Here is a 72,089-nt window from a genome sequence, read left to right on the forward strand (position 1 = left end):
TTAACAGAGCAGTTGTTGTTGTTGTTGTTGTTTTAAAAAAGACCATTCTAGTGTACTCTAGTGCCCCAATGAAAAATCTTTGAGGTATGTTGTTGTTTTGCCTGAATATCTAATTACCCAGACCCAGAAAAAAGACAATGTAATTTTCAAAGGAGAATTGTTTATAATTGTTTTTTAAAATTATTTTAATAAGTTTTGATGGTATTTTGTCATTTCTGTAGTGTTGTAAACTGGCCAGAGGATCGAGTTAATGTGTGACATATAAACACAATGAATAAATATAGCAGTCAAGTAGTCCAAGGCATTGCTCCCTTTTCTATGCTCTGAAAGGCCAACTGTTAAATTTTCTTATCTATTGCAGCCTTCCATGTCAACATTTTTATTTGATTTTAGAGCTGCTCGCTCAGATTGGTGTCTCTGCCGCCTGTCGCCTCCAGTCCGCCTGTCATCTTCTCCAGCAAAGAGCCGAGTGTTAACAAGCTCAGTTTGCTTCCACCTAAACTTTGACAATCTCAGGTGGCGGCCAGCTTGACTCTCCTTAGAAGGTGCCTTCAGAGAAATCTTACTGAATGCCTAATAGGTTCCCCAGTTCCATTTAATGCCATTTTGATTGGCATTTGGCTTGTGGGCGTAAAACTCATGTTTTGCACTGGGGCCCCAGGGAGCAATGAATGCCTAGGAAGGGCAAGCGTGGTAATTATATTGCGAAGTGAATTCAGAGGATAATTACTGTCCCTTGACTTAACCAGAATTGGAAGGTAACTTTCTTGGAAATGGGATGCCCTCTGAAAAGTCCTGCTATTGGTATATATCTAAACTGCATTCCTTCCATTACCAAAAAAATTGTTATAGCAGTTCCTATGGATTGTATTGAACTAGATAGAGCAGAGGGTGATACGTAAAGCCTGGTTCCACACCTGAAAGATCCCTAGCTAGACTGAGGTGCTCAAAAACACACATTCTGGTGTCTCCTTCAGGGACTGGGCAGAGGAGGAATGGTGGAGACCGCCTCCCCAGCCTGTATTGAACTAGATAGAGCAACAACAACAGTGAATATTGATTGTGTTCACTGGAATGATTTCCATTCTGGACATGGTATGAATATAAGCAACAGTCAGAAATTACCACTTCCATTTCCATTTCAGCCAGAATTCTCTGCTATCTGTAATCCCAAAGTTAGGGTTGGGGTGGCAAAGTTTCAAAAAATAAAATAAAAATTGACGTAGGGTTGTCTTACTTAATTTTCATATGATGACGTGACTGAGTGGGCTATTTTTCTTTGCCTTTGCGAAACCCATACAGGGCCGTCTCAAGCCGGTTGGGCGCCCTGGCGCCGTGGTGCGGAGATCGCTCTGGCACCCCCACCCTTGTGGGCGGGCGCAGCGCGCAGCATGGCTTCCGTGCGCCTTTGTCGCACAGCGCCCTTCTGCTGGCCCGCCGCCCTGGCGCCCCGCGCCAGCGAGACTACCCCTAGAGCCGGGCCTGAACCCGTATGTGGTTCATCTCCCAGCTTCCGGCTGCATTTAAAATTAAAATTAAATACCTTGTGTGTTCACTGCAGCCTCCCAACAGCATGAACCAGGCAGAGGGCCTTCTTGGTAGTGGTGCCTATTGAGGAAAACATCCCCTCAGATTTCAAGGAGATAAAAAAACGATACAACTTTTTGTAAAGGGAAGTTTTTAATGTTACATTATGCTTTTATGTATGTTGGAAGCTGCCAGAGTGGCTGGGGCAACCCAGTCAGATGGGTGGGGGGTACAAATTTGTTTGTTTGTTTCCAGGGCCCAGCTGGAAGGCTGCAGAGAAGGCCATGGGATGATGGCATGATGTTTAATCCTGAGTCTTCCTGCTCTGTCTTACCTTGCTGTAGAGGGAGGTCCCTGGCAGTTTGACTGGGGTTACTTTAGTTGGCCTTAGGCTATCTCAGAGTCCTTTTTAATGAAAATTCAGCTGTGAAACGTTTAGGGCAAATTCAACTGCTTATACCTCCAAATCACATCTGGATGATATTACAGTATCCTAAGGGAAGCTGTTTGCAAATTAGAAGAATAAAACAAGACGTTATTAAGGATGAAGGAAAATGCTCAAAATCTTTTTCCTCCTGTACCTTCTTACTAAAGATATAAAAACTGTAAACACTTATCTAGGAACTGTGGAGATCTTTGAGAGGAAATGTTAATTTGATAGTTTAAGTAGAACAACCTAATTTTGCAGAGACACCTGCTAATGTGCCATGATTTAACAAAGTAAATTTGGAAAGGAAATATTGGCCCATCTACACACACACACACACACACACACACACACACACACACACTCTATTAAATATCTCTGAATCAATATGAAATAAATTGGCCTGTGCCAATTCCAATTTATCTCCTTTATTAATTGGCTCTTAAAGGTTTCTCAAATCAACAAAAGGTATGAAACATTTTTGCAATGCAGAGTGGCCTACTGCTCTGAGCAACATCTCTGGGGGTGCTGAGACGTTCTCCTGCACAAACCCTTTAAATGAATTGGAGCCACTCAGAGAACTATCAATAGAGGGGAATTATTGTATGTCAGGAGGCACTGCAGTTGTGGGGGGGGGGGCGTTGTGCTTGGTGGTTGGGCACAGAACTGCAGTTTGGTACAGCAGCCCCCACCCCACCCCGTGCAGGCTGATCATTGGTCCCTTCTAGACAGGAAGAGGCGGTGGTGTCAACAAAATATTGGGGTGGGGGCCCCAGGTAAACCCCACCCCACATAATCAATAACAAGATGTGGCATGCACACACCATTTGAATGGCAACACCCATCAACTTTGGGGGTTCTGGCCCCCTCAAACTTTTTTTGTGGGAATGTTAAGGATTGTAGGAAAGGATATACTAAATAAGTGTTATCGTTCCTTCACTCACGGTAGTAAGCGATGTAGCAGAGCAGATTCCCCTCAATATACTGTAACTGGAAGCTATTTTGCAGATTTCTTTGAATTTCTTAGTTAAGATTATTCCCAGTGTCCCCTTAAAAGAACAAAGGCACAAGAGTCTTTATGAGTAAAGCAGGGGTCCCCAAACTAAGGCCTGGGGGCTGGATGTGGCCCAATCACCTTCTAAATCCGGCCCACAGACGCTCCGAGAATCAGCATGTTTTTACATGAATAGAATGTGTCCTTTTATTTAAAATGCATCTCTGGGTTATTTGTGAGGCCGCCTGCCTGGTGTTTTTACATGAGTAGAATGTCTCCTTTTATTTAAAATGCATCTCTGGGTTATTTGTGGGGCATAGGAATTCGATCATTTTTTTTCCTTCAAAATATAGTCCGGCCCCCCACAAGGTCTGAGGAACAGTGGACCGGCCCCCTGCTGAAAAAGTTTGCTGACCCCTGGAGTAAAGTAACAAAAAGTTTACTCACATTTCAGTTCACGAGATGTCCCTGAAAGGCAGGCTTTATTTAGTGGTTACATAAAAAAAATTTGAAGTTCATCTCATATGGAGACTGAACTCATGTGCTGCTGGCTGAGTGCCAGCAGACAGCAAAATTACCATATTTTCCTGTGTATAAGATGATATTTTTTCCTTAGAAATCATAGGCAAAAATTGTGGGTTGTCTCATACACGGAAAGCGGAGGAGGGGGCGGGCGATTGGTGTCAGCAGCCAGCAGGAGATTGGCAGTGTCGATTGTGTGTGTGATTGTTTGCTTCGTGAAAGCGTGCTGATGCTTGGCTGTTGCTGTGTCAATTGGGCGGGCTATTTATGGCATTGGCGAGGCATGTGTGCAATCTTCTGTTTTTTCGTTGAGTGTGTGCTTTTGGTGGCGAGCGTGCAGACGATTGGTGGCCGCGATGATGCATGCGGTTTGCATTGGCGGGCAGTGTGTAGAGAGATTGGCGGCAGTCACCTCCTCCCCAAAAAGCTGAACAACTTTGGGCATCCCCCCCCCCATATTATTATTATTTGCGGTCCCAAAGAAGGAAGGGGCTCGTCTTATACATGGGGACGTGTTATGCACAGAAAAATACGGTGCATTAAGATTACAAAATGGCTGCAGGAGAGCAGCATGGCAGTAAGAGAGAGAATAAGAAAAGAAAAAGAAAAAACAGACTGAGAAAATGGCTCCGTGACTTGGCTCTTTTATATAGTCAGCCAGAGCCATGCCCATCTCCCAGATCCATAGCTGCCAAGTCTCCCGTATTCTCTGGGAAACCCGCGTTTTTCTAGCTGTTCTTATGGGAATGTTAGGGATGTGGATTAGGATATATTATTAGATAGATCCTATCCAAGCTTGTGTTAGCAAGCTTCCAATATCAGCAGAGTGACATTCCCCTTTTGTGCGCAGCAAAGCATGTGCGTTAGATTCGCTAGAATCTCTATAACAATATTACACTTTATAGTTCAATATTACACTTCCTGGCAAAGGTCCCCTTTGTCCCTCTTAAAAGAAATACACAACACAGTGTTTATAAAATAAGATAGAGTTTACTTACAGTTTCATCCTGAGTTACAGCATAATCTCAGAAAGGCAGGCTTGCTTAGAAAAGTTACAAGTATATATACATCTAGAGACTACTTAGTAAAGTAAGACTCCATTTGGTCTCACTCTTGGCTGCAGGCCTAGAGTGAGAACCATGCTAACTAGAGATTCTCTGGAGATGTGTCCTCATCGAGGGAGGAAGTAGCTAAGAGAGAGAGTGATTGCAGGCTAGGGCTTTTGTCTAATCCAACTCATTTGCATGTCTGAGGGAACAGGAACTGACCTGTAGTCAGGTGTCCCTCCAGGTGAGTTCCTGTTAGTGGACACTCTAGGAACTGTTGTGACTTGTCTGCCCCAGTGTTCCATCCCACAGTTCTCAGCTGAAAAACGGATTTTTTTTTGTTTTCCCCCGGTTTATTCTGGCGCGGTGGCCATTTTGGAACTGGGCAGAGCATGCACAGAAGCGACTTTTGATGCAGCTCTGCCCAGTTCCAAAATGGCTGCAGTGCGACTTCTGACACGGCGGCCATTTTGGAACTGGGCAAAGCAGCATCAAAAGTCGCTTCTGAGCATGCTCCACCCAGTTCCAAAATGGCGGCAGCGCTACTTCTGGTCTTCTACTTCCGGTCCGGTCCCTTATTTCTCCCACAGCAACTTGGTAGGTATGCCCAGATCACATGCAGGGGAAGGATGCTCCAGACTAGTGGGACAGGAAGTTACACTGGCTGGATGTCCCCGTGCCTGTGTCCACTCTAGGAAAATAAGGAATGTTGCACTTGACTGTCCAATGGATTACATTCCACATTTGGGGGGACGGGGGATGGAAGAGACCTCAGCCCTTAGGAATTGGCTCCAAGGGGAAGAACTATAAAAAGCTTCCTGTTTAGCTGGGATCTTGCCTGGCAAATCTGTGGTCTCCTCAACCCTGCTGAGTTCTCCAGCTGTAATTCAAAGTCTGGTCTCTCAGCACTGAATCTTGTCTCTGTTTTGACTTGTTCACATGACTCCTGGCTCCCACTTTCCTGTCCCTGGCCAATGGCTCAGTCCCTTATATAATCCTATTGGATCACCAGAGTGGCAGAAATTGCGGAGATTTATGGCTAGTGAATTGTGTAAGAAGAGGGAGCCAAAGTGAAGATAATAAATAACCCTGGATCTTTCTCTGAATTTTTATATGAATAATAACAAATCTGGCAGGAACCATAACTTCAGTTCTACAGAAGATTTTAGCCGTTATACTACTGTTCCTCCATGTAAAAAAAATAAATAAAACTTATAATTCAGTACCGGAGGAAAACAAAATATGAAAAGTCACAGCAACAGAAAATGTGACAAATAGCTTGGTACCAAATGTTATACATCATAGGTGTAATCCTGTGGAGTAGGCCCCCACTGAACTCAGTGTGATTTGCTTCTGAGTAGAAATGCTTAGAATTGCCCTGTTGTTAGTTGCCGTTTTTTAACTATAACTAAACAAATACTAGGAGGGACCCAGGTGGCGCTGTGGGTTAAACTACAGAGTCTAGGGCTTGCTGATCAGAAGGTCGGCGGTTCGAATCCCTGCAACGGGGTGAGCTCCCGTTGTTCGGTCCCAGCTCCTGCCAACCTAGCAGTTCGAAAGCACATCAAAGTGCAAGTAGATAAATAGGGACCGCTCCAGCGGGAAGGTAAACGGCGTTTCCGTGCACTGCTCTGGTTCTCCAGAAGCAGTTTTGTCATGCTGGCCACATGACCCGGAAGCTGTCTGCGGACAAACGCCGGCTCCCTTGGCCTATAGAGCGAGATGAGCGCCGCAACCCCAGAGTCGGACACGACTGGACCTAATGGTCAGGGGTCCCTTTACCTTTTAAACAAATACTAAGGCAATGGCCTGAAATTGAACAAAAACAACTAGCTCTCACACGGATTCATCATCTGTTAAAAGAAGGATAATTTATTGAGTATTGATACATGCAAACAAGACAATTCTTCATAAGAGGGAATAAAATGGAACAGGAATAAAGATTCTAATTTTCTAACACTTAAAAAAGTGGGGAATAAATTTCCCTTTGAGCTGTTTCATAACCTATTTTGTTTGTTTTGCAATTAAAATGTTCCATTAAAATTCTGCCATAAAAACCACCTGTAGGAACTTTCTGTAGACTTACGTAGTGGTCCTTAGCCTTTGGCCTTGACACATAATCAAATGTGGAATCAGTTGGTATTACAAACAAAATATATCCTCAAGTAAATGTATTAAAAGCTGATGATATGCTGAAGTCTGACAATAATAAATTCAGTGTCAAACCCAATGGAAATTATTAATGTTTAAACACAAAAATCTTGTAGTTTCTCATAGACCTTGCATCATTTTTACAGCAATTATAGCTCTCTTTGCTGATGCTGCCAGTTTTGGATGTACAAAAATTGCAATAGTAAGTTCCGCATAGCATGAGGTTCTGTTTGAAATGAATCCCTTCAAAGCTGTCACAAACCCTTGTCTTCACTAAGGTCAAGACACATGACAATTTAGCACTTTGGAAGACCAATAAATTTTATCACATTGTGACAGAGAACATGGAAACTGAGGATGATTTTTAAAGGGCCAACACGTACAGATTTCAAAACACGAAATGAAACAAATGTAGTCATGTTGGTCCAAGGGGTGGGGAAAATCCAAGGTGACATAGTTTATTAAGGTGGAATCTAGACACATATTTAAAAATGCTGTGAAAATACTTTTTTAAAAAAACGTTTTGAAAAATATATTGAATTTGCCATAAGCTCACCATTGCCACCTAGTGTCACATTTTTATAATGCACTTAAAACACACTTAAAATGTTATAGTCGCCTTTGCCTGGACTTAACCATCCAGGGGTCCTTTACCTTTATCTTACAGATTGATAAGTTCCTGGCTAACTGGTTCTCCCACTTACAGCACTTCCATCTTCTCTGGAAACTGACCAAACTGACCTCCAAGTTCCAGTCTAAAAGTTTCACAGCCTTCCTGGGATAAGTTGGTGGAATTAGAGGAAGAGCTGAGCATCATCTGCAAACTGATAACATTTCATCCCAAACCTCTGGATGGCTTCTCCCTGCAGCTTCATATAGATAGCAAAGTCTGGGAAGCAGAATGGAACATTGAGAGACCCTCCAGAAGGATGAAAACTGCTAGACCACTGTTCCACCAACCCCAAGTCAGATAGATGATTCAGGAGGCTGCTATGTTTGATAGCAAATGCTAGACCTCTATCACAGATTCTTACCTTTAGTTTACTAACGCTGAAGAAAAACATTTTTGGCTCCAGTCCCCAAAACGTTTTCCCCTGATACAGGTTTGGTGGCTAGAGGACTCTGTTGGAGTGATTTATTTGTTTTGATTGATGACGGGCAATTTCCCTTGACGTGACCTAGTATTAGCTTGCTAATTACGGACTTTCTCGGTAAGTGCTGTTTTCCTGGAGTTCTCTCCCTGCATGTAATGTTGGTGAATTCTGGGCACTGATGAGGCTGCAGTTAATGTTGTGCCCCCTGGAAATTGTAGCCCTTAGCACCTCTGTGATTGAATGCCACTTGAGATTCAATTTAAGTGACATCGAGAGTTAAAGGTGCAATGAATCAATAGATTAAATGTGTTCCTCAATCAATAAGTGCAACTGATGTCTAGTAACTCTAGACCTGAAACTTGGAAGGGACTATCGGTTATTGAAGCCACATGGAAACATTGGCTCCTTTCTCCCTGAACTAGTCTTGATGCAGACAAATTAAGAAATGACTCCCCATTCCAGTTTTTATCCAGTGACAGCACATAGTTTATCTTTCAATATCAATTTCCCAAAGGAGAGTCTTCGACCTGAAATCATTGTCAGCATCCCTCTTGTATCTCAGTCATCCAAAATACTGATGGACTTTGAACTTACTTTGGCTTGCTGTTACCATAGGGAAGGTGTTCTATTCCAAAGTTTGATTAAACTGAGAATATTAAAGTTAGTCTTCTGGTAATAAGTGATAGCTTTCTAAGAACTTGGAGCAGGGGTTTTTTTAGCATGGATGCCCCTGTTCTGTGGAACAGCATTCCTGTCAAGATGCAATGTTTACACTCTCCAGAAATAATTCACAATATTTTTGTACTGACAAGCTTTTCCATCAGGATGAGTAGGTTTCTGCCTCGGTTACCTACTTTGTATTGTTTTAAAATTCATTTGTTGTTATTGTCTGTTAGTTTTTAGCTGCTTTTATCGCATTTTTTGTACATTGCCATGGGACGTGCGTGCAAGGTGATTAGTTAATAAATAATATTAACAACAGCAACATTGCAAGTGAAGCATAATTTGCTTTCAGAGAGAAGGCACCTTTAGTGAAGTTTTGAAACATGTAAATATATTTAAATGTGATGAACTAATAATTAAAAAGCCAGGTCACGAGGTATTCAATTGACTGTGGATTGTGCCCGCCTGTAACTAAACTGATTTTTTAAAGCTCTCTTTCCAGGTTATGTGATAGCTAGTTTCCCAAAGAGTTTCAATACATTTTATTTGTTTTAAAGAAAGTTGAACATGTTTTAAAATATGAAATGTTTCAGTCTTTACTAATTCCCAACTGAGAAGCCCCATTTGCCAACTCTTGAGAGCCGAGGCCCCATTTCTTCAGCTACAGCTGGGACTTTGTCATTTCCCCTAGTGAGAACAGATTCCAGAAGCGAAGCGTTCTTAATATGAACCACACTAGATTGTATTGTTAATAGCAAATACATTACTTTGTATTTGAAAAGAGATTCTCAAAATAATTGCCAATAAAAGCAAAGTTCAAATATTGCAGCTAAACTCCCCAGGCAGGGCAGATTGACAGGCACAGATAGCCAAAGAAAGGAAATTATCACATGAGCACAAATTTCCATTCCTTTCCACTATCATACCTAACAGTCTTCACAGCAGGATACCAAACTGCAGCTATTTACTGCAGGAAGAAAAGAACATCCCCCCCAATAATTCAGAATGCTAGATTTATTTGCTAAGATTCCATAGACAGAGCCATCTTCATGTAAACGAAGCACCAAATTAGGCTTCTGTAGGATAACAGCAAAAACACCAAGTGATAAAACAAGAAATCCCTAGTAGAAATATTGCCACGATCTCATGAGGTGGCCTTAGGCAAACCTTTGCTTCATCTGCAAATATGGGGATAATAACATTGTCCTATGAAGTTGTTGTGAGGGTTATGATCATTCATGTGAAATGCTTTGGAAGCTCTGAAGGACGTGGTACGGCAAGCCTGCTGAAGCTAAGCAGGTCCAGGCGTGGTCAGTACCTGGATGGGAGATCACTTGGCAATGCCACGTGATGTCAGGGACTGGGCTGAGGAGGAGTGGTGGAGACCGCCTCCCCATCCTGAAACTTCCAGGGAGGAGGAAGATGAAGACAGTATAGATTTACAACAGGGGTTTGGAGGAGGTAGTAGCTCAGAGGGTGATGAGGGGAAAATCAGGGAAATCATGGGAGAACCGGAACATCACCCAGCCATTAGAAAGCATTCCAGACCCTCCCTCTCCCAGAACCCAGCGAGCCTTAAAAGTAGGGGAGCAAAGAGCTCAAAGACAGAGGGCACTCAGCAGCACCCATAGAAGTGACGAATGAGGAAGTGGGAGAGGCGAGGAGCGGGGTGGAGATGCACTTGGGACGACGCCATTATCCAAGAGGCTGGGTTCTATAGCCTCTCTTTGTAAAGATTGAAATAAAAAAGGATGGCAAGAAACTTTCCCTTGTCTTTATACTGTTCTGGGCAACCAGCCGGGGGCCGCTGACAGCATCCTGACACTTGACACCTGGCTCAGGGTGGTAGGGTGCCTCAGAGGGCAAAACTGTCTGCCTCTTGTGTGCCCTGATCCTTCTGCACACTAAGGTGTTTGGGAAAGAGGAACGCATCAGTAGCAGTACTCATGGCTCTTATCCCCCCCCCCATTCCAACTGCTCCATGTCCCTGTGACCCTGCTGTCCTGAATCTTCTTCCCCTTGATGCTTGTCACCTCGTTCACTGTAGGAATCTCTAGGAATCTCTCATCGTCATTGGCCTTGTCCATGTCACTTTTCTTTCCACAATAAGGTCCTTGACTTTCCCTCACAATGGTTTGGGCACTTGCGCATTGGCACCTGCTCTGCTAGAGCTGCTCTCTTTTTTTTGGGGGGGGGAGGAATATTTTTGTTGGCTTTCATATAGGTAAACTGGCCCGATTACACTCATAAAATGGATAGAAATATATGTTTTAAAAATGGTGACGCAGATCATCTTACACAATGTCCTGGGGTTAGAATTGGCGCACACATGAGGAGTGGGTTTAGAAACGCAAACAAGGAAGATCTTATTATTGATCTCAAAGACAGGAGTTACATAGTCCATATGACGCTGGTAACGTCTGTTGCAGCTGTTCAGCACTGACGTGCAAAATAAAGTCTCTGCCACGCTGCCTAAAAGGAGTCTGGTTTTAAAGTCCAGACTCATCTTGCCGGGGCAAAATGGGCTATGAAGCTACAGGGAAGCCTGAAGTGAGATGGCTCTTGAGAGCACCTCTGAGCTCTATCATGGAAGAACGACGTTCATGCTATTTGAAAATGCAGCAATGTTTAGATCAGCCTTTGCCAGCCTGAGGCCCTCCAGATGTTTCAGACTCCTGCTGCACCCTCCAGCCCCACCGACACAACCATGCCAGCTGGGAATGGTGGTTCAACACATCTGGAGGTTGACGAAGGCTGTATGAGACAATGTTTGCTTTAAGAGCCCTGGCAGGGGACGAAGCTCCTCGCCTAGATGAAAAGGTGTGCCGCTCGGTTGTGGCACCGCCACAGGCAATACAGTAGCAAGAAAGGGGCCTAGAAGCACCACTCCCAGCTGTGTCCAAAGCACACTGCCCCAAATCCGTAAGTGATGTCCTGTGCAAAAGGTCGAGATCCTGCACGTTTCCGAGCACAGTTCAAAGTGTTGGTGCTGACCTTTAAAGCCCTAAATGGCCTCAGTCCAGTATACCTGAAGGAGCATCTCTACCTCCATCATTCTGCCCGGATACTGAGGTCCAGTACCGAGGGCCTTCTGACGGTTCCCTCGTTGCGAGAAGCCAAGTTGCAGGGAACCAGGCAGAGGGCCTTCTCGGTGGTGGTGCCTTTCCTGTGGAACGCCCTCCCATCAGATGTCAAAGAGAAAAACAGCTACCAGATTTTTAGAAGACATCTGAAGGCAGCCCTGTTTAGGGAGGCTTTTAATGTTTAATTGTTTTATTTCATTTTTCTGTTGTAAGCTGCCCAGAGTGGCTGGGGAAACCCAGCCCCATGGGCGGGGTATAAATAATAAATTATTATTATTATTATATTATTATATTATTGCATCTGGGGTACCATCTTAGTTGAAGAATGTGGCACTGAGAATTTTCCGTGTGGTGGTGCCCTTGTTACATGGAGAGAGGCCCATCTGACCAGCTCCCTGGAGACTTTTATGAAGATCAAATTGTTGTTGCTATCATACTGTAGAAAGACTTGGGGTGCGGTAGGTGGCTGAGGAGGAATGTGATTTCATGACCCTGTTTGCTGGCAGATCTTCTGCTTTTTCTTCTTTCTCTTGGAGGTCTCAGTATGTTTAAATTATTTCATCTTGTCACAGTGGCCGGAGCGGGCTACTTCAGAGTAACGACTCTACACAGCTCTGCATTTTATCTTTTATTGGTGCTGCGTATTTACAGTGCTGAAGGCAATGCTATTTACAAGGACACATCTTCTCAGCTTGAATCAGAACCTCCGAATGGCGTTTGGCGCGTTTTTCTCCAACATAACAACTTTGGTAGACCCATCCTCTTCCCTCTCCGCTTTCTGCGCAATTCCGGAGTTGGGGGGATGGGTCTGCCCCCCTTGCTTGCCCCTTCCTGTCCCACCTGGGTCCCTGGCTCCGCTACCTTGTCTGAGCCTCGGACACGACTTCCTGCTTCCCCACTGGAATCGGAACTCTCCCTGCTTTCCCCTGCGCTCGGGGATGGGCTTGAACTCAGGAGGGGAGGGACTTCGCGATATCCCCTGTCCCTCACACATCTCTTGCAACATTATGTTTTATATTTTAAATTCTTAGCAGCCACCATCAATGGAAAGCGAATGTTAAACTGAGTATAGTAAATAAAGTCTGGGAGCCTTTTGTACAAGTTTTGGTACTTTTTTTTTTAAAAAAAAGTACTGTAGTGGAAACATGCCCACTTGGTCTGAGAACACTTAGACCAAGCAGATTTAGTTCCCAGGTTGGCACAATCTGCCATTGATGATCACATTAGGAGGTGGCGCAGTTCACATTTCATCCTGTGATCTTTCTGTCTTTCTTCCTGTTCAATGCTCTGCTTCGGAGTTTTCTTGTGTGAAAGCTTGTACCTCATTAAAGGTCTTCCTGCAATTAGTCTCCAAAGAAGTCTCACACTGTTCCTCTTCTTGGCCCCTTCTCCCTTATTTTCAGACGATTTCTTTTTTCCATTTTTTTAAAATCATGCTGAATTGGAGCCATGTCACCACGGACCCATTCTTCATGAACATTGTGTTAATTCCTACTGCTAATTTCTTTTAGCAGATGCTAAATCTGGCGACTTCACAATCCAGCTCCAAGGTTCTTCCATCAATTAGCGAGGACACGCTTTGCTGAAAGCACTTCTTGTGACTTCTTGGGGGTACATATGGATGCAAGAAATGAATCAGCATTCTTTCAGCAAGAGAGAAAGAGAGAGAGAGAGAGAGAGAGAGAGAGAGAGAGAGAGAGAGAGAGAGAGAGAGAGAGAGAGAGGCGATCCAGGCCTGCAGTTTTGGTATGATGAAGTATGAATGAAAGATACACTTAAATTTAAAGAAAACAATGAACAGAAGTGCAATGAAGTGTGCCTGGACATAGCTTTACTTGAGGCCTCAAATGCTCTTGCAGAAATCTTTTCTATTTTTTAAAATCAATAATTTCCCAGTTAAATGGTTTCAGGACAGTGGTGCTACAGAGTAGCATTTATTATTATTATTATTATTCTGCTCTGACTGAACAGCGGGATTGCCATCCAGACTTTCTAAGCAAGGCAGGGGGGGGGGGGAACACGTGAAGACTCATAAACCATCTTGGGTAAAGAGTCCAATGAAAAGCAAGAGGTATTGGGAGAAAAGAGGACATCTCTGCTGAAGGATAACATCTAGCAAGCTAGCATGTAGGTAAACAGAACAGTGCATACAAAATACAATTGAATCCTTCCTGTGCCAGAGATAACATTGTCTCCAGTTTCTATTGAAACTTCAGGCTTCACTTTCTTTAGAAACATGCACAGGGAAAAAAATCTGTTCCCAGACAGACATTGCAACATTTCATTCAAGCTACTGCGGTCTGTCAATGTTCCCGTTTCCTCTTATCAATTTATTTCAACCTCAGTTTTTTTTTTAAAAAAAAGAAGTCCAACTATTTCATTTTTCAGCTGCTGAAATCCTTGCACATTTGCTTAATGTTAAACAAGAATAGCCCCTAGATTACTTTTGAGGGTGCACCGAGATCTCCGTATATGATGGCGATTAGGATCAGGACAAGCAGCACTGAGTTCTATTAAATCAGTAGTTGTGTCACTCACAGACATAATTTATAGATTTGGTGCTGGTGACAAGCTCCTGTATGATAATGAACAGGGGTAATTGGTCTATAACTGGGAGTTAATCACAAATCTATAAAAGAGGTTTCACAATATTGATGACAGGTGAGAATTTTTTTTTTAAAGGGCGGCATTAGTGTGCATTGCTAATTAATTGCATTTCTTCAAATCCAGTCACAAGAAATTCATCTTTAAAGCCCCTTTTAATTTCCTCTTGTTGGTGTTAGTCTCTTTCCTCTTCTCATCTCCAGTGACTGAATATAAATCTCCGCTGTCCTCAGCTGATCAATACAACAAAATCCTGTTGTGATGGTGTTTTAATTTACTGCCGCTCTCTTTGAAAATGGATTGGTCTAAGAGAATAATTCTCAACCCAATGGAGTAGCTGATTTCCTGTATCCAAATTCTTATCTCCTAGCTTTAGTGACAAAGTAAAGGAAAGCGATTCTTTTTCAACACTCTCTCTTTGCATGCAGAGTCAAAGCTCTTAGGGGTGAGGTTTTCGACCTTTTTGAGTCCACGGCTCCCTTGGCCAACTACATTCTTTCTGCAGCACCCCTGTGGGGCTCGGAAGCCCAGTTGTGTCACCCCTTGCCTGCAGAGCTGGCAGCCTCTCACCCTTTTTCAAACACCCACCCCTTGCGGAATGTTCCCTCAGCCTCCTCTCCTCTCCTTGGGAGTCCTCTGGGCAGCTGCTGCCGCTGGTCTCTGAGCTGCCCCCCCCCGCCCCAAAGAGAGAGGTGCCTCCCAGAGGCACCATTCGCCTGCAGAGCTTATAGCCAGGGCTGCTGCAACAAACAGCTGTGCAAGCCTTTGGGAGGGAGAACATCGAGGAGGGTGGGTAGGAAAGAGGGACAGAGGTCAGTGTTGCCTGCTGCACCCCAACCATCATTCAAGGTGCCCCAGGGTACCACGGTACACTGGTTGAAAACCACTGATTTAGGGAAATACTGATATATTCTGTCTTGTGCATTATGTACAGGAGGGGTCACTAATGTGATGCCCATGTGGGCAACATACCTGCCAAGTTCCTGCCGGAAAAAGAAGGGGCCAGAAGACCAGAAGTAGCACTGCCACCATTTTGGAATTTGGCGGAGCATGCTCAGAAGCGACTTTTGATGCTGCTCTGCCCAGTTCCAAAATGGCCACCATGCCGGAAGTCGCGCTGTGGCCATTTTGGAACTGGGCAGAGCAGCACCAGAAGTCGCTTCTGAACATGCTCCGCCCAGTTCCAAAATGGCTGCCCCCAGAAATCGTTTCTGCGCATGTCCAGAGACTCCAGACATGCACAGAAGGAGCCTCCCCCAGCCGGTAAGTAAACCGGGGGGAAAAATAAAATCAGTTTTTTCAGCTGGGAACAGCTGGAAAAACGGGGGTTTCCCGGGGAATACGGGAGCATAGCTGCCAAGTTATCCCTTTTTTACAGGGATTTTCCCTTATGCTGAATAGGCTTCCTCGCGAGAAAAGCGAAAACTTGACAGCTATGTACGGGAGACTTGGCAGCTATGGTGGGCAATGGTGCACTTGAAGTCTTCTGTTGTTACCCACAATGCCTCTGAGCTACTGTTCACATGGCCTTATTGTCCCCACTTTGGGCAGTGCACTATAATGTCGTTTTGCCACATCTGCACTTATATGTAGTTTCATCTGCTTAGTCACACTTCTGAATATTTATATTTGAAGTTCACTAGCGCAGTCATAGAATAGTCCAACTAACATATTGTCAGGGGACCACCAGGGGTCAGTGGAGAGTCCAGGAAGTGGGGACAGGGGCTCTCTGATGCAGTAGGAGCCTGGGATGGCAGCGCTTCAGAGCAGTCCGCAGAAGGTGGTGCTGACCCTCAGGAAGTGGTGCAGAGCCTTGAGGATGCTGAGAGGGGAAGGTTCCCAGAGGGAAGCGTTGGAGGGTCGGACCAGAGAGCTCAGGAGGGGGAGGTGCCAGAGGAGACAGCACCAGCCCCCCAGCTGGGCAGTTCCAGTTGGGAGGGTTCTCCACCAGCCCCATTACCCCAACAGCAGAGTGGTGAAAAGAGGCATGCAGAGAGGAGGAGATTCCGAACGCCCAGCGTGTTCTGTTGGCGGAAGTCCTGAAGCGCGGTGCTTCTGGATTCTGATTCAGGATAGAACGGTCATGCTTTTTGTTGTTCTGCCTTGTACATATGTATATCATAAAACTCTGTAAAAACCAGCCACAGAGTTTGGAGCAGATTACTCATGAGGAAGCAACCAGCACCATTACACACACATATATAATTACATCCTGCCTTTACTCCAAGGAGATCAAAGCAAAATACACCGTTCCTCTAATTTCCCCCTCACAATGACCTACCGTGTGAGGTAGGCCAAGCTAGAAGATACTAACTGGGCCAAGGTCACCCAGTGACCTTCAGGGGTGAGTGGAGATTTGAAACTGAGTCATCCCAGCCATTGTCCAAGCACACTCGCTCTTGCCTACTTGAGCTGATTTCAAATAGGAAATAGCAAAAACAAAAGTTCTCACCCAACTCTCACCCAACATGAAGCGTGGAAGATGTGGGAGATAAGCCAACACTTGGAGTTTCTTCCTCTCTCTTTAGAGAGACCTCCAATTATCCCTATTTTCCAGAGACAGTCCTTGATTTACAGAAGCTGCCCTGGTTTCAGATTTCATCCCAGAATGCACCGCTTTTCCTTAGGACATCCCTATTTTCATCAGAGAAATGTTGGTGGGGAGTCTCTATTTTCATTGGAGAAATGTTGGAGAGTATGGAATAGGATGTCCCTATTTTGATTGGAGAAGCATTGGAGGGTATGTGTATGGTAAAGAGAAATGTACCTTCATTGCATAACAATGTGTCCTCCTAAAGCACATCTCCTAAGTTAGCTAGTAGGCCAATTTGCTGTGCCTTCTGTGGCTGCTTCGCTTGGCCTAAAGAGCTGTTCCAGGATTTACATAGTGAACAAAGCGGAGATATATTAGTTACTCAGAGTTTCATCTGAGCTTTATATGGCACAAAGAAACCTGCTTTTGAAATGACAGGCAGGCACTGTTCCTTTTTTAAATACTGGGGAAATGTTCCTATTCACACTCGGCACATCAAGACACATGGAAGCCAGTGATGCAGGGTATTTCAAAGGTTGTGATCAGCGAGACGAATGAAAAATTCCTCTGGAACTGCACATGGTATTATATCCGCTAACACCGAGAGAATTTGTCACAGTTAATGTTATTATAGTGATTGACCACTTATACAGAAGTGCTAAACGGCAAGGGAAGCCGGCAATACATCTGTTGAGGGAGTCTTATGGAAAGCTCACGTAGGAGATGGAAGCTAAAAAATTCTTTATATTCAAGCCAGTGAGGCAGAGCAAATGGTACTTAAAGTCTCAAGACAACTCTGACAAGTTTATCACCCGCTATTTTACAGATGCCAAGACAACGTCAAAGGCAGAGCACACCTGCCTGGAGACCTTGGGAGAAGACATGTCCAACTCCCTCTTGCAGTTGGATAACTGTGGTGCTCATCTTCAGAACTGTTCGATGAACATGTTCATTTGGGGCTTCTTCCTCTTGTATGTGGCAGTTACCTAGGAGAATAGGGATCTCCTAAAAGAAAAAAAGGTAAAGGATCCCTAGATGGTTAAGTCCAGTCAAAGACGACTATGCGGTTGCAGTGCTTATCTCGCTTTCAGGCCAAGGGAGCCGGCTGTTGGGGCGCCAACAGGTTGGCGTGCTGAAGGTGGCAGTCAGATGAAGATGGAACCTACCGTGTTTCTCATAATTTAAGACACCGTCTTATATTCATCAAGAAAATAAGCCTATGGCTTACTTTTGGGGGTGTCTTTTTTTTAAAAAAAAATTACCTCCTCTTCCTGTCGTGGCTCGGCGCCCGGAACTGGCTGCTGCTGCTGCTGCTGCGCGCTTTGTCGGCGCTTCAGCAGGGCACGCTGCTGGGTCCCGCTGGGTCAGCGCTCGGAGCGGCGCGCGCTGCGGCTCTTGCCATGTCCCGCCGCCGTGTCGGGGCTCCGGAGGCAGCCTGCTGGGTCGGCGCCCAGTGCGCCCGAGCCTCCGGGAGCCTCGCCTCTTCCTTGGCGCCCTCCAGAACGGCGCCTACCACTATGGCTTATTCTTGGGGTATGCCTTATATTTCTCAAATGCTTGAAAATCCTGCTACGTCTTATTTTATGGCTACGTCTTAAAATATGAGAAACACGGTAGGTCCAACAGTCCGGGCCAGGAACCAGCCAAGGTTGGGTATCAGTACCGGGGATCAGGAGAAGTCGAAGTCAGGAACACTGGAATCAGGAGCAGGATGTGCAAGGGCAACCATGTGCTTCAGCACAGCAGTTGCAAGTGCTGGCGAGGGAAGCAGCTGACATTCCTTAAGTAGCCGGCTCATCACCACGCCTTTTATGAGCTGCAGCTGCCTCCAATTGTTCCCTCCATTTCTCAGCTCTACGCTCTACAGCTGAGAAGGGAGGAGCCTGCCACCTCCTCTCCTCACGAGGGCCTGATTCTGCCTCAACTCCTTCCTCCTCCTGTTCTGGTCTTCCCTCTTTGCTATCTGATTCTTCCTCTTCTGAGGAGTGCCGCCACCAGTCTTCTCCAGGTATGAAATCCTCCATTTCCCCAGATTCTCCCGTGGGGGCATCCTCCCCAGGGGGGGCTTGCTGCCACCACTCCTCCATATCTGGCTCAACCCTGACACAGACAGCTTTCTGGGTTATGTGGTCAGCAGGACTAAACTGCTTCTGGCACAATGGGACACCATGACGGAAACCAGAGCACATGGAAATGCCGTTTAACTTCCCACCTATTTATCTACTTGCACTGGCGTGCTTTTGAACTGCTAGGTTGGCAGGAGCTGGGACAGAGCAACGGGAGCTCACCCCGTTGCGGGGATTCGAACTGCCAACCTTCTGATTGGCAAGCCCAAGAGGCTCAGTGGTTTAGACCACAGCACCCAGGGATCTCCTAACTATTCTCAGCATCCTTAACAAAACTACAGCTCTCAGGATTCTTGGGGCGGGGGGAGCCATGACTTTAAATTTGTACGCTAGTATCCTAAATGTTTAGTGCAGATGGGGCCTTAGATCTTGTTCACAGTCTCAGCAATGATTATGGACAGAGATCTGCAGGGATTTAGGTGAACGGGTGATGCTGCAGGCTTGTGAGGTGTGCTCCTTTGCAGCGTTGTGTTGGCTCTCGTTTCCAGGTTGTATCCGTCTGGTCTCTCCAAGGTCTCTCATTCCTCCAGCAAAGCTTTTGGTTTGGTATGCTCACCCCTTTCCACAACCTGAAGATCTTAGGATGCCTCCAGACAGCCACTATTATGTGGCATGGATTCAAGTGCGTACCATAGCTTTGGGTTTGCACAGTTAAAGCAGATCAAAACAGCTGTTGCCCTCGTGTCACAAATCCGCTTTCAAAAAACAACAACATCCACCAGACCTTTTGCAGTTAGGAAAGTGATAGGGAAATACAGTACAGTGAAAAGTGGGATGAACTAATTATCAATGTTCATCCTGAATGATTAATTCTCAGGGTGACCGCTCCATATCGTATACCTACTCTGTAAACAAATCTGAATGAATGTGCAATAAAGATGTCTTGATCTTTATACTTTATATAGACATTCACGGAGAAATTATGAGTAGATTTTATAGTTGCAAACTGCTTAGAAGCCATTATGTCATTCAAGCAGTATATGAATTAATAATAAATAATAATAAAAGACCGGACATAGTCTATCCAACATGTAATCTTTGTGTAAGCAAATTAGGATGAATGTCAAATAAACAGGTTGCCTGGAAAAGCCTCCTATCTGTGAGACAATCACCATACAACTGGGCAGATGTATAAATATATTTTCATAGAATCATAAAATTGTAGAGTTGGAAGGGACACCAAGGGTCAGACCCCCTGTAATGCAGGAATCTCAGATGGATAGAAAGAGGCATGGGCAAACCACGTCAAAATAACAACAACCCATGTAGACGGCTGTTGGTTCCATTAGCAAATGGCCAAGCCTTCCCTCGATGCTCCTGGATTGCCCAAGAAAGAGAGCTCGCCAGCAGACACAAAACAGCTGCTCAGTATGGCCTCCCCGTCGTTGCGTAACCTGGGCTCCCGTTGCCATCTGTGGGAGGCTGTTAATCTGACTGACAGGTTCAGAATTAAGTGCTAACCAAAAGGAGGCAGGTCTGTCGAGAGCATGGGACGCAGCCGTCAACAGGAAGGGCGGTTCACCCAGAGTTAATGCTTGCAGCGAGCATCAATTTGGCCTCTAATAAGGATAAAAGCTTTTAAAAAGCGGCGGAGAAACAGATATCTGTGGGAGGTATGGCGAAAAGAAGAAAGAGAGCACAGCATATGATGTACTTTCATTTCCTTACATAATGTTCTGGGTATGCCCTTGCTTTGATTGCTAATGTATTCCTCCAGCGATACAACTCAGCCTTCCTCTTTCTCATCAGTTCAGCTGCACATATTGCTGAAGGCTTGGGGGCCTTTTGCTACCATTGCAGTTTTTTCCTTCCTTTTTTTTTTTAAAGCTTCCTGATCAGTATGCTGGAGCTCCTCTCTGTTTGCAGGGAAAAAAATATGTTTCCCTTTTTCATTCATTGCCCTAAGCCGTACGGCACTGTTTAAACTGAAGTTTGCCACCTAAAAGCTTCTGTGTCTGGACCGGGAATGGCCTGGAAGCTGTGGAAACCTCACTCCTGCTCCAATGGGGGGGTCTGGGGTCTGAGGGGGGAGGGCTGGGATGTTTTCAGGACTCTGCGGTGGGTTGCCCAGAATCCAGTGCCCACAAAAGCGTAGCTGAGAAAGTCTAGACAAAGGGAATAGCAGCAGCAGAAAGGGATGGCAGGCCAGTCAAGAAGAATAAGAAATCCAGTGATGACACTTGGATCTAAAAGCAGGAGCTAAAAATCGCTCACATTCCAGCGTCCCCCCCCCCCGCCAATGTTTATGTCTTGGGGTGTTCCTTGTGTCTTCTAACCCCAGCTCTGCAGCTGCCTGCCTTTTTCCTCTATTTTATTTCCTTCCTCCTTTGCTTTTGACCTACTTAGTTCATAGCTCTGCTGCTTCTCTTGTCTTGTTGTTTTCAGCTCGGCCGCTGCAAACTGCCGCCACAAAACTTCTGCTGCAAAGTGCCCCCCCCCAGGCCATGTGCACAGCCTCTGCCTCTCTAATGGATGTGGGAATCTCGGGAAGGCTTAAAAACAATTGCTCCGACCTTTGCGGCCCTTCGCTGTCTATCACTTGCCACAGCCAGGAAACAAACGTGTTTCTCTCAGAGGCTCTTTTCTTGTTCTGCAAGGCAGGGGGCAAAGGATGCTTACCTAGGAAAATGCTCTTCATCCCCCCCCCAACGTTCATTTCTGATCACTGAACGAAAGCACCTATTTACAGGTAGGTAGCCGTGTTGGTCTGAGTCGAAGCAAAATAAAAAAATTCCTTCAGTAGCACCTTAAAGACCAACTAAGTTTTTATTTTGGTATGAGCTTTCGTGTGCATGCACACTTCTATTGTTTAAGCTTTAAGCAATTTAGGTAAAGGTAAAGGGAGCCCTGACCATTAGGTCCAGTCGTGACCGACTCTGGGGTTGCGCGCTCATCTCGCATTATTGGCCAAGGGAGCCGGCGTATAGCTTCCAGGTCATGTGGCCAGCATGACAAAGCTGCTTCTGGAAAACCAGAGCAGCACATGGAAACGCCGTTTACCTTCCCGCTGTAGCGGTTTCTATTTATCTACTTGCATTTTGACGTGCTTTCGAACTGCTAGGTTGGCAGGAGCTGGGACCAAGCAACGGGAGCTCACCCCGTCTCAGGGATTTGAACCGCCGACCTTCTGATCAGCAAGCCCTAGGCTCAGTGGTTTAACCACAGCGCCACCTGGGTCCAATTTACACTCTAACAAAAAGGAATGCAAAAGCAATTTTAAAAACTTATACGCACAGTTTAAAAGAGGCACAGGGCACATAGAAAATCAGTTAAAATCCAATGCTCATACCAAGTGGGATTTTTTTTAAAAAATCACCATTTAGGAAACTCATACAGGCATAATTGTTTTATTGTGCATCACTTTATTGCGCTTAGCAGAAACGGCTAAGGAAGCGATGCAGCTGCAAGTAGCCCAGCCCAGCCCAGCCCAGCCCCTCGCCACTGCTAGCCTTCTTCCGACCATGAGAGTGTACCTGGTTAGGCCTAGAGCCAGGTTTTTCTCTTCATGCCCCTGAAGCAAGGGAGAGCCGACTTATACAGTGGTACCTCAGGTTAAGTACTTAATTGGTTCCGGAAGTCCGTACTTAACCTGAAGCATACTTTCCCATTGAAAGTAATGGAAAGTGGATTAATCTGTTCCAGATGATGAAAAACACCCCCCAAAACAGCAATTTAACATGAATTTTACTGTCTAATGAGACCATTGATCCATAAAATGAAGGCAATAATCAATGTACTGTACTATAAAATAAATAAGACAGTATTGTAGATGAAAAAAATTAACATTTACAGTGGTACCTTGGATTAAGTACTTAATTGGTTCCGGGGTGCCATTTGCACCCTGAAAAGTACTTAACCCGAGCGGTGATAGCGTGTGTGTGCGAAGCGCCGATAGAGCACTTCTGCGCATATACGAAGCACACAGAATGCTTCTGCGCGTGCGCGAAGTGCACAGAACACTTCTGCACATGCGTGAAGCATTCAGAACGCTTCTGCGCATGCGCGCGCGGCGGAACCCAGAAGTAAACACTTCTGGGTCTGCGAAGTACTTAACCTGAAAGTACTCAACCTGAAGCGTACTTAACCCGAGGCATGACTGTAGTGTAAACATAACTTTTTTATGCGCCAGAAAGCAAAAGTGGGGGAGGCTCACTTCATTGCCATATTCCGTTTATTGCGGTGGTCTGGAACTGAACTTGTAATATCTCCAAGGCATGGCCTATATATGCATTCCCGCCAACATTTCTCTGGCGAAAATAGAGATGTCCCATTCCATAAGAACAATTTTACTATTTACAGTACACCCCAGACATCTTACTGGGTTGCCCCAGCCATTCTGGGCAGCTTCCAACATATATAAAAACATAACAAAACATTAAACTTTTTTTAAAAAAAACATTCCCTATAGAGGATTGCCTTCAGACAGCTCAGGAGTTGGATAACTCCATACCCTCCAACATTTGTCCAATGAAAATTGGGAGATCTTAAGGGAAAGTGGGATATTCTGGGATCAAATCAGAAACCGGGACAGCTTCTCTAAATCAGGGATGTCCCTGGAAAATAGGGACACTTGGAGGATCTGGGATAATCAGTACAGTTGGTTTCATTCTCCATCACTCTCTGGGAGCTAAATGCTTTGGTGTCACACTGAGCAGTTGGGTGGCCACTTCTGACACCATATAATGTTCCCTTTAGGTCAGGAAATGGGGTGAAACAAGTAGATTGATTACTATTAACCTAGATATTGGGTGATACTCAGATTTCTCTGGGTCTACTCAAAGTATGGTTAACATTGGATATCACCCAAAATGATTGGCAAGTGGCACCCGCCCTGTGGAAGGCTCTCCCATCAGATGTCAAAGAGATAAACAACTACCTGACATTTAGAAGACATCTGAAGGCAGCCCTGTTCAGGGAAGTTTTTAATGTGTGACATTTTAATGTATTTTAAATCTTTGTTGGAAGCCGCCTAGAGTGGCTGGGGAAACCCAGCCAGATGGGTGGGGTACAAATAAATTATTATTATTATTATTATTATTATTATTATTATTATTATTATTATTATTATTCTAACAGGAAGAAGGGTAATAAATCGGTGGTAGAGCATCAGATGTGCATGCAGGAGGTGCCAGGTTCAATCATAAGTCGGCCTAGGCATAGCTGCCAAGTTTTCCCTTTTCTCGCGAGGAAGCCTATTCAGCATAAGGGAAAATCCCTTAAAAAAAGGGATAACTTGGCAGCTATGGGCCTAGGGGAGAACCCTGCCTCAAATCCTGTACAGCTGCTGCCAGTCCGTGCTGACAATACTGAGCTAGATGGACCAAGGGCCCGATTCTGTATAAGGCAGCTTCTGATGACCCTGCAATGGTTTAATTGACAGTTTTGTTTTTTTCTCATTTTCCCCATTTTAAAATGGGAAACTTCTGCATCAGTTTGTGAATTCTGCTTTTGAAAAGATGCCTTCATCAAACCTTGCCAGCGTTTAAGTGTCCATTTCTCTTGATATGCACATTTTAACACATTTTTTGCCTAATTAGCACATTACTGCAAGCAGTTTCCGCTAACACAACACAACACAACACAACCTTCTTCTTCTTCTTCTTCTTCTTCTTCTTCTTCTTCTTCTTCTTCTTCTTCTTCTTCTTCTTCTTCTTCTTCTTCTTCTTTTTCTTTCTTCTTTCTTCTTCTTCTGGAATAGGACACCCCTGTTTTAATCAGACCAATGTTGGAGGGTATGTAATCCACAATAATGAGCTATAACCCACTTCCCCCTAGTGGGAAACCTTGCAGAAAACTGGAGGAGCACATTCATCTCTGTATGACATCCTCAGGAGCAGATAAAAAGCCATCCAAGTTGGCCTTGCTAATATGTGAAGGTGGAGAAGAGGCCTAGCTGTCTACAGAAGATGGTTGCAACAAGCTCAGGATGTAGGAGGGGTTTCGACTTTACTCAAATCCAACTACAGTCCTGGAACTGTCATGCTTTAAGAAAGGGCTTCGTGTTTTCAGATTGAATGAGCTCGGTCTAATGTCTCGGTGCCCCGGGGCTGCCGTGTGAACAAAGCGCTCCTAACCATAATTGATCTGTGAAAGAGCAGCTACGTTGGCTTTTTCCGAAGCCAAGCTTTCTACTTCTCCTTTCTCTTTGTCCTTTTAATCAAGCCGAAGTTCTAACATGTCAATAGAGCAGTCCTAATGATCAAACCCGATGTCAGATGGGATGTTGATTCAGAGGCTTTTAAACGCTTCAAAAGCGGCACAGAAGCCAAGCCATCAGGTGGAATTGCCTTGAGGCAAGAGACCTTTGATTTAACGGCGCTCAATTTGGTGACACCGTAGGTCACACAATGGGGAATGTCACGGAGGCTACGGGACAATTCTGTGACTGCCATGCGGTTATCAAAGCTTAAGAGATAATTAAACAGCAGTGTCGTCCTGAATGAAAATGAACGAAAGCGCTGCCCTGAGTGGTAATGTCATAGCGGAAATGGGTTTTTTTTCTAGGCAAAAGCCAGCGCTGTGCCAAATTGCAGCTATGATGTAATAGCTTCAGCCTATAGCTCCGAGCTATAGGTGAAGATCATTCACACCAGTCCATTGAAGCCCTGCTATATCACCTCATGAGAAGAATCCTTGGAAAAGAGCCTGATGTTGGGAAAGATTGAGGGCACTAGGAGAAGGGGATGACAGAGGACGAGATGGTTGGACAGTGTTCTTGAAGCTACGAACATGAGTTTGACCAAACTGCGGGAGGCAGTGGAAGACAGGAGTGCCTGGCGTGCTCTGGTCCATGGGGTCATGAAGAGTCGGACATGACTAAACGACTAAACAACAACAACATATCACTTTAACAATCATGGGGACTCCTGGGCGCTGGGAATTGGAGTTCTGCGAATGTCAGCACTGCAGTTAACAAACTATTGTACATTTCCCATGATTTTCTGTGGCAGTTAAAGTAGTGCATTAACTGTATGTGTGGATGTAACCTAAAGCTACTCTGGGGATGTTTTGGAAGATACATCCGGTAGCAGAATACGGAATTTTTGTTTGTTTGTTTACGATATTTATGTACACCTTTTCACTCGAGCTGTAGCCATACACCCTGCCCAGGCTTGAACCCTGGAAAGGTGACTTTGGTGCTGCTACCGGTGCAGAAAAAAGAACGCAGGAGGCAGCAGTTACGAGTTACCGCTCTCTGCGGCCACAGCGGGTGCTGTGATTCTCCAGCAGTTTGACTTCACCCCCAAAGGCACACTCCATTGTCTCTCGAGACAGACGGATGCCAGCAGCAGCAGCAACAACAACAAAAATTCAAGGTGCTCGAGGTGGTGTACATGGTTTTCCCTCTCCATTTTATCCTTACACCAACCCTGTGAGGTAGAACCACGCAGAGGGCCTTCTTGGTAGTGGCGCCCACCCTGTGGAATGCCCTCCCATCAGATGCCAAGGAAAGATACAACTATATGACTTTTAAAAGGCATCTGAAGGCAGCCCTGTTTAGGGAAGTTTTAAATGTTTGATGTTTTATTGTATTTTTAATATTTTGTTGGAAGCCGCCCAGAGTGGCTAGGGAAACCCAGCCAGATGGGTGGGGTATAAATAATAATAATAATAATAATAATAATAATAATAATAATAATAATTTAAGCTGAGAGGCAGTGCTGGCCCAAGGTCACTCAGTGAGCTTCATAGCTGAGTGAGGATTTGAACCCTAGCCTCCCAGGTCATAGTGCAACACCTGTACCATTGCACCACACTGAGTTAGTTACGAGCTACAGGTAGGTAGCCGTGTTGGTCTGGATCGAAGTAAAATAAAAAAAATTCCTTCAGTAGCACCTTAAAGACCAACTAAGTTTTTATTTTGGTATGAGCTTTCGTGTGCATGCACACTTCAGGTCCCTGGTTTGAACAGAGATATCGGATTCTTATCTCATTATACATGATAAGCGATCTTCAGCCATCTCAACCCTTGCTTTTTCATGCAAAACCATTTGCAGTCGTTTGCGGTCATCAACAGCTATCAGTCAGTCAATCACCCATTTCCACCACCCTTCTGAGTGATCCCCCCTCCCCATCCCCACCCCTCCCCACCCCTTCTCTACATAAGTGCCTGGAAACTTCCATTTCACTGTATCTGAAGAAGTGTGCATGCACACGAAAGCTCATACCAAAATAAAAACTTAGTTGGTCTTTAAGGTGCTACTGAAGGAATTTTTTTTATTTTTTTTTTTATTTTTTTTTAGTTACGAGCATTCATCCTTATTTCTTTGCACAAATAAGTCTGCACAAAGCTTCCTTCTCCCCCCCCCCAAAAAAGATCATGCTCAAAGCAGTTTAAAACAAAGAAGCAGGAGTGCATTTCAAACAAACACTTCAAAAACAATTCCAAAATAACATAGCAAAACAAAAATAAGTCATAGCATACAAAAAACCCACACAATTCAATACGATAAATACAACAAGATTACTTAAACAGCATGCCACACCCAAGAATCATTTATTCATCCCAAAATCTCAGCCTGATTCCCCCCCACTTTCCTAACCACAAAAGACTGTGTTTTGTGTGTGTTTAAAATGGATGCATTGCTCTAGGGCAAATCGGGCCCACTTCCTGTTGGGGCCGGGTTGCGATCCGGCCCCCTAGCCACTCCCCTCAGTGTCGGGGTGGGACTGTGTCCCCTGTCATGCTGGGGGAGACCATGGCCACCTCAGGATGCCAATGACCAATCAGCTCACCTGGGGGGCATGGCCGGGGACCATTTGAGCCGCGACGTGACCAAGGCTTCCTCTTCAGCCTCACACCACGGATCTCCTGCCCTCCCACCTGTCTTTTAGGTTGTGTCATTGGCCTTGCTATGGACTTCGGTTGGTCGACATTGAGGGGCCTGGTAGGACTTTTCCCACTTGGCAAATTGGCACCAGCCACTTGATTTTTGCCTACCTCGTTGCAATTGTCACAACTTGGTAAGGTTTGACGGTTAGGCATTGGAATATTTATGGAGAAGAGAGGAGGGAAGGTAGCGCCATCACCTGGCCCTCTGTGCTCAAGGGTATTCCGTTAAAGGAATCCGGGGTCTGGATTTCATCCGAAGCCTGGGGAGGGGCTAGGGCCATGTCACGACCCCAGCGGGAACCCAGGGGGTGCTCGAGTCGATCTGCATCAGTGGGGCTCCCCCTACTGGTGGTTTACCCTTCCAGACTCCCTGCAAGGCGGGCAGGAGTCCGATATAGTCTGTTGGTGCCAATGCCTAAGCCAATACCGCTCACATTCTGTAATCAATAAAGTTGTGGCCTAAATTTTGCACATTAACATTTAACCTAAAATTCTGTGTCCTTGTGTCTTTATTCTCCTGAGGGTGGCTTGGGGGCCTTGACACGCAAAAGTGCTTTAACCCATTTGATTTGCACAACCCTCAATTTACAACACATTCTCGAATCCCTCCTGCAAATTAGTGACAGGTTAGATATGACCTTAGGTAATTAACATACAGCATGCTATGATCTTGAAAGGCACAGGGCATCCCATAACAAAACATGTTCCTGTATCTCCATGTCACTTTCATTGGTGTTTGTTGCATTGCAATGCACATGGTCCCTTGCCGATGCCATGGAAATTTCCTTTCACTCAACCGGGGGGGGGGGGGAGAGACCCATTATATTTATGTTGTGCATCATCCGGTTCCTTTTATCCAGATTTCCCCATGTTTCCCCCTACCCCAATAAAAACATTTCCAATTTAAAGTAACACAGAGTGCATATGACAGGGCTGAAATACTTTTTATCCATGGTGAAAACAGAGAAAATAGGCCAAGATGGGAAGTTAAGGTAGCTTATAAGATTGCGATTGCAATTTGCAATCTACATAAGTGGTGACAACAGGAAACTGCGGCCGTCCTTTTGCTGTTGGTTTTCGTGATTGCTGTGGATAGGCACTGAAATATCTTGCCGTACTTATTGAAATGGCAGGTATTTATGGCTCAAATAAAACAGCATACAATTTACATAAGGAAATAAATGTTGTAGGGAAATGGAACAAGCAGTCTCATTCATGATCCCAAACTCATGCATCCATTTTTCCTTTTGCCTAACATCGCCTTACTTTCCCACATTATAGAGGAGCGTTACGTTAGCGCTACAATTTCTTGGGAGGTGGCAAATTGATGAACAGGAAATTGGACTTACTATTGAGAGAGTTTGACGCAGTTACTTTCTCAGTTACCTTCTCAAACTAGACAGGATGCTATATAGGCCTGTACTGGGACAATTGACTGTTGAACTGGGACAAGGGACAGGTTATTTCATCTTTTCAAAGAGGTAATCCTGGGCGCTAAACATGCGATTTTTATTGTGGCACATCTACGGCTGTTCAGAGTTTAATCGTGTGTAGTTTGATGAGCTCCTTGGGGCTTCCTTTGCCAATATATTGCAATCCAGGGGAGTCCAAGTCATGCTCTATGTCTAAAAAGCACCACATGGGAGAAAGTTTAATAGGCATTACTTGCCTCCAAGAAAGACATGGAGCAGCAGTGATTCTGTGGGTCGTGACAGCAATCCAGTAAGGAACCTGTGTTTCATGTGTCCTGAAAGCTATTTATACAAATCTCTCACAATACCAGAGTCTCCTTGAACTCATAGGTTTTTATTTCTGGGTAGAAATGCACAGGTTTACCCTACGAGAAAATTTGACTGGATCTGACCATGAGGGAAAGGAAAGAAATTTTTTTATTTATTTTTTTATTTATAGGTTTTCCTTCTGGGCAGTCTTTTTAAATGGAATCTGAAAGTTTATGTGTTTATACATACAGTGGTACCTCCGGTTGCGGACGGGATCCATTCCAGAGCTCCGGTCGAATCCCGAGATTTCTGCAACTGGAGGGATCGCTTCTGCGCATGCGCACGCAGTGGTAGACTGCTTCCATGCATGTGCGCGTGACAAAACCCAGAAAAATACTTCCAGGTTTGCCGCATAGGTATCCTGAAGGATATGTAACCGGAGGTGAACGTAAGTAAGGTACCACTGTATATACAATGAAGGTGCCAGGCAAGCCTCCCTAGGGAGAGCATTCAATAAATGGGGAGCCACCACAGAGAAGGCCCATTCTCCTGCTTCCGTTCACAAAAGGCTATTTCTTCTATGAGCAGCAATGGGGTAGAGATGGCTTTCAAATATTCCTCATTTCTCTTGGAGCTTCCTGCAATACTTCACACATTATTCTGGATGATCCCACAACACTTAGGGTCAGGGGGCTGCAGAAGGAAAGGGGATAAAGTGTAAATCATTCTATTCTGCTTCCATTCACAGAATCCTCTGCTGGATCAAAGAGCCTTCCACTAATAAATGGACACAGCTGGAGAAAACCCTCATTCTCTAGCCCAAAGATACTAATCACAGCTCAAACAGAGTTGGCAAATAATCACACAGGGTGATCTTTGAGGCTCCAAAGAACTGTGGTGAAGTTCAGGAAATTCCTGAGCCTCACAGAAAAGGAACTGGATTGATTAATTGTGTTGATTAAGCTCCTGGAAGCTTCCCAGTCTAAATTGCTGTATCTTATGAACATGCCTTTTAAACACCAAGTCCTTCTCCCTTTCTTCATACTTATGTTGAGTCCAAAACGTTTGTTCTACACATAGGCAGGATCCCAAATACAACCCAGCAAACAGCCAATTTGTTCTTCTTTAAGGCCTCAGAGACCTAAACTTCTGTTTGTGTGGGCATCTCGAGCTCTGGTAGCCCCACAAACAATTCTCCATCCTTCAACAAAAACAAAGCCATGCTTCTCCAATATTCTTAGCTGGGTCCCTTTAGTGTTCAGTGAGAAGCTAGAAGTGAAGAAGAAAGGGGAAAAACCCTCCTTTTCCTTCTACTCTGCAAACAAACAAACAAATCTCTAGATCTCCCACCCCACATTCCCTCTAAGTTTTCATAGAGCTTTCTGGTGCCACCTTAACAGAAGAGAATGCAAACAGACAATGGCAGCCAGGCAGAAGCACATTGGGTTGGGCTTTGCTTTTTTGGGTTTCCCCAGGAAGTAGCTCTTGTCTTCACTACAGTGTTGCCATGCCTCGGATTAGACCTGGTATCAATTTGCACTACCCAAACGAAGCTGAAACAATACCAATATCTACACTGAAGACAATGGCGGTTATGGGAAATAGGTATGTTAAGAACTGGGAAACCCTGGCATTCTAATGTGGCGTCAATTACATGCATAATTTTATGTCTATGCTGCCTTTCCACAGTTCAACACATGCTCAAGGTGGTGTACAACATGGAAAAAACCTCATAACGAAAAGATAACAAAATTGTTCATAAGCCATAAATTAAGCATGAAAAAATACAAAACCAAACTGAACAATTTCCACATAAATCACAACGAAATCTAAAATAAAGATACCAAAAAATGCAGCAGCAACCGCTACTCAATGAAACCCTCCAAGCAATACTCCAGCCCAGGGGTCCCCAAACTAAGGCCTGGGGGCCAGATGCGGCCCAATCACCTTCTATATCCGGCCCGCTGACGGTCCAGGAATCAGCATGTTTTTGCATGAGTAGAATGTGTCCTTTTATTTAAATTGCATCTCTGGGTTATTTGTGGGGCATAGGAATTCATTCATTTTTTTTTACCAAAATATAATCCGGCCCCCCACAAGGTCTGAGGGACAGTGGACCGGCCCCCTGCTGAAAAGGTTTGCTGACCCCTGCTCCAGCCCAAGATTATTTTCAGCAGCCTCAGCTTTTGTAGCCGGAGTCAGTCAAGGCCCCATCCTTGCAGGTCAGGTGGGAAAAGGATGTGCAAGATAGTGAGCAGGTCTTTGTTTCATTCAGCATCACAGTTATTTATTTGAAAAGGATCTCTTGGTCTTAGGAGCAGTAAGATTGGAAGCCCTTCATCTGCAGGTATAGAACAGATGACAGGAAAGAAAGATGCACAGAAGACAATTTATCTTTAAGGTTTCCCTTCCTTCCTTCCTTCCTTCCTTCCTTCCTTCCTTCCTTCCTTCCTTCCTTCCTTCCTTCCTTCCTTCCTTCCTTCCTTCCTTCCTTGTAGAACAGATTAAAGCCACAGAATGGGGCTCCCCCATCCTTCAGTCCCTAATCGGACTGGCTGAGAAGTTAAGCCACACAGCTATACAGAAGTTAAGCTATATATAGACTCTGGAAACAAGGAAAGAAGAATTCTATAAGGGATAACCAAAATTAGGAACACTTGAGGAGTTTGATATTTGCGAATTCCAAAACAAACTAACTTGATCTGCACCTCCCAGACTAATATGCAGATTGGAACATAGTTATCCTTTGGGTTTCGCACAACTCCAAATTTTGTGGTGCAGTTCTCAACTATAAAAAAGTACCAAAAATACATTCAGAGCCTATCCAGACTGCTGTTTTACTGTGGGTGTATATAGTCACATTCTGCTGGTGCACTAACAACGTATTTGAAGTGGATTTATATTAGACCGTGCTCACTCATCCTGCTTTATCAGGTTTTCAATGCTTCACCAATGTGGGCACCAATTGCATCTGCGCTTTAAAACTCTGCCCCATTCCATTGTCCATGTTGCTGCCATTCCGATTTCCCTCTTTCTCATGAGTAGAAGTTATTTGCATGTGCCATGCTACCATAGTTTCATTGATACACAATTTCTTATGTTTAAGCTATGACTGCAGTGCTGAATCCTGCTTGCTTGCAGGATACAGACCCCCTCAGGAATGCCAGTATACGAGAGTGATCTTGCGTTCAAATCTTGCTGGTGGGCTTCCCGCAGACATCTGGTTGGTGACTGTGAGAACAGGAGGCTGGACTAGATTGCCCACTGGCCTCATCCAGCAGGCTCTTATTATGTTATTGGGTACTTCAATGGAGTGTTTAAAAGCAGGATGGTGGTAGCAGAGCTTGAAGGGAAGGACATTGTCACTACCTATGTGTCACTGAGTTTCAGGAATGTAGGAAGCTGCTGTATCATGAGTTAGGCTATTGGTCCATCTAGCTCATAATCATCTACCCTGAGTGGCAATGGCTCTCCAGGTTTCAGGAGATGCTGGGGAATGAAACTGAGACTCTCCGCATGAAAAACACCCAGATACAGACCCTCCCTGAAATTAATGGCTTACCAATCTTTGGAACTTTCTCCAAACTATCAAGCTGCCTTATACAAACTCGGCTGTTTGACAGTGGAACAGTCTCCCTCGGGAGGTTGAAGAATCTCCTTCTTTGGAGGTTTTTAAGCAGAGGTTGGATGGTCATTGTCATAGACGCTTTAGCTGAGATTCCTGCGTTGCAGAGGGTTGGACTAAATGACCCTTGGGGGTCACTTCCAACTCTACAATTCTATGATTCTATTTTTATTCATTAAATTTGAATACTGCCCTTCATCCGAAGATCAGAGTGGTTCACAACATGAAAAAACTTACTCTCAACGTCACTTCCCCATCTGTAAATTAGGAATACTATAATCTAGTTCATGGATAGGCAAACTAAGGCCCCGGGGGGCTGGATCCGACCCAATTGCCTTCTCAATCCGCCCCGCAGACAGGCCAGGAATCAGTGTGTTTTTACATGAGTAGAATGTGTCCTTTTATTTAAAATGCATCTCTGGGTTATTTGTGGGGCCTGCCTGGTGTTTTTACATGAGTAGAATGTGTGCTTTTAATTAAAATCAAAGAATCATAGAATCATAGAGTTGGAAGAGACCACAAGGGCCATCCAGTCCAACCCCCTGCCAAGCAGGAAACACCATCAAAGCATTCTTGACATATGGCTGTCAAGCTGGAACGTGTCCGCTTGCCTCCGCTTAAAGACCTCCAAAGAAGGAGACTCCACCACACTCCTTGGCAGCAAATTCCACTGCCGAACAGCTCTTACTGTCAGGAAGTTCTTCCTAATGTTTAGGTGGAATCTTCTTTCTTGTAGTTTGAATCCATTGCTCTGTGTCCGCTTCTCTGGAGCAGCAGAAAACAACCTTTCACCCTCTTCTATATGACATCCTTTTATATATTTGAACATGGCTATCATATCACCCCTTAACCTTCTCTTCTCCAGGCTAAACATACCCAGCTTCCTAAGCCCTTCCTCATAAGGCATCATTTCCAGGCCTTTGACCATTTTGGTTGCCCTCCTCTGGACACGTTCCAGCTTGTCAGTATCCTTCTTGAACTGTGGTGCCCAGAACTGGACACAGTACTCCAGGTGAAGTTTGACCAGAGCAGAAAGTGCATCTCTGGGTTATTTGTGGGGCCTGCCTGGTGTGTACTTTTATTTAAAATGCATCTCTGGGTTATTTGTGAGGCATAGGAATTCGTTCCTCCACCAAAATATAGTCCGCCCCACCACAAGGTTTGAGGGACAGTGGACTGGCCCCCTGCTGAAAAAGTTTGCTGACCCCTGATCTAGTTTACAGGGGTATTGACAATGACAATGTTGGAATGAAATATTGCCCTCCCTCTTGCTGTTGCCACCATGAGCTTAAAATTCTCTTTTTATTTGATTTTCTTAGTAAGTGGTTAAAGAAATATGTATACAAATGCAGACCAGATAATTTACAAGCGCCTGCATCTTTGCTCAATATGCCAGTGTCCATTGACAACAGGAAACCATGAAGTTTACTGCATCCTCATTGCTGGTTGGTGAAAGGTAGCTAGGAGAGGCATCATTATGCCTTGTGCTATTTTGAGCACTGGAGCTGGCTGGAGGGATCATCTCACCACCTCATAATTTGGCTTGACACTAATGGAAAGCCTCTAAGTGAAATGGAACTGCTCTAAATGTAAATGAATGCATTATTTAGGAATAATGCACACAGATGAAAAACAATCTGGTGCAGAGGACAGCACAAAAGTTACAGTGCTACGTCACTTTGCCCCTTCCCAAATGAGTAACCCATTTTGAATCTTGCAGGAAAGCTTATGCTCAGCTTCACCGAGGACAGCACATTAGCTCTTGATGTTGTGGTCAAAATGAACAGTACATGCAACAAGGGCGGGTAAAAACAGAAACTCCACTGGAAACTACGATTCCATTTGGTAATAAGTAAGCTTGCACTCCGGGGAGGTTACTGCTAACATAGTGATTTGTTTCAACCCTTAGAGGTGCACCCCATTGTCTCTTGAGACAGACGGATGAGCATATACCTATTCATCAGGCAATGAGAGCAGTCACTATGACTAGCACAACAGGACAGAGACAATTTTAAGATTTTAAACTTAAATTGTATCTTAACCTGTATTTTAATTAATTGTTTTTTCCCCTTTTATGTCTTATTGTAATTTTACTGTGTCAGCCGCCCTGAGCCCAGTTTTGACTGGGGAGGGCAGGGTATGAATAAAATTATTATTAATAATAATAATAATAATAATAATAGAGAAAACTTTTCATATAATCAACCACACACACGCACGGCACTCCCTAATCAGACAGAGATTGGCAATGCTGCTGCCAGAATTACTGAACAGCAGAGGACTGCCCGGTTGCAATGGGAACTAAGAGTTCTTCCTTGTCTCTGCTCTAATATTAAGTCCATGAAGACGTTAGTAAAGAAGCAGCATTAGTAAAGAAGCAGTGATTTGAATGCACTATAAACATGCAACACCAGATGGAGGCAGAGAGCATGGAAATTTTAAAACACAGTCTTCCATAGAGATTTTTGTCTTTTGTTAAAACAATCTAATTGCTGACTTATTTATAGTATCCCCCCCCCTGTGTTTAGATCCACCCATGGCTTCTTTCCTTTGTTTGTCCAGAACCTTGTGCCAATCAGTTCCATTGGAAAAGTTTTATGTGATGTAAATGCATTCAGGAACTAGCTCCAACTTTGAAGGAAGCTCAGCTAGGGTCATAAGCATTCAGCTAGATTCTATGGTCTGAAGCTCAACATCAAAAAAAACCAAGATCATGGCCACTGGTCCCATCACCTCCTGGCAAATAGAAGGGGAAGAAATGGAGGCAGTGAGAGATTTTACTTTCTTGGGCTCCTTGATCACTGCAGATGGTGAGAGCAGTCACGAAATTAAAAGACGCCTGCTTCTTGGGAGAAAAGCAATGACAAACCTAGACAGCATCTTAAAAAGCAGAGACATCACCTTGCCGACAAAGGTCCGTATAGTATAGTTAAAGCTATGGTTTTCCCAGTAGTGATGTATGGAAGTGAGAGCTGGACCATAAAGAAGGCTGATCGCCAAAGAATTGATGCTTTTGAATTATGGTGCTGGAGGAGACTCTTGATAGTCCCATGGACTGCAAGAAGATCAAACCTATCCATTCTTAAGGAAATCAGCCCTGAGTGCTCCCTGGAAGGACAGATCGTGAAGCTGAGGCTCCAATACTTTGGCCACCTCATGAGAAGAGAAGAATCCTTGGGAAAGACCCTGATGTTGGGAAAGATTGAGGGCACTAGGAGAAGGGGACAACAGAGGACGATATGGTTGGACAGTGTTCTCGAAGCTATGAACATGAGTTTGACCAAACTGCGGGAGGCAGTGGAAGACAGGAGTGCCTGGCATGCTCTGGTCCATGGGGTCACGAAGAGTCGGACACGACTAAACGACTAAACAACAACAAAAATCCCATTGAACTCAGTAGCACTGATTATGTGAAGGATACAGCAGATCATTGAGAAGGAGGCAGACTTGCAGGCCGATTGGAACCAAGGTATTTTAGAATTTAAATGCCTTATTTTGGGAGAAAAAAATGAAGAGTCGGACACGACTAAATGACTAAACAACAACAAGACTCTAGACTTCTGCATCCCCAATAGGAGTTTGGGATGTATGACAGATGCCTAGAAGTTAGATGCATCCTCTACGCTGAAGGTTCAACTGCTAAGTTCACTTAAATGTCCTGCAAGGTTTCAAAATATGTGGCATCAATTGTGAGTTTTCTAGAGCTCATCTTTTCTGCCCAGATGTTGTCCTGTCTAAATGGAAAAAACTGGAAGGGAAGATAACACCTTGGGGTAGGCTCAGAGAGTCATTCCTTCTCCAACAAATAACCACAAGCAGGAATAAGGAATCCTATGTATGAAGAAGAGTCTTCCAGCCTCAGCACCTACCTCTCATTTTAAAAACTGAATGTATGTTCCTGGCACCATTTGTGTTTTATAGTCAAGAGTCTGAGCTTTGAACCTAAAGCTGCAATTTTGCAATCTCACACCCTCAGCCCTTTCACTGCAATAAGGGCACAGGGATGCCTACCTCGTGGAGTTGTTGCAAGAATTATAAGAAGACCAGGTATACGAGGCACTTTGAAGAGTCTGAAGCCTAGGCATTCGTTATTATTCTAGTTATAGATAAGCTTAACATTCAGCCTATCTTGTGAATTCGTGGAAAACAAGTAGGGAAGAGGTTAATGCGTAGAGGTAAAAGGTAAAGGACCCCTGGATGGTTAAAGTCCAGTCAAAGGCCACTATGGGGTTGCTGCGCTCATCTCGCTTTCAGACCAAGGAAGACGCCGTTTGTCCACAGACAGCTTTCCGGCTCATGTGGCCAGCATGACTAAACCTCATCTGGCACAATGGGACACCGTGACGGAAGCCAGAGCGCACGGAAACGCCATTTACCTTCCCGTCGCAACGCTACCTATTTATCTACTTGCACCAACGTGCTTTCAAACTGCTAGGTTGGCAGGAGCTGGGACAGAGCAACAGGAGCTCACTCCATTGCGTGGATTTGAACCACCGACCTTCTGATCAGCAAGCCCAAGAGGCTCAGTGGTTTAGACCACAGCGCCACCCACTGTAGAACATCCATTGATCCCCATTAAAGAAACTGGAATCCCAGCAAAAGCGTTTCAGTGGACCTCACTGGGCAACTGGGTTGTGCCCAGTATTACTAAACACTCTGTGACAAAAGGCAGGAGCTGAGAACCTTTTTCCAGTCTGAGGCCACAATCCCTTCTGGGAAGCGTTCAGGAAGAGGGGCCAGAGACTAAAGCAGGCAGTGCAACAAATGAACATTTCCTCTTTGTAGAACAGGCTCCTTTCTTCACAGTCACACATCCATCTCTGTTTACAATCTGGGCAGGCAAGAAGCATGATCAGAATTCGAGGACACGGAGGAAGCTGCCTTATTCTGAGTCAGACCATCAGTCACTGTAGCTCAGTTATTGCCTGCATTAACTGACAGAGGTTCTCCAGGACTTCAGAGAAGGTTCTCTGGAGAAGACAGGGATTGAAGTTGGGACCTTCTCTGTGCAAAGCAGAGGGGAGAAGAGAGTGCAAAAGAGAACCAAGTAGAGGGTCATTGTGGGCTGTTTTGGCCTTTTGGCTTGAGGTTCCCATCCCTGGCTAAATATGTCATGATGTTGCTCTCTCATCTAAAGTACTTGACAGACTCAGATTTTTAAAGTGGAAGTTTTAGTAGTCTTTCCTACTGCATAAGAAGCTTCTGCAGAAAAAATACTGATACTAGAATATTTTCTCTCTTTCCCTTCTAGCCGATAAAAGCTATAATATGCTGCTGGCAATTTAAGCCATAACGTTTCATATGGCAAATGGAACCCAGGGTTTTTCCTCCCCCCTTAACGGTGAGGATGATTATCAATTGGAACAGCCTAATAGAGGATGTGGTAAGTTTTCAATCACTCAAAGCCTTTATGAGAATCAACGGTATTCTGAAGGATATGCTCTGTTTCAACCACAAATTACGGGATTCGGTGCTCACATAAATGGTTGGAATTCTATACTCGGCTTTATTCAAAAGGCCAGGATGAAATAATCACAAGGCTTTTAACGTCCATGAATCTGCGAACATCAGATTCTATTAGAAGCAGAAGCCACAAGCTAGTGGCTCCGAAGCACTCAAATCCATTGGCTCATGAGAACATAAAAGCAATTCCGGATGAGACCAAGATTCAGTTTCATACCAGCCCATCAGCCTTCCCCTTCCCCAGTAAATTCAGTGGCATACTTTCAATGAATATGGATTTGCCATGTCAACATGGGATAACTGAATGGGATAACTGTGCCCTTGAAGGACCAGGTGCGCAGCCTGGGAGTCATTTTGGACTCACAGCTGTCCATAGAGGTGCAGGTCAATTCTGTGTCCAGGGCAGCTGTTTATCAGCTCCATCTGGTACGCAGGCTGAGACCCTACCTGCCCGCGGACTGTCTCGCCAGAGTGGTGCATGCTCTAGTTATCTCTCGCTTGGACTACTGCAATGCGCTCTACGTGGGGCTACCTTTGAAGGTGACCCGGAAACTACAACTAACCCAGAATGCGGCAGCTAGACTGGTGACTGGGAGTGGCCGGCGAGACCACATAACACTGGTTCTAAGAGACCTACATTGGCTCCCAGTACGTTTCCGAGCACAGTTCAAAGTGTTGGTGTTCACCTTTAAAGCCCTAAACGGCCTCGGTCCTATATACCTGAAGGAGCGTCTCCACCCCCATTGTTCAGTCCGGACATTGAGATCCAGGGCTGAGGGCCTTCTGGCAGTTCCCTCACTGCGAGAAGCAAAGCGACAGGGAACCAGGCAGAGGGCCTTCTTGGTAGTGGCGCCCGCCCTGTGGAACGCCCTCCCATCGGAGGTCAAGAGATAAACAACTACCTGGCATTTAAAGGTAAAGGGACCCCTGACCATTAGGTCCAGTCGTGACCGACTCTGGCGTTGCGCGCTCATCTCGCATTATTGGCCGAGGGAGCCAGCGTATAGCTTCCAGGTCATGTGGCCAGCATGACAAAGCCGCTTCTGGCAAACCAGAGCAGCACATGGAAACGCCGTTTACCTTCCCGCTGTAGCGGTTCCTATTTATCTACTTGCATTTTGATGTGCTTTCGAACAGCTAGGTTGGCAGGAGCTGGGACCAAGCAACGGGAGCTCACCCCGTCACAGGGATTCGAACCGCCGACCTTCTGATCAGCAAGCCCTAGGCTCAGTGGTTTAACCCACAGCGCCACCTGGGTCCCTGGCATTTAGAAAACACCTAAAGGCAGCCCTGTTTAGGGAAGTTTTTAATCTGTGATATTTTAATGTATTTTGGTATTTGTTGGAAGCCGGCCAGAGTGGCGGGGGAAACTCAGTCAGATGGGCGGGGTATAAATAATAAATAACAATAACAATAACATAACTTACCCAGTGTTGTTGCATCTGGTCTCTTTTTAGGACCATCTATGCTAGAGGTGGCTCGGGAAGGGGAGAAACTCCATTCAGTTCACATTCAAAGCTGAATTTATCAAACTCGCCCTTTCTCAAGCAGTATGGGAACCAAAACATAAGTCATCCGTAGGAATCGGCACTTATCCGAATTTTGTGCTGCAGTTCTCCAACGAATGTTCTACAAAGATGCATATATTGGGGGGTGGGGGTGGAATTGTGCATTAAAATGGATAAAGTAGTGAAAGTAACATGCAAATACATTCTATTAAGAGAAATTGCTTGCAAATAAGTGTACGTTAGTCAAAACAGCACCCAAATAGTCAGAGAAATTCACACAAAAAAAATCCAGATTTTTTTCAAAGAGGAAAAAATTGAATTGCTGCTGAAATGTGGAGAACAAAATTTTAAGGTTGGGGAAATGAGAAACTGAGAAAACCCGGAACTGGCAGAACATTCCATCACTTGTGGTGGCCATTGACACGCCCTGCAGCAGTGAATTCCATTTGCTGGTTAAGAGTCGCATCGAGAAGTACATGTTAAAAAATGATTTCCCTCTGTTTCCTTGCACAGAAACTTTGCTGTTCTTTTCTCTGAGGAGGGAAGCATCCTGCTAGGTGGTGAGAAGTCTCTATAAGTGCATAAAGCATTTCCTTTCAAAGAAGAGCTTCATTCGAACCCACAAGATTCTGCAACCCTTATAATGAGATCAAGGAACAAACTGTTATGACAACCATTCCTTTTCTGCAGGGGAAGCAAATTGTGGGGACCAAGAGCTCTGCTTAGACACCCACAGCTTCCAAAAATATGTATTCCCTTTTATTATGCCTTATTCACACCCTCATTAGAAAGCTCAGAAACGTCTTTCACGAGACTCTCAGCAGTACACTGATCAAACACACCCCTACTTTACAGCAAAAGGGGCTCTCAGACAATTTACTACGCCCATAATTTCGACAATCTGTTTGCTTTGACTATTCAAAAAGCGTAATCTGCTGGTTTGCAATTATGTCTCCCACACGAACACAGAGCGGAGGGGGTGGGATGATGGGAGATGTCTGAGCCTTGGGAATGTGTCGTTATCTGAGAGCTCTTCCGCTCTGATACATGACCCCATACTTCAAAACTGCTGAGAGAAATGTACGAAGCTGAATTTGAAGTGACAATTTAAACGGCGCAAAGTGAACATTGGCAAAAGCATGTGTCCCAGGGTTCACGTTTTGTAACAAAATTCGACCTTTGGAAATGAAATGCTGCCCTTCTGGAAAGCACCGAAAGCCAACTTGGCACCAACTCACGCCATGATCTGCAAGGTTTGAAGACGCTGATAGGAATCGTTGGCAAATTATTTCATGGTTGTATATGTATGGGGAGGGGGGGGGTTCATTTGACATGTGGCAGCTTTTCTACAATGGATAGATAGCCTAGTTTCAGTAAATCTTATGCTTGAAATGTTCCTCTGGCAATAGCAGGCTGAGAAAAATGTACAGACATAGCGAGAAAGGCAACTGAGGTATGAGTCCTCATAGAGAGGAAGGAAGTCTGAGAGCATGTTCTCTCTCTCTCTCTCTCTCTCTCTCTCTCTCTCTCTCTCTCTCTCTCTCTCTCTCTCTCACACACACACACACACACACACACACACACACACACAGTGCTATTTTTCTAGAAAAAGAGGTGTTAGAACTCACCATAAGTGCCTCCCTCGTTTTCTTAGAATGGCAATGGCACCCACCTAAGGGGTGCCAAAACTGAGTCTCTGGCAATACATGATTTTCCCAAACAGAATAAGGAGTGTTGTTCCATTGACAGGACAGGGTAATCCCAAATCAACAATCATTATTACCAGAACATAAGCCCTGGGCTCCCTTTTCATACCTGACATTTAAGAAGTGTTTGTGCATTTCTTTATTTAAAATTTCTTAGATATTTTCACCTGGTTCCAGTAAGAGGGTGTTCAATATGATGCAAGTCTACTAAAATCCGTTATATTTGAAAATTAAGTCCTGGGTTATGTAGAACATGAAGGTCACTTCGATACAGGGAACCAGGCAGAGGGCCTTCTCGGTAGTGGCACCCACCCTGTGGAATGCCCTCCCACTAGAGGTCAAAGAGAACAACAACTCAGAGGTCAACCACTAGAGGTCAAAGAGAACAACAACAAGGCATCTCAAGGCAGCCCTGTTTAGGGAAGCTTTTAATGTTTGATGGATTTCTGTATTTTAATATTTTGTTGGAAGCCGCCCAGATTGGCTGGGGGAACCCAGCCAGATGGGTGGGGTATAAATATATTATTGTTGTTGTTGTTGTTGTTGTTGTTGTTGTTGTTGTTGTTGTTATTATTATTATTATTATTATTATTATTATTATTATTATACCATACAACTCTTATAACACCACTTTAACAGTTATAGCTACCCCCAATTAACCCCAGGAACTATAGTTTGTTAAGGGTGCTGAGAGCTTTTGGGTGAGCCCTCACAAAACTACTGCTCCCAGTAGCTTAACTAACTGCAGTAACTCGGGATTCATTGGGAAAAGCCAAGACTGTTAAAGTGGTATCAGAGTGCTTTTCATGTGTGGTGCAGATCTGACCCAAGCCAATGTGTGTCCAGCAAAATGCGTGGGACTGTTGGCTTAAGAAGGAAAAAGGCTTTGGGTTGCCATGGATACCATGAAGTCTATATATATCTATATATCTACACACACACAGAGAGAGAGAGAGAGAGAGAGAGAGAGAGAGAGAGAGAGAGAGAGAGAGAGAAAGAGAGAGAGAGATTTAATCCAATATTTTCCGATTTGCATTCACTTTGTTTTTGACATCCCCTCTACCCTCCCATGGTTCCCTCTGTTTATCTACTACTGCTGCTGCATATGATAGTTAATCTATACCATGGGTAGGCAAACTAAGGCCGGATCTGGCCCAATCGTCTTCTAAATCTGGCCCGCGGACGGTCCGGGAATCAGTGTGTTTTCACATGAGTAGAATGTGTGCTTTTATTTAAAATGCATCTCTGGGTTATTTGTGGGGCATAGGAATTTGTTCATCCCCCCCCCAAAAAAAATTCCAGCCCCCCACAAGGTTTCAGGGACAGTGGACCGCCCCCTGCTAAAAAAGTTTGCTGACCCCTGATCTATACCTTCTTTCTTCCACCTTATTCTCAGTTTAACTTTTACTGCTGAACTTACTCCAAACCTGCTAGCATGGTTTCACATGCTTGCAATAGTATTATTATTATTATTATTATTATTATTATTATTATTATTATTATTATTATTATTCTATAAACGTTTTCCAGTCCTCCTTTTACTCTCTAATTTTACTGGTTAAACTTACTAATTCACCATATTCCATCCTCTTCAACTGCCACTCCTCTTTTGGGGCTACTCCTGCCTCTTCCTGCCATTTTTGGGTCAGATGGTATTCTCGCTGCAGTAGTTGCATATAAAACAGATTCTTTTGAAAAAAAATTTTGGTACATGTGCTCCAGTTATCTCTAGAAGAAAGGCTTCAGGTCTTTTTGAGAGAGTTAGGACGCCAGGATGTCCTAAGCCTCTTGCCATCGACACAAGGCAACTGTCTGTAAACAAACAATAAATATCTATAAAAATGGCAAAAGTAGTTTCTTTTCCAAATCAGTTTTATCTTAAACAATTGCAAGCGCAGGAATAAAGAATCCACTTGTGATATATCAGTGGTTCAGTACTCAGACGTCATTCCGGTAATCTGACGTTTCGTCGCTAAATCTCTTAGTCATCGAACTGTCAAATCTTTTTAGTAAATGATACAGTGGTACCTCTACTTACGAATAACTCTACTTACGAATGTTTCTACTTACGAATGGAGCCCCGTCTGCCATCTTGGATGCGGTTTAGATAGGATTTTTTCTACTTACGAATTTTTAGATAGGGTTTAGATAGATCGTAAGATAGACTTATGATTTTTTTCTCCCAATGGGATTCGACTTACATTTTTTTCGACTTACGAATATGCGTTCGGAACGCATTAAATTCATAAGTAGAGGTACCACTGTATACAGGAGAAGACAGTGTGTAAATGGCTTAAAGCAGGGGTATATCTACCCCCCCCCCAAAAAAAAGATGTCTAGGGGTACTCTCACTTTCCTACTCATATTGAAATCCTGCCCCTCAATGAAGCCAAACTTAGATTTACAAAATGTTTAGGGGTATGCGTACCCCAAGAAAAAAAAAGCACTGCCTGTCCCCATCTGGATGTTTCCACCAGGAGGAGAATAGAAAAAGGACGATGTCCTTCAGTTTGTTAAACCCCCTTCACGGAAAACTTGGGCAAGTCCCCTGCCCCTCTGGCTCCCCCCCCCTACTGCTACTATTGTGGTCTAGTGTACAACTGGCCCAACTTTTTCATCAAGCCAGTTTGGCACACCCGTTAAAAAAAATGGCAATAATTGACCTCAAGTGCTTCACTTGCAACTGATCTTGCTATCTATGTATATGCACCAGCCGACGGGAAAGGAAAACGAAGCTCTGATTGCCTCCAGCATTCTCTGAGCTGGGCAATGACAAATTTCATTCTGTTAATTAATCCGTATAACAACCTTGCAAGGTATGCAGTATTCAGCATCCCCATATAGTAGATAATAATGGCAGGGTGAGAGATGGCAGCTTGGCTAGCGGAGGACTTCCTGATATTCAAATCTCATACCAGACTCAGACTGAGTTGCAGATAAATAGCTCGGCTTCTTCTTACCTTTCCAGCCATCTTGCCGAGGCAGAGGGTTTTGTTTTGTTTTTTTAAAAATAATTTTATTATTACATTACAAGGAAAATTGTGCATCTGTGGCGCACTTGATCTTGACCTCATTCCGACATGCTTCTGCAGTTTAAAGCAGCCAGCAGTCAACTGCTGTAATAACCTGTCGATTTGTTTTTAATAAGATTACGCCTGCATTATGCTTATCTGCAGCCAGTTGAAAGCAGAGCCCTGCTGGGGACGTGCAGCGCTCGGGGAGCCTGAGATCAAAACCGAGCCAGCATGACAGAGAGGAAGACCTGGGAGAGGTGCTAAAGCGCCGCATTTCCCTGCGAGCAAGGAGCAGTGGGACTTACACATTTCAAATCTGGCATCTAAAGCGCCGGGGCAACCACACATTCTCCCCCCCACCCCTCCCTGCCGCCCCAGCTGACAACCTTTTCATCAGGAAAGAGTCCCAGGAAACTCTGTGTTTCCATGTATTTGCAAAGCATGCATACCATTCCGGCAGCGGCACATGATGCCACAACAGGCAACGAATTGGATGGCCCAGCAAGCCTGCTTTGAACTGGCTGAGGGTGCCAACAGCCTTTCTCCAGGCTTCCCGATAAAGCTTATTGCCATAGGATCTGCGCAGCCCATTACACTCCTAAAGTGTAGTGGGGGTTGCGGACGAGCTCAAAAGAAATCTGGGAGGGGGTGGGCTGTAGTTAGGCTGAGTCATGGGGTGTGCCACAGCCTTTGATTGACAGCAGCCTTTTACTTTACGCCCATGTTACTTTTGTTTTACCTCACTCTCGTCAAGCCTTCGAATCTCCCACCCGCCGGCCGCTGTTTCTTTAGGCTTTAGTCGACACTGCTTGCCCGTTCGCTGGGGTCGCCTGTATTCAGGGGCCCAGTAGGAATTTTGCCACTTGGCTGATTGGCTGTTGCCATTTGGTTTTTGCCTACTGACAAGCAACTTGTCATAACTTGTTAGGTTGGCCGTTAGGCTTTGGTTAAAAATTGGTATAGGAGGGGCATGGAATAAAAATGCCTAACCCCCTTACTTGCTCCTTACAGAAGTATTCCGTTAAAGGAATCCTGGGGCTCAGGGACTCTAGGTCATTCATCCTGCCATAGGCAAGGATGGTGCGGCCATTACAGAGCCGAGCCTTGGGGAACATTCCTTGGGGGAGGAGAGTGCCTGTGAACAGTACCTCCAATCCCTTGGGGTGTTTACTTGACTTACCTACCATTAGGTAAGTCGGAGCTGGTCCTGACCCAAAAGGGGGTCAGATGGAAATGGTCCTGACCCAAATGGCTCAGATGGAATTGGTCCTGCCCAACCCGGGCAGATGGAATGGTCCTGTCCCTTAGAGTGGACAGATGGATTAACCAAAGCCTAAGCCAACACTCAGAATTAAAGAGAGGTGAGGTTACAGGGAACCAGGCAGAGGGCCTTCTTGGTAGTGGCGCCCGCCCTGTGGAACACCCTCCCATCAGATGCCAAGGAAATAAACAGCTATCCGGCTTTTAGAAGACATCTGAAGGCAGCCCTGTTTAGGGAAGTTTTTAAAGTTTGATGTTTTATTGTATTTGTAATATTTTGTTGGTAGCTGCCCAAAGTGGCTGGGGAAACCCAACCAGAGGGGCGGGGTATTAAGAATATGAATAAGAATAACTATTGTTTATTATTATAATTATTAACAAACTTAGTTGGTCTCTAAGCTGCAACTGGAAAGATTTTTTAATAAATTTTTTGTTTTGACTACGCCAGACCAACACGGCTACCTACCTGTAAATAATTGTTGTTGTTGTTGTTGTTGTTGTTAATATTTCTGACAGTGTGATCCTGTGCATGTTGAAGAGCCAATGAAGCGTAGTGCTCAGAGTGGCGGACTAGGACATGGGAAACCTGGATTCAAATCCCCACTCGGCCATGAAGCTCTCTGGGTGACCTTGGGCCTGTCATTCGCTCTTAGCTTTCCTTACTCCACAGGCTGGTTGTGGGGAGAAAATGGAGTTGAGGAGAACTATGTTCACTACCCTGAGCTCCTTGGAGGAAAGGTGGGGTCCTTTAAGATGCCCCTGATAAGCTATGAGGAAGATTAGCATTCCTTGGAAAAGCTGAGAAACTGCTCTTTATTGAATCATAAGTGGTTGTTTTGGCAGCAGCTCACTTCACCAGATGCTAGGGTTGCCAGACTCAATAGTGGACAGGACTTCTGTGCCTTTAATTGCCCTGCTCTCTTTTGAGTCTGGAAACCTTAAAGAGAAACCAGCAGACCCTTTGTCTAATTTCCAAGCAAAGGGTCTGCTGGTTTCTCTTTAAGGTTTCCAGACTCAAAAGAGAGCAGGGCAATTAAAGGCACAGAAGTCATGTCCACTATTGAGTCTGGCAACCCTACCAGATGCACCAGAATCTACAAATTATTCTACTTGCTTTACCATGGGGATTTCAATGGGCCCAACAGGAAATTCTCCTCTGCAGCATCTACCGAGAGACAATTGTTCCTATTATTAGCCAAGCAAGAACTTATTTCTGGATTAAGCAGTTTCTCACTCAGCCAACGCAATAGCCTACAAAACAAATTGTTCATATCTGACAGGATCCCTCCTCCTCCTCCTCCTCCTCCTCCTCCTCCTCCTCCTCCTCCTCCTCCTCCTCCTCCTCCTCCTCCTCCATATAATTTTATTGATTTTATCCGTAGAAACATACAAAGGACATAAAAGTAAAAGATAAAGGACCCCTGGATGGTTAAGTCCAGTCAAAGGCAACTATGGGGTTGTGGTGCTCATCTCGCTTTCAGGCTGATGGACCTGGCGTTTGTCCACAGACAACTTTCTGGGTCATGTCATGTGGTCAGCATGACTAAACCACTTCTGATGCAACGGGACACTCTGACGAGTGCCAGAGAACATGGAAAAGCCGTTTACCTTTCCGCTGCAGTGGTACCTATTTATCTACTTGCGCTGGTATGCTTTTGAACTGCTAGGTTGGCAGGAGCTGGGACAGAGCAATGGGAGCTCACCCCGTCATGGGGATTTGAGCCACCAACCTTCTAACTGGGAAGCCCAAAAGGCTTAGTGGTTTAGACCGCAGCGCCACCTGCGTCCCATAACATAACATAAAAACAAAGAGCATAACACCAAACAGCACTCTCCCCTTCCAATACCTGCTCCTATGAGCAGCTGTTGTAAAGGACACCTTTTTTTCAGTATCACAGACCTATATGTTTTCCAGCAGTTTAAATGACTGATAATGTTTGAAGCTGAAAGTTCAGCATGGTAAAGGCTGATGAGTATCGGTAGGTATCATTTTATTTAAAAAAACTGCAGCAAAGAAACTGAAACAGAAGGAGAAAAATATGCTTGTTATTTAAGTTAGGCACACATGTTGGGTCAGTGCATTTTTTTTTCATAGCCATAGCATATCAGTTTGAGTATACAAATTAAACAGTATTCTAGAGTTTAATTTCCTTTCCTTTCCTTCCTTTCACTTGGCTGCATTAGCGTTCAATAACTGATTGTAGCAGACGTAAGAGCAGCATAAATAATTTTGTTTAAGTGCTCAGTGTTGGTTTAAATGACCCAGTCCGTTGGTCCCAGTCCAAGCAATTATTCCAAACAGGATTTATGTTGTGTATTGTTAAAAAGCAGCCAAGGCTGGATGTTCGTAAGCCATTTTCATCTTTGTATGGGGGAAAGAATGCTGCATTGTTCTCTTTTAAAGGGCAACATTTACAGTTCCAAAAAAGAGAATCTCAGGGGTCAGAATCATGCTTCCCCAGATGTTCTTGAAGAATTTCACATGCAGCCTTTGCAATGCAAAAATGTGGGCTTAAAAGAACCCCCCCCCCCAGTCCCGTTTCATATTATTTAAAGCATTTGGATCACGAAAACAACATCCATTGTACATTTTATTTTTGAAGCAGAAGCTCCTGGCTTTTCAAATATTGCTCCAAGAGATATCATAATAAGGTTGCTCTCTGCCATCCTTTCCAGTGGCCAAGCCTATGCACATCGAAAGAAGTGCATTTTAATGTCACAGGCTCACATAATACGGGTAAATGCCAAATGGAGCATCTGAGTTTCTGCAATGAGCCTTCCATTGACAATATAGCCTTTTGGTAGTCCCATACCATCACATTTAGTGTTTCCACACACTGCCTGACATTTCACATCAGAACTCCAGTTGGAATACAGAACACAGTGCGGGAAAGGCAAATTTTAATCGCAGGAGCCCAGCAGCCGCTTTGGCTTCTTGAGCTCTTCGTCAATATGGCTGCACATCTGAGATTTTTCCATCTGTTTCCAGAGGAACAAGAAGGTAGCCAGCTCTTGACTCATTAGACAACCCTTTCGCTCACTCTCCTGACCAAATAGGCCAATGATGTCCAAGGCAGTAAAAACTCAAGCAGGGCAAGACTTCTTGTCCAAGCAACACATCATGTTTATTTAAAACCTATCATTTTCTGTACTGGGTAGAATTTCTGATTTATTTTTTTATTTTGGCAGAATTCTGCTAGGACAATAACGTATGAGCCAAGTGATGGTTGCAGCAGGGAAAACACGATTTCCACATTAGTTTTGCAAAGCAGATTTGGTGAAACAGCAATAGTTGTTCTTGCAAAATTTACGGTTTGTTATGAAAAACATTAAAAAGGCATTTCATGGGTATGGGTAAACAATTAGTTTGAGAAATGGGAGATGGACCACAGACTGAAGTGGTCTTGAGACTCTAGACCAAGAAACCTCATCAGAGCATTTCTGTTCCCATGAAGTTCTCACCCACTGATGAAGAGGATAAGGATCATGATAAGGGTATAAAAACACAACAGTCCTAGTGGGTCAGGTTAATGGCCCATCTAGTCCAGCATCCTGTTCTCACTGTGAACAACCAGAGGCTTATGGGAAGCCTGCAAGCAAAACATGAGCACAGCAGCGCTTTCCCCACTTGTGATTCTCAGAAACTGCGACAGTGGTACCTCGGTTTTTGAATGTAATCTGTTCCAGAAGACCGTTCAACTTCCGAAACATTTGAAAACTGAAGCATGCATTTCTGGAAGCATTTATGTGCGGAAAACTCAATACGGAAGCCGCGTGGTACGTTCAGTTTCCAAAAAGCGTTTGAAAACTAAAGCAGTTCCTTCCGGGTTTTTGGCATTCAAAAGCCGAAACGTTCGACTTCTGAGACGTTCAGAAACCGAGGTACCACTGTATACAGAAGCATACTGCCTCCAACAGTGAGGTAGAACATAGTCATTGTGGCTGCCAGTCACCCATTGCCTTGTCCTCTGTGAATAGTAGTAGCCATTGACTCTGATATAGTAGGTATTTAGCATACAGTCTGCAATGCAGTACAAACATCCAATATCCCACAGTTTATCATGGTAGGTTTTGATTTCCCATCTATCCCCCTCCCCCTTCTGAATTCCCAGTATATATAAAGGAACATGAACCTGATATACAGTACACATATAGAAAAGAAAAGTGGCTGGGATTCAGTGGCATAGCGTGGTTTTCCGGTGCCCAGCACAGAGGGTGAACGGAGCCCGCTGTGCCAGTGACCCCTCCACCACCGGAGTCAGGGCCCACACTGTACCACCTGCCTGCCCACACAGGGGGGAGCCCAGCTGGTCAACGTGGCCCTTGGAGGGTGAATCCCCCCCAAAGCCCATGGAAAGGAGCACTGGGCTGGGCCATGCTGGGGTTGCCCCTTTCCCACCTCTCTCTGTCTGTACCCGAGTGAGCACTATCTGGTTGGCGATTCAGTGAGGGGGGCGGGGATGTGTGCAGTGGGACCAGACTGGGCTCTGGGGCCCAGGGACCCCTGGCAGCAGGCAGGGAAGCGTGCCTGGGTGGGACAGGGATCCCAGTGGAAGCCGGTGCCTGCATGGGTGTTCCGGGTTTGTGCCCCCTGCCTCTCCCCACGCTTTGCCCCTCCTTGGATCCTAAGACGCATCTCTCAGCCACAGGTGGGGGTGCCTGTTTCAAATCATCAGAAAGAAGAAGAAGAAGAAGAAGAAGAAGAAGAAGAAGAAGAAGAAGAAGAAGAAGAAGAAGAAGAAGAAGAAGAAGAAGAAGAGGAGGAGTTTGGATTTGATATCCCGCTTTATCACTACCCGAAGGAGTCTCAAAGCGGCTAACAATCTCCTTTCCCCTCCTCCCCCCACAACAGACACCCTGTGAGGTGAGTGGGGCTGAGAGATTTCAGAGAAATGTGACTAGCCCAAGGTCACCCAGCAGCTGCATGTGGAGGAGCTGAGACGCGAACCCGGTTCCCCAGATTATGAGTCTACCGCTCTTAAGCACTACACCACACTGGCTCTAAGCCTGCTGTGTTTTGTTTTGCTTGTTGGGAGGTATTTGGTATTATTCTTGCCACTTTTTTAAAGTAGTGGGACATGCAAAACTGTGGTGCCTTGCACCATTCTGTAGACTACAGCCCATTCTACAGCTTTGGGACTCTGCTACCTCCTTCCTATCAACTTCTGTTGCACATCCAAGACCAGACCCTAGAAGCCAGGAGAAAGGTTGCTAGTTTTTCAGATGTTAAACTGCATTTCCATACACTGACTATACTCCCAAGCCGTGGGAACCCTTTGAATGATACCTCTGGTGCAAAACTGGAGACACATTTCTGTTCTTTGTGTGCAGGTGATGCTGGAAGCAGGGAAGACCAGAGAGCGATAAGCAACACAACCGCGTTCCGTTTAGCTCCTGCCTTGCCGTCAGTGCAGCAAGCCAGCCGTCACGCAGGGTCACAGACAACGAAAGAGGGGCAAAGTTCCCTGAGGATGAATGTGGGATGTTCTTGTTCCCTGCTGTGATTCTCCCAAAAATAGCTAGACAGAAAAGAGGAACATTAGATCTTCTTGGATGAAAACGGCTGACCTTTCTGTTGCTGGGAGAAATACCACATTACTAAAATAGGGACACTTAGCACTAGGAAGTAAGTACCAGTCCATGCCTTCTTTTGAGGCAGGAACAGTGGATGTTCTTGCTTTCAAAAACAACTGTGTTTGGGCCCAATCCAAGGCTGTAAAATAATCCATGTAAAGAAGAACAAGTACTGTAAATTGTCCCTTCTCCCTCCCACTTGTGTATAAATTTAAACCAAATAATAATGCTGCAAATGGGCGGCTGGCCTTTCTAGGTTGCCAGCTCTGATGATGCCTCCACAAATAAAACTTTTATCTCTTTCTCTTCACTCCTTCTGCTCCTCTGTCAGCTCTCTCTCCCCCCCCCCACACACCTGTTTTGTTTTGCTTCTTCCTAGCTTCATTTTCAAGTAAGTGAACCATTTAAAAATGAAACAGTGCAATGATGAACTGAGCTGAGCAGAAAACAGCAACGAGCCTAAAGCAACACAGAGGCTTTTAATGTTTTTCCCCCTGGCTCCCATCTCTCTTCTGTCTGTCTGTGATGGATGAGGTCACACACACACACACACACACACACACACACACACACCCTAAAGAAATGAGGAGGAAGAAGAAGAAGTGGGGGAAAGCATTTCTAAATGCTTAAGGAAGAAGAGAAGAAGAAGAGTTTGGGTTTGATATCCCTCTTTATCACTACCCGAAGGGGTCTCAAAGCGGCTAACAATCTCCTTTCCCTTCCTCCCCCACAACAGACACCCTGTGAGGTGGGTGGGGCTGAGAGACTTCAGAGAAGTGTGACTAGCCCAAGGTCACCCAGCAGCTGCATGTGGAGGGGCAGAGAAGCGAACCCGGTTCCCCAGATTACGAGTCTACCGCTCTTAACCACTACACCACAAGGAGCTTAGTACTCGGTGCAGAAACTATCACTATGTGTGTTTAGTCCTACATAAATGTCTAAAAAGGGCCTCCCTGAGTTCAGATCTCGCCCCCCCTGTTGCTTTTTGTCACTGCCATTTTTGAGGAGGCCATTGCCACAGGAATCATGGTAGCTGCTCAATCAAAAATTGGCAAGGCTTAGCTCCTCACTTGGAGCTTGTGGGTACCCCATTGTCACTGGAGTCTGAAATGGCCTCCATGGCTCAGAGTGCCTATTTTCAGCTTTGTTTAGTTTACTAAATGTGGCCCCTTCAGGGAGAGATGACTAGGGACTGAGCTATACAGCTGCAAATAAAACATTTTAAGTGTGTTTTAAGTGCAATATACAATGTGACACTAGATGGAGATGGTGAGCCTTATGGAAAATTCAATGTATTTTTTAAAACGCTTTAAAAAAGCATTTTCAGAACGTTTTATTTTTATGTGTGTAGATTCCACCTAGGTCACGGCACTCCACACTTTAGTAACTTTCAGTCTCGATTATTGCACTGAGCTCTACATGGGATTTTGCCCTTGAAGACAACTCAGAAACGTCAGCAGGCCCAAAGCACATGTTGCTGTTTTGAAACTAGCTGCCGGTGGGTTCCCAAGCTCACTTCAAGGTGCTCACATTAGTGTTCCAAGCCCAAAATGGCTTGGGTCTCAAATATGTGAAATGCCACCTCCTTTCTGTCAGAACCTCTTGGGTGTTAAAATGGGTAGATCTTCTTGGTAGCTCCACCTCCCTCAGAGGTTTGTGAGCAATGGCAGCCTGGCAGAGATCATTCTTTGTGGCATTGCCTAAACTCGTTCCACACAGAGGTGTGTCTAGCCTCTTCATTATGTAGTTTTCATCGAATGTTGAAGACACATCTCTTTATCCTTCAAGGATGTGTGGATCCAGAATTGGCCTCCACAGTCACTTACAGACCCATTGTTAAAACCGTGTTTATGGAGGACAATCTTACTCGGCTACGACTGATCGCCAAAGAAGAATATAGCTAGATAGAACTGCCCTGTTCTCTTAAGTGTAATCTATTTTCAACATATTTTAACATTGTATTTTAAATTGCTGCAGCCCACTCTCGAACCTTAGACGTAGTCAGATAAGTAAAGAAATACATTGAGAAGTAGATATGTGTCATGTGCTTCTTTCACATTTAAAGATGTTCCAGGTAGCAGCTTTTCACTCTCTTGGTTCAGTCCTAATGGACAAAGTGTTTGGGGCTATTTTGTTTTGGAAAAGGGCAAGTAGGAGGGGACATAACAGATGTGTATAAAATTCTCCATGAGGTGGGGAAAGTCTTTATCCCACTTATAATTCTAGAACCCACTGAGGCTTCATCCAATAAAAATGAATAGCAGGAGAATCTGGACAGACGAAGCAAAGTAGCTCTTCACGCAAGGCATAGTTAAACTGTGGAATTTGCTTCCTCAAGATGTAGCGATGGGCACCGCCTTGAAATTAAGCCACGTGGGCACAGCACTTAGAAACTGACAGCAATATATGTCCACATACTCGGTCTCTCTTTCAGTCTGCCTAAAAGGTGTTCGTTGATTTAATGCATTTTGACCATGATGCACAGTGCATGTAGCTGGTTACAAATCCAGTTTAATTATAATTGAATAACTTGTTTCCACAAAATATATTTAAGTTAGCCATGCTTGAATCAGGTAACTTAAAGCCATGGTCTATCATCACACCAATCATAAATCTGGAAGCCTCTTTCTTCAACGTTTGCGAGAGTTTTTCTTTGAACACCGAAAGTTAAACAGAAATTCTGTCACACGGTGGAGGATGAAGTGCGTGACCTATATTCCCTGCCAACTTTATGGCTTATGATAATTCTTCAAAACCGAGTCAATGATCAATTTTACTTGCTCTTAATATTTCAATTTAATAAATTGTCTGTTTTTCAACTTCTGGTCATCGTGCCTTGCCGTGCATGGCTTTCACAACTGAAAGGATCTTGCACTCATTATTCTGTGTAGACCCTTAGCCATTATTATTATTATTATTATTATTATTATTATTATTATTATTATTATTATTGAGAAAATTCATTACAGATCTCATACCGGGCAGTAGAAAACAGATTTTCAAAGCAGATTTATTTATTTATTTTGGTGTGTGTGGAAATCCATGTCATTTTTTTCAGAAATGCCTGCTTTTGATGATAAAATAATTCTAGCAATTATGTTTGACATCTTAGCCAATTGGCTTACTGTGGAACCTTTGATTCAAAATAATTTCCACTGGTAATAATGCTATTGCAGTGCAAGTGCAACATAATGATTAGCAGTACTGTCCCAATGCAGTTTTTTAGTACAATCGTTATGAGAATTGGCCCGTGGCCCTGGTTGACAATCTATGCTTGGAAAGAGCAGGAGAAATTGTACTCTATGCATACAGTTAAGACCCTGAAGCAGTCTTTGATGCTATTGGCCATAGTATGATATATATGAGGACCTGGAAAGTGTCCACTGATGAGGAGGATAGATCTTAAGAGGTTCCACTCACTTCCTCACAGAAAAGTGCCCTGAAGTGATGGTCCTCTTTATCACCCCAAAGGAATTAGTCCCACTGCAACCTTTTTGGACAATGTCTGTCCAAGGCACCTTACAACAATACAAACAAAGCAAAATGGCATCAATACAACAGTCATCGAATCCTGAAATCCATCAGAAGAGAACAGAAGTACAGTCATACCTCGGTTTAAGTACGCCTCGGTTTGAGTATTTTCAGTTTAAGTACTCCGCGGACCTGTCTGGAACGGATTAATCCACTTTCCATTACTTTCAATGGGAAAGTTCGCTTCAGGTTAAGTACACTTCAGGTTAAGTACAGACTTCCGGAACCAACTGTGTTTGTAAACTGAGGTACCACTGTAAAAATAGCTGGCCAATTAAAACAGATGCCACCACATTAATAAACCTCAGCCTAGGGCATAAAATATCAATCACAAGTAAGCCACGTCAAAAGAGTTATATCTCTCTTTAGGGCATTCTGAAGTTTTGAAAGCTATGAAGCCACCACAGAAAAGGTCCTCTCCCTTGCGGCCACCAACTTCACTGATGTTGGAGGTAGACACAGGAAGGAGTCCCCCACTGTAGATCTCAACATGTGGGCTGTGTAATTCGTGTGCAGGCATTTGTCCTGCAGCTGGCACAGTGAGAAAATCATGTCAAGTGTTGACCTCTGAGTGCGAAAGCTTCACTGTGACTCGGGATAAACCCTGTTAGTGAGTGACTGTAATCTTTTGAGAACCACATGGGTGAACACTTCCCCCAAAGTACTCAGCAGAGAGATTCCATGGTAGTTGTTACAATCATGGTGCTCACTTTTTTCTTATAGAGGGTCAAAATGCCTGGGTCGTGCATGAGAAGGGCATTGTCATGAGGGAGAAATTGAAGTTGGCTTTCAGCACTTCTGTTGGAATCTTGTCCTTTCCTGGGGCTTTGTCGCATGCCTGAGAGTTGATGGTGTCATTCGGCTCATCAAGAGAGGGAGGGACATCTAGTTCTTCCAAGTTAGGCAGAGTTGGGATGCTGTCAATCGCTGCGTCAGAGACCATGTTTTCCTGCAAGTACAGTTCTTGATAGTGCTCTTCCCATCCTTTCATCTGCTTGCTGAGGTCTGCAATGCTCTCTCCCAACAAGGTTTTCAGCAGTGCAGTTTTCCTGACTGTTGGTCCAAATGCTTTTTTCATGCCTTCTGTAAGGGGGAGAGATTATAGAGAACCTCCCCCTCTCATCAGGAGCAGTTCATCCCCGAGCAGCCATGAAAGCACGGAGTCTGAAGGGGCTAGTCAAGAAATGGAGAGAGAGTGCCAGGTCTCTGGCAGCATGGGAGAGCGCCTGCTCCACAGACGGGAAGAGAAAGAGGCGGAAAGGGGGGACAGGGAAAAAACAGATTGTAGACCCTTTCCCCGGCACCAGAATTAAGGAGGAGGAGAAAGGGGAGGAGATTCACTGTCCCGCGGCTTTTATGTTGGTCAAAGTAGCGTAAAGGGGCAGTGCCAGATTCTGGATTGGAATGAGCAGACATGCATCCAGCAGCTCGTTACACTGTAAATAGAGTGCACCAATAAAGACTGCTAAAAGACAAGCATGTGGAAAGTCGTTACTCTAGAGTAGTCGCAACAACCCTGACACCTTCATTCATTTTGTGATTGTTGCCTCTGCCACCAGCAGAAAGTTGACTGCGCTGATATCGTTTTAGCCAGCAGTCATGGGTACATCGTCTGGCAATCCGCTGGGCATCACTCCTTGCTCCCAGATCTGTTTAGATGTGTTCTCTCTTTACTACCTTTCTACACATTTTAAACACCTTCTTTGTTGTTGTTGCTCTTCTGCTCCTCTCCTTCCAGGTATGAACATATTCTTATGCTCCTTGAATATACCGTAAACAGTAAACATTATTCAAATGAAGTAACTGGATACTAATTTGCTTGATCTGCTTAATTTATTCAAGGCACATGATTTGAAATAGGGTATTTTTTCTTTCCCTTTTTGTACAGAGAAAACAAAACTCTGCTTGTAATCTTCAGTGGCTTGGTTTTGGCAAAGGATGTCCTATATGCACTGTCTCTTGTTCCTTCCCTGCCGCTTACATTTTAAAACAACAGTCTTCTCATATTTCTTTGTCATACCTCTTGGCAGTAAAAACACCAGGATTGTGCATCAAGAGAACAGCTACACTCTTTTTTTTTGCAGTATACACTTGGAAACCACTGGTATTTACATATGTAACTGCATGATAGGACTTCATGCATACAAAGGCCTCTATTGTGTCCTTATGACAGCCCTTTCCACTCCATTCTAGCACCCCATTAGAATACCATCGAGACCTCTCTTCTCTTTGGCGATCGCTCGTAGCCGAGTAAGATTGTCTTCTGTAAGCACGCTTTTAACAATGAGTCCGTAAGTGACTGTGGAGGCCAATTCTGGATCCACACGTCCTTCCACAGTGGGGACATTGGTTTCCGAGTGGGAGTTGATCACGGTGTAGATTTGCCAAGCATGCCTTCCTCTTAGCACATTTCTCCCTTGCGTCCTGAGATCGAGTGTCTTCAAAGCCCATGGCACCTTTGGTAAAGGCTGTTTTCCAACTGGAGCACACACAGGCCAGTGTTTCCCAGTTGTCAGTGTTTATACTACATTTTTAAAGATTTGCCTTGAGACAGTCTTTAAACCTTTTTCGTTGACCACCAGCATTACGCTTTCCATTTTTATGTTCAGAATAGAGTAGATGCTTTGGAAGACGATCATCAGGCATTCGCAGAACATGACCAGTCCAACGAAGTTGATGTTGAAGAATCATTGCTTCAACACCGGTGATCTTTGCTTCTTCCAGTACACTGATATTAGTTCGCCAGTCTTCCCAATTTATGTGTAAATTTTTTTGGAGACACCGTTGATGGAATCTTTCGAGGAGTTGGAGATGGCGTTTATAAGTGGTCCATGTTTCACAAGCATATAGTAAGGTTGGGAGTCATTCTCCTGGCTCAATAAATGAAAACTGGACCCAAAGTACTTTCCCAAGAGAAGCAGAATGAAATGCTTAACAATATTGAATTTTATAGTGGATTGAAATACTTAACAAATACTTGAGATATCTTCCAAGTGCTCACTCTGTTGATTAGAGTTGCCGCTATGCCTAATGACGTCCCTTTAGTTTATTATATACTAGCAAGAGAACAATTATTTATGAGGGTGATTTTGTATTTCCAAGCACTCCTTGGTGTGTGTGTGTGTGTGTGTGTGTGTGTGTGTGTGTGTGTGTGTTATGATTTGTGTAAGACCTACACAGTGAGAAAGATCCTTGCAGCTGAGGGTATGTTTTGTCCTCGATATACTCCAAGTAGAGCACTTCATTTCTTTCCCACCCCGCAGGAGTGAATGACAACCATTCATTTATATGGGAGAAATGGATTCATGCACTCTAGGACACCACTGGGACATGAATGAAAATTGCTTCTTGCCAATTTTGACCTCAGTCATTGACAGTCAAGCATATACTACTACTGTATGTAAGTCGGGAACTGACTTTTATGCTGATACATGGACCGTAACTATCACATATGTAAACAAGTTATACACATACATTTATTTTTTTTATAGGTCGCCTTTCCAAAGTTCAAACCATGCTTAAGGCAGCTTAAAACAAATGTAACAGAAGTAGTGATACACAGTAAATAAACCACTAAAAAGTACAGAGCCAAACTGAACAATTTCCACATGAATCCTAATAGGATCTAAAATAAATATACAAAAACTTAATATCAATAATAGCAACAACAACCCCCAATAAAAAACCCCATACCCCAGCTCCATAGTCTCTTCAGCAGCCCCAGCCTTTGTAGCTGGAGTCAATCAGGGCCCCGTCCTCCCTTGCCAGGTGGGAAAAAGCCTGCAAGGCAGGGAGGAGGTCTTCCAGGCTCACAGCCAAGATGGCTTTAAAGGGGTGACCAGGATGAGACTATCTTCACATGCTATGCCATTTGTCATGCCTGTTTTGCCTAAAAGTGACCACTGTTGCTCTTAAGGAGATCTGATGCTAAAGATATTACATGTTGTTGTCGTTTAGTCGTGTCCGACTCTTTGTGACCCCAGATATTACATACCTGGACTAAAACATTGCTACTGGAAGTCCACATAATAGCAGGGAGTCCAGAGTCTCTCGGTCTCCATTTTGCCTTACTAGAGAGAACTCATCTCCCTTTGAGGAGAGAAAGTACAGAATAGGTTCTGCCTGGTTGGGAAACAGGAGAAAATTCAGTGGTATCTAACACCATGATAGACCCCTTCCAACTTTGAGAAGATGCCAAACTGTCTCCCCGGTGGATGTGACCAACTTGCAATTGCCTGGACCCAGTCACCTGTCAATCAAGACCCGCCTGGGTCAGAAACTCTTCAAAAGTTTACTGTTGGGTTTTGGAGTAGTATTTTGTATATTGTGGCTACCATCCCTTTACCGTGTCCCTTTGTTGTTAGGAGGAGGTTTTCGAAGGTTGTCAGGGGCCTAGTTGCTGCTGATTTCACTACCGGATTGTTTAAGAGGGCATGCAATTGGTCATGTGTTAACCAGGGCATTTGGGTGTCTTCTAGTTTGTTTTGTATTTCTTGTGTTGACAAAGGTTTGTTATTTTTATAGAAGTCAGACGAAAACTATGGCTGAGCGTTTGAAAAATAATGCCTTCCACATTGAGAAAAATCCCTCGTGAAACGTTACATCGTAATGAATCCAAAATTTCCCTTCAGAATGCTAAAGCCCTCCACTGCCTCATTCCTTTCACACTCATATTTTCCTTTGACATGCTTTATTTTATTGAGCTTTATAAAATAAAATTTCTAGATAAGAAACAATATTGGGTGACAACACGTAAAGCCATAGCCCTGCTATATTTACAGTCACCTTGCATGCTCCATTATAAAGCGATCTTTTCCGTTGCAGATAACTTTCCCAAACACTCGAAACTGTTCTGCCTGAAAATTTCCATCCTGAAAGTTTGCCTCGGGCTGAGTTGTTTTTTGAAACGTTTCCACAAAAAATATTCCAGTCGTTTTAAAAGAGCAACATCAGAGGCAAAATAAGTGGTTTTTGGCTGTGTTAATAAATCGTTACAATTGTTTGCCATGGAGAACAAAAGTTACTATTACACTTTGAAGAGAAGACATCTTTGTGGGATACTGTGTGTGTGTTGTGTGTGCATTTACTGAGTTCCCAATGCCTAACATTCTAAAAATATATTTCCATGAGATTTGATGGTCATGTGGTGGTCAAATGATGCACAAAATGGCAGATCTGGTGTCAGTGGTGCAACTCTAATTATTTGGATTTGCTTGACTTAAGTGCTTGATCTTACAGCCTTAATACATTAACCTTGGCTTTATGTGTTACGAACCTCACAACATTTCTTTAGAGGGTAAGGATAAAATCATCTACATTGTCACTAATGGAAACCAGTAGGCAGCACACCTCACCTCCAGCACCTTTGAAATTATAAACCAAATACCAGCTCCCACGTCACCTACCAAGTGGGATTGCAAAGTATTGCTCAAGGACATATTGATATTTCTATGAAACAAAGCAGGAAGCCATGTTGAGGCACTCTGCGTAGTGAAAAAGAAAGAAAGCCAAGGCAGTCCACTTCATGCTGGTCACAGAGTGAAACAAAGGATTTATAATGAAGCAGACTTGTTCTGCTTTGATTGTTTTCCTCCTGCGATTCTGGGCTCTCCCTTTGGGTCATTCACTGAGATGGTTTTAAGAGCTGGCAAGGGATCGCAGGCTGACTCCAAATCAGCCATTCTGAAGTTATCAGGATTCCACTCTCTCTCCTTACCTTAGTCTGACTACATCACTAGAAGTTCTCATCCATTACTGCTCTGAAGGAAGCAAAGAAGAAGAGGAAGGGGAGATTGTTTCTCCCTTTCTAGATGAAATTTGGTGTGGTGAGGTGCAAAAATGCCCCCTACCCATCCCGATTCCATCAGTCCATTTCTTAACACTAGATACAATTTGCTAAATTACAATGCTCAGGGCCTTTCTAGGAGATAATTATTGTGCAGTTCCGATTCAGCTTTGTGAAATCCAGATGTCACTCCTCAGACCAGTTTCTATGGCGGGCCAATACTATTTTCCCAGTAAGATTATCCCTTCCCCTGTCAGTAATGCATTGTCCTCTAGTGAACCTATTGCCTGTTACTCATTTAGTTCTTCAAGTGCTCTTACCACTGGCAGTATTGTAGCAGCAGTAGTAATAATGAAAATGTGAAAATGCTCAGGAACATACAAGAGAGTAAATGCTATTGAACTCACTGGGACTTGCTTTTGGGTAAAAATGCTTCAGATTGTGGTGTAAGGCTACACAGCCATTACCCAGTTTCCTGGGAGTAAGCTCTGTTGAATACAGTGGGACCTCCTTCTCAGTAGACAGTGTAAGACTCCATTTACGAAAAAGGAATAAACTCTCCATTTGTTTCCTAAAAAATGGCTGGCTGTTGAAGCATTGCAATTAAAGAATCTAAAGTGGATTGGTGACCTTTTTCTTCAAAATTATAGGAAGGGCTTTGTATGTCAGATTCACTGTTTCCTTCATTTGGTGCAGGTATTTTATTTTCAGTATAAACAGGGCTCCATTTTTGCACCTACACACTTACACACCATGTAAGTGAGAGCTTACACACCAGTGAGAGCTGGACCATAAAGAAGGCTGATCGCCGAAGAATTGATGCTTTTGAATTATGGTGCTGGAGGAGACTCTTGAAAGTCCCATGGACTGCAAGAAGATCAAACCTATCAATTCTGAAGGAAATCAGCCCTGAGTGCTCACTGGAAGGACAGATCCTGAAGCTGAGGCTCCAATACTTTGGCCACCTCATGAGAAGAGAAGACTCCCTGGAAAAGACCCTGATGTTGGAAAAGATTGAGGGCACAAGGAGAAGGGGACGACAGAGGATGAGATGGTTGGACAGTGTTCTCGAAGCTACGAACATGAGTTAGACCAAACAGCGGGAGGCAGTGGAAGACAGGAGTGCCTGGCATGCTCTGGTCCATGGGGTCACGAAAAGTCGGACACAACTAAACAACAACAACAACTTACACACCACTTTTAATTGTTCCCTGAGATGGGGGGGGGGAGGAAAAGGTAAAACTGGGGCATTCCAGGATCCAATCAGAAATTAGGATGGCTTCTAATGGCAGTGTATCTCCTTTGTTTGGAGATAATTGTGGATTCCCCATTAAGAGATCCACAGTGCTACGGCAGAAGTGGGTATTTTTTTTCCAAAGCCTGAGCTTTCAGTTCACTTAAACATGTGAAAATATCTTAGCATCCCTGAAAAGAGGATTTAAAAAGCTCTCCTTTTTAGGGAAGTGTTTCCTTTCTATAGGTTTTAAATAGTATCCAGTAGGGTCTTGAAAGAAAACACAATGCCACATTGTTCTTAATAATGCTTTCCTCAGAATAGAAGTTGGAGGCAATTTTGTTCTTCTGTTATCACAGCCTAGATAAAATGCCAATACTGTTTTGAGAAGCATCAATATGCCAGAGACTGGCACCCATATCAGCAGGTTTCAGGGTCTCTCATTGTCTTTCACATTTTGAACCGACAGGAGTCTCTGAGAATAAACAATTGGAAAAGACATTCCCTAAAGGTAGCTATCAAATGCAATAAGGCTCAAGTCAAATGGCCCAGCTGTCACAGTAAAATACAGCATATCTACTTTGTTCTTGGGGGAGGGAAAATAATGCTAACCAGTTTCTGCAGGCAGCCTTTCAAGATAGTGTCAGCATTAAGGCCAGATTAACAAATAAAATAGGTATGCTGTCATGCTGGAACTCCAGATCCAGGGTTCTCCGGCTCTTTGATGCTCTGTTAAAAGCCGCCGCCAAGATTTGCTTACATTCACATATTTGAGGGGAATCAATTTGGAGCTTTCTCATCTAGTGAAACACCTGATGGATTTCAGGAGAAGCAAAGGGCAGTTTTTATTAAAATATCTCTAGTGAAATTTCAGAAAATCCAGGTGAAATCTCTAGTACCTAGGTGCTCAGGTGAAGCATCTTAAAAAAATGTCAAGGGAATACTGGTGAAACTTATTAGGCGAGTTCTACGCATCCTTAATGGAAACATTTAATTGGGGTACAAGGGGACAGACGATGCTCAGTTTTTAGAGCAAAAGAAATGTGTGCTGTATCGTTGAGCAGAATTCCAGGCCAGAATTAAAAAATCTTTAACATAGGTAGCTGCCTTCATCTGTCTACCTCAGCATTAAGTATTCCAACTGGCATGGGCTCTCCAGGAACTTTGACAGAGGCCCTTAATAATAATAATAATAATAATAATAATAATAATAATAATAATAATAATAATAAAATATTTATACCCTGCCCATCTGGCTGAGTCGTACTCTCCAGAGCGGGGTAAAACAAGCTTGTTTCCTCTTCCATGTGACAGCCCTTGAGATATTTGAAGGTGGCTATCCTATCTCCTCTCGGTCTCCTCTTTTGCAGGCTAAACATACCCAGCTCCTTCAACCATTCCTCATAAGGCTATGTTTCCAAGTATTTTGTCGTTCTCAAAATACTTGGCCAGTAACAGGAAGTACCATTTAAGGCAATGGATTTGTACTAGGTAAACACTTAGGACATAACCACCTGTAATATAATTTTACCTGAAAAGGACTGATCCCCCTGGTAGGAGACGGCCAAGGCCGAAAATTGCCTCCAATGGTTTGCAGTAGGCTTTTGATATTCCTGTGGGAGAAGGGTCTAGGTTTCTCTTTAGGGAAGCTTTTAATATTTAATGCTGTATTGTTTTAATATCCTTCTGGAAGCCACCCAGAGTGGCTGGGGAGACTCGGCCAGATGGGCGGGGTATAAATAATAAATTATTATTATTATTATTCACTGTGCACAATGTAGTAACATTTGCTCAGATTTCCTTAAGCAGGACGTCACTCTAATTTACACGCATGAGAGCCCATATTGTAACAATACAAAGCAAGTGGGGGGGGGCATGCACTGCTCAAGCAACCAGCCGTGCATTTCTCTAGATCTGGAGGGGGGAAATGCTTGCTATTATTACAGATATCCCCAAATGCCCTATATTTAAAAGTGATGCCTTCCTTTTGCTGGGTTGCCTCTTCTAGCTTAAAGGGAATCACCCATTAGGGGGCTCCCACTGAAACCTTTTCATATCTATGGAGCTTATCATGTGTGAACATCTGACATTCATCATATTTTCTGCTGACCAGGTGGATCAGCAGAAGTGGAGGGCATGATGAGTCCCAGATGTTATAGTGACTGCAGGGTGCAAATGAACTAGAGAAATTAACTCGGAACATGTTTTTGCTGCGCTGGGAACTGGTTTTAAGCAGTTTCTATCTACAGAAAGAAAAGGGGCCCAATCAAGGCCTGCATTTTTCAGAGTGGTCCCTCCTGCCCTATTCACAACACAGGGTGACAGGGGTGACAACCTGAATAAAATAATAATAATAATAATAATAATAATAATAATAATAATAATAAATTTATTTATACCCCGCTCTCCCCAGTCAAAACCGGGCTCATGGCGGCTAACACCAATAAAATTACAATAAGACATAAAAGAAAAGAAAACAATTAATTGAAATACAGGTTAAAATACAATATTAAATTTAAATTTTAAAATGCAGCCTCATTTTAAGTAGTCCATAAAACAAAAACACAGGGGTCAGACTGAGTCCAACCCAAAGGCCAGGTGGAACAGCTCTGTCTTGCAGGCCCTGTGGAAAGATGGCAAATCCCGCAGGGCCCTGGTCTCCTGTGAAAGAGCGTTCCACCAAGTCGGGGCCAGTACTGAAAAGGCCCTGGCCCTAGTCGAGACCAATCTAACCACCTTATGGCTTGGAATCTCCAGAATGTTGTTATGGGGGGAGGAGGAGAGGTAAACCCCCACTTGACAACAAGACACAGCGCGCGCACACCATTTGAATGGCAAGGCGGACCTTCCAAGTGTCCCTATTTTCCAGTGACACCCATGATTTAGAGAAGCCATTTGTACAGAAGAAGATTTGGGGTGGACAGCAACATGCAGAACATGCATAGGATGCTCCCATGAGTTGGAAACCTGGGGTGGGGTGGGCCTGGCATGTGAGTGCAGGGTGAACATGCATGGCCATGTTGTCCTCCCTCACAAAAATATTGCCACATGTTGTTGTTGTTTGTTTAGTCGTTTAGTCGTGTCCGACTCTTAGTGACCGCATGGACCAGAGCACGCCAGGCACTCCTGTCTTGCACTGCCTCCCGCAGTTTGGTCAAACTCATGTTCGTAGCTTCGAGAACACTGTCCAACCATCTCGTCCTCTGTCGTCCCCTTCTCCTAGTGCCCTCCATCTTTCCCAACATCAGGGTCTTTTCCAGGGATTCTTCTCTTCTCATGAGGTGGCCAAAGTATTAACATGCTACATGTTAAACACCCACTATTGTCCACTTGTGCTTCTTCTGCAAAAGTCGGTGTTCTTCCCACCATAGCTGCCAAGTTATCCCTTTTTTAAAGGGATTTTCCCTTATGCTGAATAGGCTTCCTCGCGAGAAAAGGGAAAACTTGGCAGCTATGCTTCCCACTCGGGCAAGATTTCCATGGAAGCCTCCTTGTCTCAAAGAGCTTCCTTAACACTGCTTCCTAACAATGCAGGCTTCTCTTAGTGGTGCGGCTCACATCTGCACCATGCGTTCCAAGTGCTCTTACCGTATATCACTTTTAACAGTCACAGGGAATCCTGGGAACTGTAACTGGTAAGAGGACTGGGAATTGTAACTTGCAAGGTCAGCACCCTTAAAAAATTGGAGTTCCCAGGATTCTTTGGGAGAAGCCAAGAGTTCCATAGGTGTGTAAGAGGGCTTTTAAAATGTATGACATAAATGTGACCTTCCCTGATACATTTCAGCTGAACTTTTATTTGTGTGGTTTTAAATAACCCCAAAGCAATTGGGGGGCGTGCCCAGCGATTAGGAGCCAGTGCTCCTCTAGATCAGGCATCCCCAAACTTCGGCCCTCCAGATGTTTTGGACTACAATTCCCATCTTCCCCAACCACTGGTTCTGTTAGCTAGGGCAGTGTTTCTCAACCAGTGTGCCTCCAGATGTTTTGGGACTACAACTCCCATCATCCCTAGCTAGCAAGACCAGTGGTCAGGAATGATGGGAGTTGTAGTCCCCAAACATCTGGAGGCACACTGGTTGAGAAACACTGAGCTAGGGATCATGGGAGTTGTAGGCCAAAACATCTGGAGGGCCGCAGTTTGGGGGTGCCTGCTCTAGATGTTGTTGAATTCAGCGCCCATCAACTGCAGCCACCATGATCATAGGTGAGGGATGTTGGGAGTTGTCCAATAACACCTGGAGGACCACAGCCTCCATACTCCTGCTCTTGACTTCCCTTCCAACTTCCTATTTACCAACAAGTAAACAAGTTATCAACAAGTTAACCATCCTTTTCACAAACAAGTTGTCATTTTTTACTTATTTATACTGCTCATAATAAAAGGATTAATTGATTGGCGTATTGCTTTAATTATATAAAAATAGGAATGTTCTGTTGGAAGTCCCCCCCCCCCCCAGTTTTTGGATAAGCAGGGCATAGATTATCTAAATAACAGATAGGATCACGATGACAAAATGTACCTTCATCAAAACATGACTTCCCGTAATGAAACTGCTCAAGTTCTATCCTGTTTTTGGCACCAGTGGTCAAGGATAACATGCTACAACCAAATCTAAGCAACTAAAACGATCAATTGTTTGGGAGGAAATAAAAGGCTTGAAGTTTTTTCATGCCAACAAGTGATTCTTCATTGTCGCTTTTTGTTTCAGCTCATGCAGTTGAGATGCACAACGCAGGAGCAAAGATCACAAGAGCAATATCATTATAAAATAACCCTGTTGTCACTGTGTCCTGTTTGATCCTACATCAGAAATACATCTGAGACTTTGCACCGATCAATTCTAGTACATTCCCTCTCCCTTTTTCGTACAGTGAACTTCTTCATATGTTGTTCCCAAGCTGTGCTTTTTGTATCAGCCACAAATGAAATAGACAAATCCATCACAGATTCAATCACCTGTGCTTTTAAAATTAAAAGTGTTGCAATATTATTCTAGTGTTTAATTTTGAAATGTTGATTATATTGTGTTTGAGAAAGTGCAATTAAAGTACTAATTTCATTTATTGCAAGTCCAATTTATTGTGGATTGTTTCCTTAAATCAATATTTGCTGGAAATCTGGTACTTTAGCTCAGCTGTCCGTTTGCTGGGAATGATGGCGACCCCTGGCACCAAACTTGTATGATGACAGGGGAAGAGAGACAGGGGGAAAGTGCCCCTGCTTAATTCTACTCAACCTCTCAGTGGCTTTTGATACTGTCAACCATGGTATCCTTCTGAAGTGGCCATCTGAGTTGGCAATGCTTTGCAGTGGTTCCAGTCCTACTTGGATAGTAGTTTCCCAAAGTGATTTTTAGGTGCTCTTCCGCTCTGTGGAGGCTTCAATGTGGAGATCCTCAGGGTTCAATCTTATCCCCTATACTGTTTAACATCTACATGAAACCACTGTGTGGGGTTATCTGGAGTTTTGGAGTACATTGTCAGCAATAAACTGATCTTCACGACTCCCAGTACGTTTCCGAGCACAATTCAAAGTGTTGGCGCTGACCTTTAAAGCCCCAAATGGCTTCGGCCCAGTATACCTGAAGGAGCGTCTCCACCCCCATTGCTCAGCCTCTTCCGAGGGCCTTCTGCTGGTTCCCTCACTGCGAGAAGCAAAGTTACAGGCAACCAGGCAGAGGGCCTTCTCGGTAGTGGCACCCTCCCTGTGGAACGCCTTCCCATCAGATGTCAAGGAGATGAGGAACTACAGTGGTACCTCTACTTATGAATAACTCTACTTACGAATGTTTCTACTTATGAATGGAGTTCCGCCCACCATCTTGGATGCGGTTGAGATAGGATTTTTTCTACTTACGAATTTTTAGATAGGGTTGCTTCTACTTACGATTTTTGTTCTCCCAATGCATTCCTATGGGATTCGACTTACAAATTTTTCCGACTTACAAATGTGTGTTCGGAACGCATTAAATTCGTAAGTAGAGGTACCACTGTATACAACTTTTAGAAGACATCTGAGAGCAGCCCTAGCTAGCATGATGTGAGGGAGTCCAAAGTATATGGAGGTCACCAGGCAGGGCCGCCTTAAGGATATGCGACGCCGGGGTGCAAAGATCTGCCCAACGCTCCCCCCCTCCAGGTTGTCCAGAGTTGTTAACCTTTTTTTTAGGGAGCTGACCCCATGCTTATCTCTGCTCAGGTAAAGAAAACAGGAAACGTAAGGAGCCCAGCGCAACAAACCAGCCCAAGGTGTCTACGTTGGCAACTGAGCAAAGCCAGGCACCTCGTGGTGTAAGCAGAGTGCGCTGGGCAGGCCTCTCCATAGCCCTACACCAATCCCAGGCATGCAGGTGGGTGGAGCCAGTTGGCTGCCTCAGCGCCTCGCTGTCTTGCTTGCCCCCGAATTCGTGACGCAGAGCCGCCCACAGCAGAAGAGCCCACCGTGGAGCTCCGACCGATGGGTGGGCTCTTCCCCGGACTCTAGCTCTCGGGCCCCGGACTCTCAACCTGATGCCCCTGAGAGCCCGGTGCCCGTGTGCCCTGCACCCCTGGCGCCTCTGGTTAAGATGGCCCTGTCACCAGGTGGAGAAAGTCAGATTTTGCTATATGCTGAAGTAGCTAAGAGAATGACTATGCCCTTCATTCTTTCCCCAGTAATATTCTAAACCACCACTCAACATTGGTGGAAATTATTCCAACCTTCCTCATGTCTTTGAGTATGCGGCAGTTGGTCTACTAACTTTTGTCACTCATAAGAATTTGGCTTGAACTGAGCAGTCTGTAATAATACAGTCATACCTCGGTTTAAGTACGCCTCGGTTTGAGTATTTTCAGTTTAAGTATTCCACGGACCCATCTGGAACGGATTAATCCACTTTCCATTACTTTCAATGGGAAAGTTCGCTTCAGGTTAAGTACACTTCAGGTTAAGTACGGACTTCCGGAACCAATTACACTCATACCTCGGGTTAAGTATGCTTCAGGTTGAGTACTCCACGGACCGTCTGGAACGGATTAATCCACTTTCCATTACTTTCAATGGGAAAGTTCGCTTCAGGTTAAGTACAGACTTCCGGAACCAATTGTGTTTGTAAACCGAGGTACCACTGTAAAACACACTGCCCAGGATGTAAAAAGGGAATCCACAAGCCTAGTCTTCTTTCCTTGTCTGATTTGGGGCTTATTTCCTCCACCACCTTCACATCTGAAATGAAGATGGTGGATGAAGGCACATCAGACAGTGACATATCCTTCAACTGGCATATCCTGCAGATTGCTGACTGCCTGAATTAAGGCTGGTACTTTGCCACATCTCAAAGTGGTGACTGAAAGTGACATATGACTTATGGCCCAGGAACTGTGAACAAGATTGCCTTTAGTGTACAGTTGTACATATGCAAAGGAAATGAATGTTCTAGAATGATCTTTAACAACAACAACAACAACAACAACAACAACAACAACAACAACAACAACAACAACAACCTACTTTGATGTCTGTACATTTTACATGAAATCTGTTCAGTTTAACATTCCACTTATGCATCCATATGCCTTTTTTCTGGACCAGCATATAAGAAGCAGGTTTGTAATAAAGGGAGTTTGCTTTTAAAGGAGTCTTTGCTGGCAAGTCTTATCATACCTTCTTCTTCTTTGGCGATCCCTTGTAGCCGACTAAGATTGTCTTCCATAAACATGGTTTTAACAATGAGTCCGTAAGTGACTGTGGAGGCCAATTCTGGATCCACACATCTTTCCACAGTGGGGGCATTGGTTTCCAGGCGGGAGTTGATCACGGTGTGGATTTGCCAAGCGTGCCTTCCTCTTAGCACATTTCTCCCTTGCGTCCTGAGTTGGAGTGACTTCAAACAGTAAAGGCTGTTCTCCAATTGGAGCGCTCGCAGGCCCCATGTACTTATACCACTTATCATGTACTTATACCACTGAACAAGGGTGCTATCAGGGCAGGACTTTGGAGAAGAGGTCTAGGAGGCCAGTAAATGCAAGAGGGTTGGATTGCCACCTTTGACATAAGACTGTGTGTACACCCCATACATTTAAAGCACATGACTTCCCCTAAACAACCAAGGGAGTTTGTTAAGGGTGCTGAGAATTGTAGCTCTGCGAGGGATAAGCTACAGTTCTCAGGGTTCTTTGGAGAAAGTCATGTGCTTTAAATGTCCTTTTAAAATATGATGAGTACATAGCCATCATGAAGTTCTTACACACATTACCATCTTATGAGGACACCCCCCCCCCCGACAGAGACACACAATACTCATAGACCATTAAACACGGTCCAAGATTGCATAACTGCACCCTGAAAAGTGAAATAATCTTTGTGTCACGTGGATGTGAAGTTGCCTTTTCCATTCAAGTCACCAGCTTCAATTTCCATGGTGGTGGGATTTTTTTTTTTTAACTCTCCAGCTTTTTCATGCTTTGAATCTACAGACTGCAATTTATTGATAATAATAAATTACAGTGCTAATCAGGCTACAATTCCTGCCAGGATTTTATCAGTGTTTCAGTGTTACTAGGACTATTAAGTTTCAAGGGGTAACTGAGTGGAATTATTCTAGATCAGGGGTCAGCAAACTTTTTCAGCAGGGGGCCGGTCCACTGTCCCTCAGACCTTGTGGGGGGCCGGACTATATTTTGGGGAGTATGCCCCACAAATAACCCAGAGATGCATCTATATATATAAAAATGTAAAAATCGTGAAATCCGGGGTTCCACTTTTCTCCGTAACCGCTTGACCGATCGTCCTGAAATTTGGACATAATGATCCAGGCCACTCCTAGATCGCTGTTGGGGGCAAAAATCCCTCAAATCACACACCTGCCCAGGTACAGACCTGCTTTTCAAGTCAAATAGCGCCCTCAAGTGGCGTAGTACCCTCCTCCAACCCCTCCCTTCCTTTGAAATCTAAGCCACACCCACAAACCAAATGACATCATCATCAACCAAGCAACTGAAATACACCAAGACAGCGATTTTATCTAGGCCTTTGTTTTAGGCCCCTGACAGGCTGCCAGGCCTCCACTAGGCCCGGGGAGGGGGATAACCCACAGCAACACATTTGGGGGCACGGCAAGGGGTTTTACTTTACCATTTAGCACCACTACCCCCCAAAAAAACCCCCACCAAAGAACCAACATTGCCAAGTGGAGGTCGGGGCCTGCCTGGGGGGGGGGGGTTTGCCACAGACCGCAGCACAGCCTTTGATTTATGTAGGCCCCTACACTGCAAGGGGTTTTACTTTACCATTTAGCAACACTACCCCCACCCCAAAAAAAACCCACCAAAAAACCAACATTGCCAAGTGGAGGTCGGGGCCTGCCTGGGGGGGTGGTTGCCACAGACCGCAGCACAGCATTTGATTTATGTAGGCCCCTACACTGCAAGGGGTTTTACTTTACCATTTAGCAACACTACCCCCACCCAAAAAAAACCCCACCAAAAAACCAACATTGCCAAGTGGAGGTCGGGGCCTGCCTGGAGGGGAGGGGTTTGCCACAGGCCGCAGCACGGCCTTTGATTTATGTAGGCCCCTACACTGCAAGGGGTTTTACTTTACCATTTAGCACCACTGCCCCCCCCAAAAAACCCCACCAAAGAACCAACATTGCCAAGTGGAGGTTGGGGCCTGCCTGGGGGGGAGGGGTTTGCCACAGGCCGCAGCATGGCCTTTGATTTATGTAGGCCCCTACACTGCAAGGGGTTTTTACTTTACAATTTAGCACCACTACCCCCCAAAAATCCACAAGACAAAAATAAATATGACTTATTTTATAGGTATGTCTTATTTTAGGAGAAACAACTGATTGTAAGCCTCTGTGTCTTTTTTTTAAAAAACAACCATTCACTTTCTCTCCCCAGTTTAAGTCCTCAGATATTTGCAGTGCACCCCCCCCCCCCATTTACAATTCCCTACCTTCCCCTTGCCACTTCCTGGGTTTTTTTTATGGAACTGAACAACTCAGGTACTTCAGAACGCGCATTCTGTTGCCAGGCCCTTGCAGGGCCAGACAGAGGCCCGCCCCAGGTAGATAAGATAAT

The sequence above is a fragment of the Zootoca vivipara genome, chromosome 16 (assembly GCF_963506605.1).
Source record: "Zootoca vivipara chromosome 16, rZooViv1.1, whole genome shotgun sequence".
Taxonomy (NCBI): domain Eukaryota; kingdom Metazoa; phylum Chordata; class Lepidosauria; order Squamata; family Lacertidae; genus Zootoca; species Zootoca vivipara.